Genomic DNA, 72,089 nt, shown 5'->3' with positions numbered 1-72,089 from the left:
TCTCTGACAAAGTGATAATGGACCTCTATGTGTTTGGTCTGCGCATGAAACACTGGATTCTTGGCCAACTGTATACTGCTCATGTTGTCACAATGAATGACAACTTTGCCATCAAAATAGGCTCACCCAAATCTGCCAAGAGATTCTTTAACCATACAGCTTCACAAGTAGCAATGGCTGCACCCCTGTATTCAGCCTCTGTACTGGATAAAGCAACTGTAGGTTGCTTCTTGCTACTCCAACTCACCACGGCACTTCCACGTGTAAAAGCATAACCACTAGTAGACCTCGTGTCATATGAGCTACCTGCCCAATCAGCATCTGTGTAGCCATGTATATCCAAGCTTTTACCATTCTCATAAACTAGACCATAATGTGCAGTGGTCTTAACATATCGCATAATGCGCACTGCATCCAAATGAGGCTTTCTAGGGCTCTACATAAACTGGCTTACTAGCCCCACATCATAACTCAAATCCGGGCGTGTGATAGTCATGTAAATGAGACTACCAACCATCTTTCCGTACATAGATGGATCATCCAACTCCTCACCATAATCAGCCCGCAACTTCACATTCTGCTCCAAAGGTGTACTCATAGGCTTACACCCTGTCATGCCATACTTTGCCAACATATCCAATGCATATTGGCGCTGTACTAACCATGTACCTACATGATCTTTGCTCACTTCTATTCCAAGAAAGTATCTCAACTCACTAAGGTTTTTCATATCAAATTGCCCACTCAAAGCTTTCTTGACATGCATCACATCTACACCATGATCACCTGTGGATCAAATCATCCACATAGATAACGAGTAAAATAGATGATTTGATCACCTGTGATCAAATCATCCACATAGATAACGAGTAAAATAATCCCATGATCTGTCTTCTTCACATAGAATGAAGAATCTGCTGTAGAAATCTGAAAACCAAGAGAGATAAGATATCTGCTCATCTTATCACTCCAAGCACGAGGTGCTTGCTTCAAACCATATAATGCCTTTTTAAATCTGCATACATGAGTGGGATATCTTGGGTGTACATACCCTTCTGGCTATGCCATATACACTTCCTCTTGTAGATCTCCATTTAGAAATGCATTTTTGACATCCATTTGATGCATTTCCCAACCTGCAGCCATAGCAATGACTGCTCTTACTGTTCCCATCTTTGCCACTGGACTAAACGTCTCATCATAGTCCAAACCTTGGGTTTGTGCATTACCCTTAGCGACCAATCTTGCTTTATGTCTCTCAATAGAACCATCAGATTTGCACTTCACTTTGTAAACCCATTTACATCCAATAACATTCTTGTCCTTTGGTAATGCAACCAAGTCCCATGTGTCATTATGGACCAATGCGTCCATTTCCACATCCATTGCTTTCTCCCATACATGCTCTCCAATAGCCTCTCTATAGCATGTAGGTTCCACATGCTTCACCATAGATGTCATATATGCATAGTGCATAGCAAAATCTCGATATGTTAACCTGTCTCAACGGGATATCTGATCCTTTGGGATCTCCACAATGCATGCGGATCACTCTGAACACCTGTCACTCTAGCATGTGGTGGCACATATCTATCCTGCCTAGCACCAGGTGTGCGTAAAACAGGTATGCCAAGCTCCTCATCCAAACTCTCTGAACTAGATGACTCATAACCTGTAATTCCAATGCCTTCAACCTTCTTCTTTCCTTTATCCATAGCACTACTCCCAGTGCTCACACTCTCATGCCTCAAACGTCCTGACCATGGACGTACAGTGCTACTCTCAGCCTACTGCTGCTGGCCCAGACATAGAAGTAGAACTAGAACTTGCTTGTGGCTAGTTCACAGGCACATCTGCTTCAAGTGACTCAATGACACCCTCATCTTTTGCTTTGTACCAACTAGCAAGCCCAGACATAGAAGTAGAACTAGAACTTGCTTGTGGCAAGTTCACAGGCACATCTGCTTCAAGTGACTCAATGACACCCTCATCTTTTGCTTTGTACCAACTAGCAAGCTCATCAAACACATCTCGTGAGATGACCACTTGTCTAGTTTGTGGATTATAACATTTGTATGCCTTTCGATCCTATGCATGTCCAACAAATACACATTTTTCTACCTTAGGATCCAACTTCCTTCTTCTTTCATCAGGCACATGTACATAAGCTATGCATCCAAATACTTTGAGGTGTCCAATGTCTGGCCTATAACTTGTAAGCCGCATCTCTGGCGTACTTCCATGAATGGCTGCTGTAGGTGTTTTGTTCAGTATATACACTGCAGTAGCACATGCTTCTGCCCAATAGTAATCTGGCATGCTCTTTTCATTGAGCATCGCCCTAGCCACTTCACATATGACTCTATTGTTTCTCAGCCACACCATTTTGCTGAGGTGTATACCTGCAAGTCAATTGTCTTCTTATTCCATACTTCCTCAAGAAATGCTCAAAAGCCTTTAAGGTGTATTCACCACCTCCATCTGTCCTCAAACATTTAATCCAACAGCCATATTGCTTTTTTGCAAAAGCTTTGAAATCCATGAACTTTTCCAACACTTCACTTTTCTCTCTGAGAAAGTATATCCATGTCATCCTGCTGAAATCATCTATGAATGTCACATAGTATAAACTGCCTTTGATAGATGGGTTTTGTGCAGGACCCCATACATCACTGCGTACTATCTCAAGTGGCCTGCTACTCATATTTCCTTCTCTAGGAAACTGCAACCTTGCCTGCTTTCCAAACTTACAGGCTTCACAAACATGCATATGCCCATCATACTTGAATCTAGGCAGCCCACTAACAATGCCTCTTGTCGGCGTGTTCTTTAACCTTTGTATAGTGACATGTCCAATCCTCTTATGCCACATATCACTTTCCTGTACCACATTCTTGCTTTTTTAGAACATAGCTGATTTTAGCTCAGGAATCCCAGCATCCAGCTTAAACAACCTGCCTTCTTTCTTGCCTTTAGCAACAATGACTCTACATCCATGTTTGAAATCCTCAACGAAGCAACCATGCTCGTTGAAACGAACCTGTAATCCATGTTCCACCATTTGACCAATGACTCTTTCTTGCCTTTAGCAATGACTCTACATCCATGTTTGAAATCCTCAACGAAGCAACCATGCTCGTTGAAACGAAGCAACCATGCTCGTTGAAACGAACCTGTAATCCATGTTCCACCATTTGACCAATTGAGGCCAAGCTTTTTGTGATAGAAGGCACGTACAATACATCAGACATAGATTTTGTTTGACCATTGTGCATAACCAATGGTACACTTCCAACATGTGTAATGACATGCTGGGTATCATCACCTATCTCCACATAGCCTTTCACATCCATAGGCTTCATATGCTCAAACCATTCACCATGACAAGTCATGGTTTGATGCTCCAGAGTCCATATACCAAGTATCATCATTCTCAGCATTTGTCATCATTGATCCAACATGTTTCATGGCGAACAAATGATTTGCAGTGCCATCATTACTGCTTGATGCATAATTTCCACCATGTTGTGCATAATTTCCACCATAATAACCACCACGTTGTGCTCTACCCCCTCTCAAATCATTCTGTTTGCGGAAACAATCTCTTGCCATATGACCATATTTCCCACAATAATGGCATTCCACATCTTGCATAGATGTTTGTTGGCCTTGCCAACATCCTCTACCACGAGGATTACCTCTGCCTCTCTGAGGTGCATATCCACGGCCACCTCTAGCACCATATGTGGGCTGAAAATTTTGTTGTGATGACTTGTCCTGCCATCCACGACCATTACCACCACGGCCATGTGATGTGAATCTCCCCCTGCCTCTAAAACCTCTTTGCGAGTAGAAAGCCTGATTTCTGCCATTATCATCATGGCTAGTAGATGCATCCAGAAATGAATAACTGAGTTTGATTTCCTCAACAAGCAAGAGTGAAACCAACTCATCAAAGTCTGGTAAACCTGTACTCCGAACCGAGATGGATGTATCAAAAGATTTATATTCCTTGCCAAGACCACGCAAGGTAATATTCACCAAATCATCATCAGGCATGGGGGCATTTATTGTTGCCAATGCATCTGCAAACTTCTTTATTTCTTGCACATAATCATGGATGCTCCTTTTATTCCTTTTCACATTATGTATCTACTGTCGCAACTGAGACTTGCAAGCACTCGTGTCTGTATCAAACATCTTTATCCCATGCATCTTTGGGATTCTCAGCATCCTGTATGTGTATGAGCATAGCATCCGAAATACATATAGATACATAATGCAGCACTTTGAATGCTCTTTCTGACCATTGCTTTTGTGAGCTATAACCTGCTGTGTAGGTTGTCGTGGTAGCTTCGGCTTTGGCTCAGCACTTGTAATGAGATTCCAAAATCCTTTTCCTTTCAAGAAACTTTTGATCCTGTACTTCCATGCCTGGAAGTTCTTCCTATCCAGTTTTTCACCACTGTACTGGATTATCTGACATGTTTGCTCAATGCAAAAACACCTTGCGTACACTTCCAAATCTGTAACCGACCTTCCTCAGCTCAACCACACTCCAATGAGTGTTCCAGATACTCCAAAGTAGCCAACAATCTTCAAATTTGATGTAGAAAATCAACCTGTACGCATCCAAAATGAACTGGCTCACGCAGTCCGAGATACCCTGATTTGATGCGCCTTCCAAGGCTCCAAATTGCAATGTAGTGGTGTAATCAAGTATGGGTAACTTATATTGACACCTAAACAACCTCAATGTTGAATATCAACACCATCTGACATGTGTACATATATCAATTTTTGAAAACCCCTTTCTCTGTTTTGGGAAAAACCAGAAAAACCAGAAAAACCAGTAGTAAAATGGCTCTAATTTCTTCAATATTTCCAAATTGAGCAACCAGGCATTCAATAGCTTAGCAATGATGTCCACTAACTCCATGTAAGAGGAATTTGTCCAATTGTTTAAGACCAAAGATTAATTGCTCAATTAAAATCACTCTGTTTCTCTGCAACCAATGGACAGGCTTTTTAATCAGCTCATTCCCAGCTCAATTAAGCATAATTGATCAAACCAACCATGTAGCCCTCTTCTCCAATGTGTATAGCAACCAATTGCTAAACAAATTTTGAAATGTAGCAACCAAGTAGAATTTGATCCTCCACTCAGTAAAAATGTCAAAAACTACCCTTTTCTGCTGTCCAGTCTCAGCGCCGCCTGCTGTAGAGGGTTTTGGGAGAGTTTAAAGTGTTAATTGATGATGGATATAAGTGCCCAACACACTTGGGTATGTGTGCAACCAATCAATGGTTTGATTTTAGCCAAAAACATGCTCCAAATGCATTAAATCTTGAGTTGCTTTTCTCTGTTTTGTGAGAGCTCAAAAACCAGAATTTTTCACACATTCAAATGCTTCCAACTTGCTCCACAATCACTATAGGGCTTGCATAGGAGTTGCCAATACATTCCTCCTTGTCAGATACATGTGTCTTTTGCCAGATTTACATGTATTTCCACCATACATCAATGCTTCGAAGCTTTAATGGAAAGCTTTCAAAAACCAGAAATTTGCTTTGCTTTGGGTTGCCCTAAATTGCTTTGTTTTTGCCTGAATCACCTGCAATCCGCTCAAGGATGTTTAGAAGACCTTACCCGGTAGGCCAAGCTCTCAGATCTGTGATAGTAATCGGTATGCTCCAAGCTTCACAGCTCCAATGGCAAGCTTCACACCTTCTCTTCACAGCTTCTTCTCCCTCTTCACTCACTCACTCAACCCTAATAGACAACACAAGGCTCTGATACCATGTTGAAAGAACGGTAGAGGGGGAGGAACACCAATTTCAACTTTTGAATACTAGAAAAGGGGGGACGTGGATAACATGTTTGTAAGTTTCTTAAAACCCTATCATGTGACCTATCATTGAAAAGAGCTTGAAAAATGGGTTCTAAAGAGCCATAAAGCGTTCATTTTGAAATAATGGTGTTCAAGTTATGGAAAATCCAAAGTTTTGACCACATGTCCCAAACTTGTGGGAAATTCCCATATTCCCCAATATGGTGTGTTGAGGAGACACACACACAGGAGAAAACCCTAATGTATATTGCAAACCCTAACTATGAGGGAAGCCCTCTCCCTTCTCACACAATGCATAATGCCATAATCCATAATACACACAACACACTATGAGTTGTGTCCACACTCCACTAACCCTAGCTAATGTCCACACACTATGACCAGCTGGACACGCGGTCATTTATGTCTCACACATGTTCCTACCTAACATGCCAGCACATAGCATAGCTGGCGCGCACTGACATCGAGCTTGAATCTCAACATAGGTCTTGGTTAATAGTCTAAATGAGAGTTTGGGTCTGGAAAGGTTCTTCCTAAACTATCTTTCTCGAAAGATAATATTTCAATTTCTCTTTTTCTAAATTTCTTTCGTCGAATATTTGCTTACAGATTTCTAAAACATGAATTTCCTATGCGGAATAAAATAATCATTTATCTCGATCTTTGACTTTGATAGTTTAATTGAATTTTCTCATTACCATCTTAGTGAATATGAAACGGTAGCATTTCTTCTCACAGATTATCTACTTATTCGTTTTTCCAATTTTTACGAAAATTAAAGAGAGTATTAAGAGAACCCTTATATAAATATAAAAATTCTATATGCATCTATTTATGCATAAAATCTAATTCTAATGAAAGTCACATGAAAATCACTCTTTTAATATGAAAGAATTTCTTTTATGCATTCATTTCTGCATAAAAATAATTTATGATGAAAATCACTCTTTTAATAAAAAAGAATTTCTTTTATGCATCTATTTATGCAAAAAAAATAATTAATGATAAAAATCACACTTTTAATATAAAAAAATATCTTTTATGCATACAAATCATTTAAGATGAAAATCACTCTTTTAATATAAAAGAACTTCTTTTATGCATCCATTTATGCATAAAAATCATTTATGATGAAAATCACTCTTTGAATATAAAAGAATTTCTTTTATGCATCCATTTATGCATAAAAATAATTTATGATAAAAATCACACTTTTAATATTTAGGAATATCTTTTATGCATATGTTTATGCATACAAATCATTTATGTGATGAAAATCACACTTTTAATATTAAAAAAATATATTTTATACATATGTTTATGCATACAAATCATTTATGATGAAAATCACTCTTCTAATATAAAAAAATTTCTTTTATGCATCCATTTATGCATAAAAATCATTTATGATGAAAATCACTCTTTTAATATAAAAGAATTTCTTTTATGCATCCATTTATGCATAAAAATCATTTATGATAAAAATCACACTTTTAATATAAAAAAATATCTTTTATGCATATGTTTATGCATACAAAGAATTTATGTGATGAAAATCACTCTTTTAATATAAAAGAATTTTATTTATGCATAAAAATTATTTATGATGAAAATCACACTTTTATTATTAAAAAAATATCTTTTATGCATATGTTTATGCATACAATTCATTTATGATGAAAATCACTCTTTTAATATAAAAGAATTTCTTTTATGCATCTATTTATGCATAAAAATCAAACTTTTAATAAAAAAATATCTTTTATGCATATGTTTATGCATACAATTCATTTATGATGAAAATCACTCTTTTAATATAAAAGAATTTCTTTTATGCATCCATTTATGCATAAAAATTATTTATGATGAAAATCACACTTTCAATATAAAAAAAATATCTTTTATGCATACAAATCATTTATAATAAAAATCACTCTTTTAATATAAAAGAATTTCTTTTATGCATCCATTTATGCATAAAAATCATTTATGATGAAAATCACACTTTTAATATAAAAAAATATATTTTATGCATATGTTTATGCATACAAATCATTTATGATGAAAAAAACACTTTTATAATCAAAATAAAATTTCTATATCTTCCTTCTATACATAGAATTTAATTCTAAAGAAAGTAACATTTTTTTAATAAAATATTTTTAGTATGCATTTTTCTATACCTAGGATGATAAATATAATTTTAAGAATACATATACGATGGGAATTACTCTTTTTGAATAAAAAAAGTAAAACTTATTTTTCACAATATTAGAAAAATTTTGCCATAACCTCCTTTGTATGGCTGACCATTTTTCAAAATTTTTAACTCTCTAAAATTAATTAGTTCACCAAGAGTATTTAAATCATTCTAATGTAAACATTTTTTACTTTATCAAAGAGAAACATTATTAAAAAACTTGATTTTATCCATTAATCATTCATCTAGGATAAAGAATGGTTGGATTTACTAAAGAAGAGAGGGGAATGCCTTTTTTCAATGAGGCATAACATCATATTCAATTTAGAGAAGACAAAAATCATAAAAAACCATAAAATGAATAGAAAAGAAAAGAATCTCCAACTTACGAAGGAATTTGAGAGCTTTCCTTTGGCTTGATGGTTTGAGGGTTCTACTCTTGTTTGAAACAAGAGTGGCCACCAATCTTTAGAAGAGGGAAGTTTCAAAAACTAATGAATTATGAGTAAATTCACAGTTTTTTGGCTCTTGGGAGAAGTAGGGTAACAGTGCAAAAACACTATTAAGCTTCAACAAAGAGGAAGGCTTCTATTTATAAAAAAAGGTGAGCTTCTAACCAAGCTAACTGATTCTAAAATTTTCCAGATCAGTTTGGTCAATTTTTGACCATTTTTGGGTCAATTTAGTCCACTTTTTGGATTTAGTTGAAACAGGAGAGAGTAGAGATAAAAATATCACATTATTTGGGAGTTTAAAACTCTCCCACATATGTGAAATAGATGCCTCCTTCATGAGGGGAATTCCCCCACACTACTGAGGTGTCAAAAATGCATCATTTCTTCTAAATATCTCTCTTTTTTAACTATTAACCTTGTCCTTAGTCAACTCTTCATCTTATGTAAATATTTTTGGGAAATTTTCCTTTTATTTCTCCATTTATCTCCTCCCTACATTTGGATGAATCTTATTGATCCATAGGAACCTTAATTTAAAATTTCGAAAAAATCTTGACCCCTAGGATAATGCCTCTTGAATAGATTATACTTAATTCTAATGTACCTTCTGAAAAACTTTTTGAACTTTTGTTTCAGGGGAACTTATTTTAATAAGATGAGATATTTTTCCATCCAAAAATATTTAAAAACTGAATTACCACTCTCTAGAAGATTTTCTCTCTCTAGACCAAAACTCGTAGAAACAAGATCTTTTATATTTCTGAAGAGGAATTTGATTACAGGGGAAGATGCTGGACATCTTGAAAGGTTGGGGAAGAGTCTTACATTCTCTCCCACTTGAAAAACGCGAGATGCCCCCGTCATCTCGCAAACTGGGGGTAATCCTGCAAACAGATCGGCTTCATTCTCCCAGGAGGCATCTTCAAAAGGATAGAGCTTCCATTTTACCAATAATTCTCTGAGAACTCTGTTCCTGAAAATCTTTTCTCGAACATCAAGAATTTCTTCAAGTTGGAGTTCCATCTGCCCTTGGGTTGAAGAGGTTAGGATTTCATTCATCAAGTACATGATTTGGGCTTGGCACATATTTCTTTAGAAGGCTTACATGAAATACATTATGAACTTTGAGATGAGCAGGTAGAAGAAGCTTGTAGGCTAAGTCACCTACCTTCTTTGTAATCAGATATGGCCCACAATATCTGGGGGATAACTTCTTGTACTTCTCAAGAGATAGAGAACTTCTTTTGGGCTGTACTCTAATGAAGACCATATCTGCTTCTTCAAACTTTCTGTCTGTCCTCTTCTTATTTGCATACTACTTCTGTCGATCCTGGTGGGCAGCTTTAATATCTTTATCAATTGACTACATCTGCTGCTCCATGTCGTCAAGCATTTGTCTAGACATCTCGACCCTAATCAATGGGTCGGACCAAGTTAATGGAGTTACGCAATCTTGTCCATACAGAGCTTTAAAAGGGCTCATCCCGATACTTCGGTGATAAGAAGCATTGTAGGCGAACTCGACTAGGTGCAAATAGCTTAGCCATTTCTTGGGTTCCCTGCCAGCATGACCGAAGTATATCTTCGATTACTTGGTTTACCCTTTTAGTTTGACCATCCGTCTCAGGGTGATAAGCTGTGCTGAGATCTAAGAAAGTTCCCACTGCTTCGAAAAATGCAGTCCAGAACCTTGAAGTAAACTTGGGATCTCGATCACTTACTATTCTGCTGGGTAGGCCATGCAATCTGAAGATTTCTTTGAGGAACACTCAGGCCACATCCACTGCAGTGTAGATTTCTTTTACTGGGATCAGATGGGCAACTTTGGTTAGTTTGTCAACTACCACGAAAATGGAGTTGTAACTTGATTGCACTGAAGATAATCCACTAATAAAATCCATACTGATACATTCCCACTTCATATGGGGGATGTCCCAATGGATGTAACTTCCCAGGCATTTTTACTCTTTCAGCTTTGACTTTCTGGCATGTCAGACATTGACATACATGATTCAGTACATCCTTTTTCAGACCAAGCCAAAAGAAGCTTTTCTTTACAGACATGTAGGTTTTGATGAAACCTTGATGTCCTGCTACTATAAGGCTGTCATGGGCTTCATTCAAAATTTGACCCTTGGTTCCCTCATCATTGGGAACGCATAGCTTGAGATTATAATACATAATGCCATCATCCAAGCTGTACCCTTGAACTCTTTTCAATTCCTGTGGAGTTTTGCTTTCCTGCATAAGTAGTAGGGTAGCAATAGGGCCAAAGAATCTATCCTGCATGATCTTCTCTCTTGCTTCAATAATCAAAGGATTTGATACTACAATAATTACAAGCAAGGAGGCTTTTCTCGTGAGGGCATCTGCTACCCCTTTTTTTTGCCTGGGCGGTACTTGATTTTAAAATCAAACTCCTGTAAGGTCTGCATCCACCTTCTTTGGCGCATGTTGAGGTCCTTCTGAGTAAAGATCCACTTTAAGCTCTGATGATCTGTCACATCATTAGGATGTGAATGGGGTCTTCTTGGGCCCTTTAATTTTCCCAAGCCTAATCAAGGTGATTAAGGAATAGCCAAATGGGGGGTTGCCATGTGGACTGAAATGTTGGGTTTTTAAGAGAGGTGTAAGAGTGGTCAAAGGTTTCCATAGATATGTTACATTATATGGTTTTATCCGCTAGATTTTAAATTCTATTTTCCCCCCAAAGTTCAAATTCGAATAAAGTAGCCGTTTTGAAGCCTCTAATTAGAAAACGTTTCTTCTTAAGAGAAAAAGTTTGACTCCTTAAACTGCCAAATAAAAGGGCCCAAGAAGCCTTCCATTGAGGTCCTAATGCAAAGTGATGCAAAGTGAATCTTTTTCCCAGTAGGTAATGTCTCCACAACTTTAAGGCATAGACTACTGAAAGTAATTCCAGATCGTGGACAGCATAATTCCTCTCATGGGTTCTGAGCTTTCGAGATTCATAGGCCACTGCATGACCTTCTTGCATGAGATTCTGATTTACTCAAAGAATGCAACTGACCATGAGACTCATGTCCGAAAAGTTCTTGAGATTCTAAGGAAGCACCAACTCTTTGCCAAAAAGAGCAAATGCACTTTCTCTGCCGACCACGTCGAATACTTGGGCTTTCTGGTATCCAAAGATGGAATTTCTCCAGATTCTCCAGATTCTGCAAAAGTCCAAGCAGTCATAGATTGGCCTAAACCAAAGACAGTGAAAGAAGTCAGAGGATTCTTGGGATTGACTGGTTGGTATAGATTTTTTATACCAAAGTATGCTCTCATAGCTTCCCCCCTGACTAACCGTCTCAAAAAGAATACCCCATTTCAGTGGTCTACCAAGTGCCAGAGTGCTTTTGATAAGCTGAAGACCGCCTTGGTAACCAGTCCAGTTCTGAAGCTGCCAGATTTCTCTCTACCCTTTGAGGTAGTATAACTGATGCAAGTGGTTTTGCCCTGCGAGGTGCACTCATCTTCACTCAGGGACCGCTTCGTCGGCCCTCGCCCATCGTACCGGAAGCACACCATTTTCCACCATACCCAGGCTCATCAAGACCTGGGCAGGTTTTTGCCGTCGCGTGAGCTGTCCCTTGAACACTCCCTGCCGCCAGCTGTTGCAACAGATAAACATATATGCCAAATGCTCCCTCCAGCATCATTCTCGCGTAAGACAGTCTTTTAAGAAAATAGGTTGCAAGTTTACAGTTTTGATTTTGTTTGAATACCATGAATAAATCTTAAATCCGTATCCCAATACTTCTAGATCCAGGTCTGAATTCCAAACAAAATTCCTTGAATTCTATTAACTTGATCCTTAGATCAAAATCAAAAGTCTTAACTTAGTTTCAGATTCGGTTGGGGATTTGAGTGCATTTTTTCTAAACTAGGCACATCGTCATTGATTGAAACTAACGAAGGAATTAGGTCTTGGTCAATAGTCTGAATCAGAGTTTGGGTCTGGAAAGGTTCTTCCTAAACTATCTTTCTCGAAAGATAATATTTCAATTTCTCTTTTTCTGAATTTCCCTCGTCAAATATTTGCTTACAGATTTCTAAAACATGAATTTCCTATGAGGAATAAAATAATCATTTATCTTGATCTCCGACTTCGATAGTTTATTTGAATTTTCTCATTACCATCTTAGTGAATATGAAACGATAGCATTTCTTCTCACATATTATCTACTTATTCGTTTTTCTAATTTTTATAAAAATTAAACAGAGGATTAAGAGAACCCTTATTTAAATATAAAAATTCTATATGCATCTATTTATGCATAAAATCTAATTCTGATGAAAGTCACACTTTTATCATCATAAAAATCATTTATGATGAAAATCACTCTTTTAATATGAAAGAATTTCTTTTATGCATCCATTTATGCATAAAAATCATTTATGATGAAAATCACACTTTTAATATAAAAGAATTTCTTTTATGCATCCATTTATGCATAAAAATTATTTATGATGAAAATCACACTTTTAATATAAAAAAAATATCTTTTATGCATATGTTTATGCATACAAATCATTTATGATGAAAATCACTCTTTTAATATAAAAGAATTTCTTTTATGCATCCATTTTTGCATAAAAATCATTTATGTTTATGCATACAAATCATTTATGATGAAAAACACTCTTTTAATATAAAAGAATTTCTTTTATGCATCCATTTATGCATAAAAATCATTTATGATGAAAATCACTCTTTTAATATAAAAGAATTTCTTTTATGCATCCATTTATGCATAAAAATCATTTATGATGAAAATCACACTTTTAATATTAAAGAAATCTCTATTATGTTTATGCATACAAATCATTTATGATGAAAATCACTCTTTTAATATGAAAGAATTTCTTTTATGCATTTATTTATGCATAAAAATCATTTATGATGAAAATCACACTTTAAATATAAAAAATATATCTTTTATGCATATGTTTATGCATACAAATCATTTATGATGAAAATCACTCTTTTAATATAAAAGAATTTCTTTTATGCATAAAAATCATTTATGATTAAAATCACTCTTTTAATATAAAAGAATTTCTTTTGTGTATCCATTTATGCATAAAAATCATTTATGATAAAAATCACAAAAAACTAATGAATTATGAGTAAATTCACAGTTTTCTTGCTCTTGGGAGAAGTAGGGTTACAGTGCAAAAACACTATTAAGCTTCAACAAAGGGGAAGGCTTCTACTTATAGGAAAAAGTGAGCTTCCAACCAAGCTAACTGATTCTAGAGCTTTCCAGATCAGTTTGGTCAATTTTTGACCATTTTTGTATGACTCATTTTAGTCCACTTTTTGGATTTAGTTGAAACAGGAGAGAGAGGAGAGATAAAAATATCTCATTATTTGGGAGTTTAAAACTCTCCCACACATGTGAAATAGATGCCTCCTTCATGAGGGGAATTCCCCCATACTATTGAGGTGTCAAAAATGCATCATTTCTTCTAAATATCTCTCTTTTTTAACTATTAACCTTGTCTTTAGTCAACTCTTCATCTTATGTGAGTATTTACTCATTTTTGGGGGATTTTCCTTTTATTTCTCCATTTATCTCCTCCCTACATTTGGATGAATCTTATTGGTCCATAGGAACCTTAATTTAAAATTTTAAAAAAAAATCTTGACCCCTAGGATAATGCCTCTTGAACAGATTATACTTAATTTCTAATACACCTTCTGAAAATCTTTTTGAACTTCTGTTTCAGGGAAACTTATTTTAATAAATGAGATATTTTTCCATCTAAAAATATTTAAAAATTGAATTATCACTCTCCAGAGGATTTTCTCTCTCTAGGCCAAAACTCGTAGAAACAAGATCTTTTATATTTTCGAAGAGGAATTTGATTACAGAGGAAGATGCTAGACATCTTGAAAGGCTGGGGAAGAATTTTACATTCTCTCCCACTTGAAAAATGCGAATGCCCTCATCTCGCAAACTGGGGGTAATCCCGCAACAACAGATCGGCTTCATTCTCCCAGGTGGCATCTTCAAAAGGATAGAACTTCCATTTTACCAATAATTCTCTGAGAACTCTGTTCCTGAGAAGCTTTTCTCGAACATCAAGAATTTATCAGGTTGGAGTTCCATCTGCCCTTGGGTTGAAGAGGTTAGGATTTCATCATCAAGTACATGATTTGGGCTTGGCACATATTTCTTTAGAAGGCTTACATGAAATACATTATGAACTTTGAGATGAGGAGGCAAAAGAAGCTCGTAGGCTAAGTCACCTACTTTCTTTGTAATCGGATATGGCCCACAATATCTGGGGGATAACTTCTTGTACTTCCCAAGAGATAGAGAACTTCTTGTACTTCCCAAGAGATAGAGAACTTCTTTTGGGCCGTACTCTAATGAAGACCATATCTGCTTCTTAAAACTTTCTATCTGTCCTCTTCTTATTTGCATACTACTTCTGTCGATCCTGGTGGGCAGCTTTAATATGTTTACGAATTGACTGCATCTGCTGCTCCATGTCGTCAAGCATCTGTCTGGACATCTCGACCCTAATCAATGGGTTGAACCAAGTTAATGGAGTTAAGCAATCTTGTCCATACAGAGCTTTAAAAGGGCTCATCTCGATACTTCGGTGACAAGAAGCATTGTAGGCGAACTCGACTAGGTGCAGATAGCTTAGCCATTTCTTGGGTTCCCTAACATAACATGACCGAAGTATATCCTCGATTACTTGGTTTACCCTTTCAGTTTGACCATCCGTCTCAGGGTGATAAGCTGTGCTGAGATCCAAGAAAGTTCCCACTGCTTCAAAAAATGCAGTCCAGAACCTTGAAGTAAACTTAGGATCTCGATCACTAGGTGCCGAGTTTTGTCCACTCAGGCACCCTATAAATAGTAAAAAAACAGGTATTTGTTTACCTTTATTGGCTAATCTCTCCTAGCTAACAAAGGAATTTCCTTTCAAGTTCTTTTGTTCGAACATCACATGCAAAGTTTGGAATAAAGTTGCATAATTTGATGAAGCATTAAATAGTCAAAAGTCCTCATTTCTTTAGGTACAACGTCAATGTATACACCCTGTCCCAAATTTGGACGAATTCCATAAAATGCTAATATCTTTTACATACAAACTCATATGGGATTCCCACTTTGGACATTAGATCTTCACATAATATAGAGCTTAACTTGATTTTTTGAGAAAAATTTAAGCTATTTGTCTATTATCTTTAAATATTTCAAGGTCTTTAAAGTGTTATAATATATGCCACTTTTTGTACCCACAATAACTACCACTTAAAATGCTCAATCTTGTGGAGCAAAAGAGTGTTAGATAGTGATACATTAGTAGAATGTGGTGGTTAGTCAAAATTGCAAATCCAATGGTTGGATTTTTAATGATCTCTTTTCCAAAAGTCTTCCAAGTTATCAGAAGACCTATAAATATTAATAATCTAATTAATAAAATTACATTTTTTAAGTAATTCATCTAAAACTTATAGGGACTAGTGTACTTGTAATGGTGCATCTATGGAAAAAAAATTGGATCACTCTAAGTATGAAAAGATGAAATTTTTATCATTTCAACATATTTTTGATTAATTTCATTAATTAGACTAATGTATATTAATTTAAGTTATATTGGGTAAATTTGAGTGCATGTGTATGTTCTATTAGTTTCTTGATCTCATTTGAAGTACCCTGCCTCCCCAAATTTGCTCTCCAAGCATTGTCCCAGTCTAGCATAAACTGGGCAAAATTGGACACCTTGATCTTGCAACAACCCGCTGCAATCTGAAGATTTCTTTGAGGAACACTCTAGCCACATCCACTACAGTGTAGGTTTCTTTTACTCGGATCAGATGGGCAACTTTGGTTAGTCAACCACCATGAAAATAGAGTTGTAACCTGATTGCACTGAAGATAATCCAGTAATAAAATCCATACTGATACATTCCCACTTCATCTGGGGGATGTCCAATGGATGTAACTTCCCAAGCATTTTTACTCTTTCAGCTTTGACTTTCTGGCTTGTCAGAGATTGACGTACATGATTCAATACATCCTTTTTCAGACCAGGCCAAAAGAAGCTTTTCTTTACAGACATGTAGGTTTTGATGAAACCTGGATGTCTTGCTATAAGGCTGTCACATGGGCTTCATTCAAAATTTGACCCTTGGTTCCCTCATCATTGGGAATGCATAGCCTGCGATTAGAATACATAATGCCATCATCCAAGCTGTATCCTTGAACTCTGTTCAATTCCTCTGGAGTTTTGCTTTCCTGCATAAGTAGGGTAGCAATAGGGCGGCCAAAGAATCTATCGAGCATGATCTTCTCTCTTGCTTCAATAATCAAAGGATTTTATACTACAGTAATTGCAAGCAAGGAGGCTTTTCTGCTGAGGGCGTCTCTGCTGCTACCACATTTTCCTGCATAAGTAGGGTAGCAATAGGGCGGCCAAAGAATCTATCGAGCATGATCTTCTCTCTTGCTTCAATAATCAAAGGATTTTATACTACAGTAATTGCAAGCAAGGAGGCTTTTCTGCTGAGGGCGTCTCTGCTGCTACCACATTTTCTTTGCCTGGGCGGTACTTGATTTCAAAATCAAACTCGTTTAAAGTCTGCATCCACCTTCTTTGGTGCATGTTGAGGTCCTTCCGAGTAAAGATCCACTTTAAGCTCTGATGATCTGTCATCAAAGTGAATCTTTTTCCCAGTAGGTAATGTCTCCACCACAACTTTAAGGCATAGACTATTGAAAGTAGTTCTAGGTCATGGACACCATAATTCCTCTCATGCGTTCTGAGCTTTCATAATTCATAGGCCACTGCATGACCTTCCTGCATGAGTGCACCTCGCAAGGCAAAACCACTTGCATGCACCTCATAGGGCAAAACCACTTGCATGCACCTCATAGGGCAAAACCACTTGCATCAGTTACTATCTCAAAGGGTAGAGAGAAATCTGGCAGCTTCAGAACGGGACTGGTTTACCAAGGCGGTCTTCAGCTTATCAAAAGCACTATGGCACCTGGTAGACCACAGAAATGGGGTATTATTTTTGAGAAGGTTAGTCAGGGGGAAGCTATGAGAGCATACTTTGGTATAAAAATTCTATACTAACCAGTCAATCCCAAGAATCTTCTAACTTCTTTCACTGTCTTTAGTTCACGCCAATCTACGACTGCATGGACTTTTGCAAAATCTGGAGAAATTCCATCTTTGGTTACCAGAAAGCCCAAGTATTGGACGTGGTCGGCAAAGAAAGTGCATTTGCTCTTTTTGGCAAAGAGTTGGTGCTTCCTTAGAATCTCAAGAACTTTTCGGACATGAGTCTCATGGTCAGCTGCATTCTTTGAGTAAATCAAAATGTCATCAAAGAAAACTAGAACAAAATCATCCAAGTATTCTCTAAGGATGTCTTGCATTAGGCAATTGAATGTAGCTGGGGCATTAGTTAATCCGAACGGCATGACAGTATATTCATAATGCCCATAGCGACGATTATTGATGGCTATTTTTGGTATATCTTGATCATTGATCCTTATTTGGTAATAGTCGGATTTGAGATCTATCTTTGTGAAGATATGGGCTCCATTTAGCCTATCCAAAAGCTCATCAATTCTTGGGATAGGATACTTATTCTTAACTGATTTAGACCTCTATAGTCCAACTGAATGCACAAGATCTAGTGCATTTCTGCTCACATATCTGTTACATGGAAACACATGCTTTGTTTGCTTCCCAAATTGGTATGCTTCACATATTTTCTGCATACCTTCCACTTTAAATTTTGGCAGCCCTGTCACAATTCCTTTAGTCTGCATAGACTTCAATCTCTGCACATTTACATGTCCAATTCTTTTATGCCATATGTCTGTGTCTGCAACAACTCCTGAACCATTTGCAAACATCGCAGCACTCATTTCAGGCATGTCTACATTTAATGTAAACATTCTGCCCACTCTGTTGCCTTTTGCAACCAACATGCACTTGTCTTTAAAATCTTCAACATAACATCCATCAGGGTTAAACCGAACCTGCAAACCCTGCTCAATCATCTGGCCAACTGAAACTAGATTCTTTGTTATGTTCGGTACATGAAGTACATCTGCAAGGTACTTCACTTTGCCATCTTGCATAGACAATGGCACATCTCCAACGTGGGCAATTGGATGAGCAGTGTCATCCCCTGTTTCCACAAAACCTGGTCTTTCCGGGTTTTTCATCTCCTTGAACCACTCCCCATGACTCGTCATGTGGTTCGAAGCGCCCGAATCCACATACCATACATTATCTTTTTGTGCTGCATCCACATTTTCAGACATGCTGCATTCACGACATGCTGCATAACAAACAACCTTTCATTATCCTCATTATTTTTGCTTGAGGATGCATAGTTGTTTTGCTGCACTTTCCCATTTTGCATGTCAGCCTGCTTCTTATAACATTCTGACTGCACATGTCCAGGCTTACCACAATAATAGCATTCATGTGCATCATTATATTGCCTTTGCCAATTTCCACGGCCTCTTTGACTCCCCCTGCCTCTGAATTTGCCTCTTCCACCTGCGTGTTGTTGTTGTTGTTATTGATTCTGGGACTGTTGTTGTTGCTGCTGCTGTCTGCTGACCATAATTTTGATTACCTGTTCGGCCACCTCCTTGACCGCGTCCACCACGACCTCCTCTACCTCGTCCTCTTCCTGAACTCGTGTAGAAGGCCTGTTGCTCTGAACTGTTTTTGCTTTGTGAAGACTGTTGGTCTTCACCCAAGTTCTTCTCTTCGATAATCAGCATAGACACCAAATCTGTAAAGTTGGGAATGTTTTCTAGAGTCTGAATAGACGTCTTGAACGCCTTGTATTGTGGCCCGAGACCACGTAGACAGACTTCCACCTTGTCATCATCATCTACTGACACACCAATAGATGCAAGGGATTCCACAATACCCTTTATCTTCAACGCATAGTCATTCACAGACATGCTCTTTTTCTCCACAGTATGAAGTTCATTCTTCAACTGTATCTTACGTGCCTTGGTATTTGTTTCATAAAGCTTTACCAAGGTGTCCCACGCCTCCTTGGGGGACTTGGCATCCTGAATGTGCCCAATCATGATGTCCTGTATACTAATGGAGAGCCAATACATAACCTTCCTAGCTCCTTGGTTCCAGTCTTTAAACTCTTTCACATCTGCAGCAGCAGTTGGTATCTCCGGTGCCTCTTCATGCTCACCTTCTATGTAGTCCCAATAGCCTTTTCCCATCAGGAAATTCGTTAACCTGAACCTCCAAGCATGGAAGTTATTCTTATCCAGCTTCTCAGCCACAATCTGTGTTATGCCATCATTAGACATCTTGCCAAACACACAATTTTACCAGAAACTGCACTCTGGTTTTTCCTGCACAACTGCTGTATTTTCTGCACAGCGGTACTGTAGTACTCTCAAATGTCACAACCAGTGACTTCAATGTGCATACATACACCCAATGGCAACTGTAGACCTCTTTGCAGTCAGTGTCTGCACAGTCAATCTGTCTTCCTGCAGTTCTTAAAACAAAGTTCTGCAGAGAATCGATGACTTACCCGCAGTGCTCGAAATCGCCTGCTTTCTGAAAAACGGAGGTCCAGACGCGCCCGAAACGCGTTTTTGGTCCGAAAAATTCAGTCCGAAGGACTTTATCGTTGCCCTATAGCTTTACTCCCGCGAAGAAAGCTCCTCAATCAGAGATCATTTGCCGGTGCCTCCCGTAGCGCTCCCGACAAGGGTGTAGTCACCAACACAATAGGGAAGAGTAGTTGAAGCTCTTACCCTCGTACCGCTTCCTGTGGTTCTCTTGCTTGCAGCTCAGCCCTTAGCACGAACCAGGCTCTGATACCATGAAAAGATGCAGGGGGAAGAGAGCTTGAGCTCTTGCAAGCACACACACACACTCACAAAACCCTAATAGAGAACACACAAGGTGAGAGGCTGAAAATCTTCTTCTTCTCTACTCAACACTCAACACACCATATACAAGATAAGAGTACACAATAATATGGAAGGTACTCAACCAATACATACACGGGTTCTCTATAGTGTGAACCTGACTAAATGAGTTGGCGCTATAACTATGCCAGTCTCTAGAATGGCTGTCACACAGCCTGTCATCCCACTGGCCGCATATCTCCCATGATCTCACCAACCATGCCAGTGGTGTAAGTGTGGGGCCTATCCCCCAGGCGGGTCATCAGTGGCCACCGCCTCACTAGACGAGCTCGATATCTCAACAGTTGTCGTGACGTGGGCGGTGTCGCTGGGAAAGTGCGAGACTTCTGGCTGTGAGAGTAGCTTCAAATCCCAAGCATTAAATGTCTTCTCAGCTTGTCACAGAACAAGGTATAGCATGGTTTTATCTCAATCTCTTGTCTCAGGCATACATTCAATGGGATTGTCTCCACAACTCATACAAGACACACTCATCTTCGACTCTGATGATACAAGGCTTGTGGCAAGAGAACTCATCATCATCTTCATATATCATCATCAAAGCTTCATCATCATGAAAGGTCTTCACATAACATATGCTATATGTTTGTACAATATGTTTGACAATGTAACAACACTCATGAGACAAAACAAATAAAACTCACAAGACCATCAAATACAAAGGTATACATATCTTCAGCATATGCATGCCGACAGCCCATAGCATAGCTATAGCAGAACTTGATATCTTCCACAAGAAAGAGACAGAGCCTCTTCACTGCTCCCAGTCGTCAGCCACACACGTCTTCAGTCTCGCCGTTAGTAGAATCACACCATAGAAATGCTCATCACCCCTTCTCTTCCACAGTACAGCCCAAAGCCCACTGAGCGAAAAAAAATGGGTTCATGTCTCAGACCATAGAAATGCTCCACCACCTCTTCTTTTCCGCAGTACAGCCCAAGCTTACTGAGCTCCTTTACATGCACAAATGACACGAGAGATTTACAAAGAAACTTTAAGCTTCCAGCTGAGATCACCAGTCTCTCTCCCTCTTTCTCTCCCTCTAGCGCCTTCGCTACTACTGCTCATCAACCCCCCTCGATGCTAGCTCTCTACGCCCACCCCAGCTGCCTTCAGAGCCCCACCATCCTCTTCTCACGAAGCGGCCCTTCGTGTATACCTCAGCTGCGCACGGCGCCTCAGAGCCCCGCTGAATCCCCCTTCTCACGAACCGGCCCTTCGTGTATACCTCAGCTGTGCATGGCTTTTCCACGTCTTTTTCCCTGCAGTTCAACCAGAGCCTCCCCCCCCGTCTGTTTGCACTGTCTCCAGCCAGCTCTACCCAATCGCCTTTACTTCGGTAGCTGCGCTCCACGCCTCTACTCTCCACGCTCACACACAGCTGCGCTCCTGACCCACCATCGCTAGCCTTCCAGCCCGTCAGCTGCACACGCCCGAGGACCCTCTGGTCGACCCAAGCCGGCTCCCTCCTGCGCGCCTGGCTACGAGGCGGCTTCCTCTCTGTGTATGCCCCCACAAGACATCTCTTCCGTGTATACCAGCAGCTGCGCTACTCTTCAGAGTCGCCTTCCCTTAGGCCCTCCCTTTTTTTCCTCGTGCCCTCTGCGCCAGTCAGCTGCGCAGCTGACTCACACTGGGAGGCCCCCCTCCGTCAGATCAACGCGGCTGGCTTAACCTGTTCACGCCCGTCAGCTGCTTGGCCTCCCCTCCTCTTGTGGCTGCTGCCGCCGGAGAAGCTTCTCCCCCCCTCTCTACCCGCAACGGCCCACTCTCCACAAGGCGGTTTCGCCAACCTTCCAGGGATTCTTGCTCTGGCAGCATGGCAAGCCTCTACGTGGCTACTACTTCGTTGGCCACGTTTTTCATTGTTTTATTTATTTTATTTATTTGGAAAATGGCCACCATAACATGTCTTTTCACACCAAGTCCAAGGCAACCTTGGCCCTTTTTACCTTTTTCTGCCCATGCCCTCCACCAACTTCAATTGCAACCCCGAGTGCCCGCTTATCCTTGGAGACGCATACATATTAACTGCTCTAACACATGCCACTGTATCTGAGTGGATACCTTCCATATCTGTCCTTGCTGCTCAGGGCCCAGATTCCACATAAGTTGTTCCATGAACATGCTTTCACTGCATAGACGTGCCACAGCACGACATCCACCCCCTCTAAACCTGCACATCCTCCGGTATGTGCCACACAGGTCTGGATCAATCTCATCACAATCATTTGGCTTACATAACACCTGCACATCCTCACTTGCAACCGACAGTTGACTAGCATCAAGCATAGAAGAGCCCAAAGCTGATGGGGATCTATTATATATCATGAAATGCATCATCTAGGATAGCATCCAATTCAGCTTCAATTGCATTGAAGCCATTATCATCTTGCAATCCCACATGTTGATTATCATGAACATTCCCCCATAGCTATATCCATTTGGTTGCTCATACGCAGCCTCATGAGGCTCTGTGACCACACTTTGCATATCCTGCATGTTATCTCCTAGTACTTCTTGATACCTGTCTGCAGATGGGCTTAGAATTATGGGTCCCTCACCCGAGTACCCTTGAATCTGTATGTCATTGAACCCTGTATGATCCAAAAAGACAGATTCAATTTCCCTCTCCAAATCATCGTCATAAACAGGCTTCCAAGCTCGAGATTGTTGCTCACAAATGTGGTTGCAAGGTAACCCTGACACTGATGACATAGCATCACCCTGTTTATTGTTGGAACACCCAGTTAGCATTCCAGGATAACCCAAATCCAAAGAACCTTGGCAACCAGCTTCAGAAGCAACATCACTGTTGGAATCACCCATATCACTCACCCCCTCTAAATCAATCACACATACTTGTGGCCCATCTTGTAATATTTTATTTTCCTCACATGCATATTCATGTATACCCTCTATTAAAACCTGCTCTTCAATTAGCAAAGTAGTTGGTCCCTCGTCTTTAAGTTCAAAATCTTGATCCAGACCTTCATCACAAAAGCCACTCACATCATCCTGCTTATAAGCATCATAACCAGATAAGAATGCAGTAATGATAGCATCTTCTTCTTGTCCTAGATCTTCAAACTCTGCAATCATGCTTTCAGCAAAAAACATTGGTTCTTGTAGCTCTTCGCACATACGATATGTCACCTGAGGAATACCCTTTGAATGGGTGCTTCTGTCATGAGAATCCTTGAGTTTAGAAAGCTTACATGAGAGTTCACCCACTGTATCCTTGAGTTTAGAAAGCTTACATGAGAGTTCACCCACTGTATCCTTTCTAGGTTGCAGCAAAGCATCCCTTTTAGCACTGTGAATGTCTTGCTGTTCACTAACGGCTACTTGCAGTTCCAATTTAGCATAGACAGCCTCAATGATCTCTGCATCAGTCTTGAATAGCAATTGAATTATCCTCCATATGACATAATTCCACAACTGCTTCTAAAGTGGCCCGGACTGCTAGAACACTATCACAGCTCACATTATACCTCATTTCATCAGCCTTTTGCTTTTTCTTTTCCCAAGTAAGTTGCTCCTGCTTTAGGTTCATGGAACTCGCATAAATAAGTGCATCTGCAAAATCACTCCATCGTTTGGAGTGATACTCTGCTAGTTCCAGCACTTCATCTTTTAAATCACGACTTATAAGGTGAGCAAAAGATGCAATCATCATGTTTTTTCGAACCCCTTGATTCTTCATCTCTATCTCGTAACACCTTAGATAGCTTTCTAGATCGAAACCATCAAATATATTGACCCTGTCATACACCAATTGCACCGCAATTTCCACCGCTTCCTGGATTCGCTTTTCTTCTTCAATCTTCCTGAACTGCTCTTCAAGCTCTTTCATCTCGGCATATAAATGCTCCATTTTTCTAGCCATCTCTACGTACTCTCACCCCAGCGGTCTCACGTCGGGTTCACTGAAGATGTCGTGACGTGGGCGGTGTCGCTGAGAAAGTGCGAGACTTCTAGCTGTGAGAGTAGCTTCCAATCCCAAGCATTAAATGTCTTCTCAGCTTGTCATAGAGCAAGGTATAGCATGGTATTATCTCAATCTCTTGTCTCAGGCATACATTCAATGGGATTGTCTCCACAACTCATACAAGACACACCATCAAAGCTTCATCATCATGAAAGATCTTCACATAACATATGCTATATGTTTGTACAAAATGTTTGACATGCAACACCACTCATGTGACAAAACAAATAAAACTCACAAGACATCATCAAATACAAAGGTATACATATCTTCAGCATATGCATGCCAACAGCCCATAGCATTCAGCAGAACTTGATATCTTCCACAAGAAAGAGACACATCCTCCTCATTCAAAAAAACAGCAGCTTGATGTAGCCCAGGCTTTCTCTCCACATCTTCACGACAGCAGCAGCATGGCTCTGCTTATGGACCATTTTGGCGCAATCCAGCAGCCTCACTTCCACGACTTCCACACCTTGGTATCAATAAAATAAGGTCAAATGTTTTCTTTAGAGAGCAGCAAGCAGACATAAGGAAGCTGCGTATCCGTTGCAGTAACTCTGCCTTCACAGTGTCTGGCACCGACGATCTTCCTTTGGGAGTAATTATGCGTATAAGCTCATCAAGAGTTACATTACTCCTTCCTCTCTTTCTTAAAGCTTTGCACTGGCCCTTCATCTCGTCTTTCCATCCGCTTTCAATTAGTCTTTCCCGCAGCAACTCCTTCAGCTTCTCTTTCTTTCCACTTTCAATAGGTTTGACGTTGATGATTTCTTGAAGAGTTGGCTCTGCGCCTTTCTCATCTTCACCATCCGGCGTGGGAGGCCTGTTGACAGATGCCCTCCATACATGGCCGCCAATTATTTCAAGCTTTGCACTTTTACCTACAGTATCACACCAGCCACCTCTAGTACCCAAGAGCGACTCCCCTCCAGCGCCTCTCCTCTCTCTCCGCTTAATCCCCCCCCTGCCAGACGATCTTCTTCCCCCACTCTACCCAGGGTCTCTCCACACTCTAAAAAGCGGCCTCCCTCCTTCCTCAGCGCTGTACCCCCCTTGGCTTTGTCTTGCCACTGCGCCTCAGAGCTCCGAGCTGTTCCACCCCAGCAGGTGGTCCCCCTCCGTCAGATCAACGCGGTTGGCTTAACCTGTTCACGCCCGTCAGCTGCTTGGCCTCCCCTACCTCTTGTGGCTGCTGCCTTGTGAGAAGCTTCTCCCCCTCCAGCGCCTCAGCACTGTAACTCAATCAGAGCTCACCTCTGCACACGCTAGCGGCTGCCACCCCAAGAGCCCATGTTTTGCCTCCTTTTGCACTGTCCTCCGGCCACGCCAGAGAGCTTCCCCGAAAAGCGACCTTCCTTCCCTCTTTCCAGCTGCGCATCACCTTTTGCCTCTCGAACCTTCGCCAGCTTCGAGATATTCTATGCTGGCAGCCACAAAAATCCCCATGTGGCCATGCACAAATTGGCCATGTTTTTTATATCATTTATTATTATTTTTTTTTTCAAAGGCCTATAAGATAGCCACCCTCCTATGCTTCCATTTCACACCATTTCTCAAGGCAACACCGGCCCTTTAACCTTAAATGCCTATGCTTCCATACACATTCAAATGCAACCCACGATGCCATTGTATCTGAGTGGATACCTTCCATATCTGTCTTTGCTGCTCAGGGTCCAGATTCCACATAAGTTGTTCCATGAACATGCTTTCACTGCATAGACGTGCCACAACACGACATCCACCCCCTCTAGACCTGCACATCCTCTGGTATGTGCCACACAGGTCCTGGAATTCAGTGTCCATGCAATATTTGCACACCAACATTGGTATATGTACAAGCATCCAACTAGGCGTCTTAAACCCTGTCAAACCTGACCCAGTTGGTATCACCCTAGTAAACATGAAACAGTAGAAGAATATACATAGTGCCACTCACAAGAGGTTATCCTTTGTTGAAACATAGCATGACATCTTAACCTACCCCCCTAGCCTGCAAGATATTTATATCTTAGCAATCACATCTGAATGGTTCTGCTTTCCCACCTGGATCAAATACCAACCGCTTTTGGCATATGTGCCATATCCTTTGCTCATATGAAGCCCTATCCTCACTTAGATTCCCTGCATATGCATAATTACCCTCATCATTCAAAGTGGGATGCTCTTCAAAATAATTTCCTTCAAAATTTTCCTCAGGCCATGTTTGAAGCCTTTGCACCACATATTGTATGGCCACACCAAGTAACAACTGCATTAACAGCATGGAACACACACTTGGTAACATCCCATCCAAATCTACCTTGCCCGGATCCAGCTCACCCCACTGACAAACATTCATTCTTCTCATCCAAAGACGGAAAAGCATGGTCTTAATTGGCTTCCTCACATGCATATTCATGTACATCATCCTGCTTATAAGCATCATAACCAGATAAGAATGCAGTAATGATAGCATCTTCTTCTTGTCCTAGATCTTCAAACTCTGCAATCATGCTTTCAGCAAAAAACATTGGTTCTTGTAGATCTTCGCACATACGATATGTCACCTGAGGAATACCCTTTGAATGAGTGCTTTTGTCATGAGAATCCTTGAGTTTAGAAAGCTTACATGAGAGTTCACCCACTGTATCCTTTCTAGGTTGCAGCAAAGCATCCCTTTTAGCACTGTGAATGTCTTGCTGTTCACTAACGGCTACTTGCAGTTCCAATTTAGCATAGACAGCCTCAATGATCTCTGCATCAGTCTTGAATAGCAATTGATTATCCTCCATATGACATAATTCCACGACTGCTTCTAAATTGGCCCGAATTGTTGCTGGAACACTATCACAGCTCACATTATACCTCATTTCATCACCCTTTTGCTTTTTCTTTTCCCAAGTAAGTTGCTCCTGCTTTAGATTCATGGAACTCGCAAAAATAAGTGCATCTGCAAAATCACTCCATCATTTGGAGTGATACTCTGCTAGTTCCAGCACTTCATCTTTTAAATCAGGACTTATAAGGTGTGCAAAAGATGCAATCATCATGTTTTCTGGAACCCCTTGATTCTTCATCTCTATCTCGTAACACCTTAGATAGCTTTCTAGATCAAAACCATCAAATATATTGACCCTGTCATACACCAATTGCACCGCAATTTCCACCGCTTCCTGGATTCGCTTTTCTTCTTCAATCTTCCTGAACTGCTCTTCAAGCTCTTTCATCTCGGCATATAAATGCTCCATTTTTCTAGCCATCTCTACGTACTCTCACCCCAGCGGTCTCACGTCGGGTTCACCGAAGATGTCGTGACGTGGGCGGTGTCGCTGAGAAAGTGCGAGACTTCTAGCTGTGAGAGTAGCTTCCAATCCCAAGCATTAAATGTCTTCTCAGCTTGTCATAGAGCAAGGTATAGCATGGTATTATCTCAATCTCTTGTCTCAGGCATACATTCAATGGGATTGTCTCCACAACTCATACAAGACACACCATCAAAGCTTCATCATCATGAAAGATCTTCACATAACATATGCTATATGTTTGTACAAAATGTTTGACATGCAACACCACTCATGTGACAAAACAAATAAAACTCACAAGACATCATCAAATACAAAGGTATACATATCTTCAGCATATGCATGCCAACAGCCCATAGCATTCAGCAGAACTTGATATCTTCCACAAGAAAGAGACACATCCTCCTCATTCAAAAAAACAGCAGCTTGATGTAGCCCAGGCTTTCTCTCCACATCTTCACGACAGCAGCAGCATGGCTCTGCTTATGGACCATTTTGGCGCAATCCAGCAGCCTCACTTCCACGACTTCCACACCTTGGTATCAATAAAATAAGGTCAAATGTTTTCTTTAGAGAGCAGCAAGTAGACATAAGGAAGCTGCGTATCCGTTTTGCAGTAACTCTGCCTTCACAGTGTCTGGCACCGACGATCTTCCTTTGGGAGTAATTATGCGTATAAGCTCATCAAGAGTTACATTAGTCCTTCCTCTCTTTCTAGTGAAAGCTCTGCAGTGGCCCTTCATCTCGTCTTTCCATCCGCTTTCAATTAGTCTTTCCTTCAGCAACTCCTTCAGCTTCTCTTTCTTTCCACTTTCAATAGGTTTGACGTTGATGATTTCTTGAAGAGTTGGCTCTGCGCCTTTCTCATCTTCACCATCCAGCGTGGGAGGCCTGTTTGACAGATGCCCTCCATACATGGCCGCCAATTATTTCAAGCTTTGCACTTTTACCTACAGTATCACACCAGCCACCTCTAGTACCCAAGAGCGACTCCCCTCCAGCGCCTCTCCTCTCTCTCCGCTTAATCCCCCCCCTGCCAGACGATCTTCTTCCCCCACTCTACCCAGGGTCTCTCCACACTCTAAAAAGCGGCCTCCCTCCTTTCTCAGTGCTGTACCCCCCTTGGCTTTGTCTTGCCACTGCGCCTCAGAGCTCCGAGCTGTTCCACCCCAGCAGGTGGTCCCCCTCCGTCAGATCAACGCAACTGGCTTAACCTGTTCACGCCCGCCTCCCCTACCTCTTGTGGCTGCTGCCTCTGGAGAAGCTTCTCCCCCTCCAGCGCCTCAGCACTGTAACTCAATCAGAGCTCACCTCTGCACACGCTAGCGGCTGCCACCCCAAGAGCCCATGTTTTGCCTCCTTTTGCACTGTCCTCCGGCCACGCCAGAGAGCTTCCCCGAAAAGTGACCTTCCTTCCCTCTTTCCAGCTGCGCATCACCTTTTGCCTCTTCAACCTTCGCTAGCCTCGAGATATTCTATGCTGGCAGCCACAAAAATCCCCATGTGGCCATGCACAAATTGGCCACGTTTTTTATATCATTTTATTATTATTATTTTTTTTCAAAGGCCTATAAGATAGCCACCCTCCTATGCTTCCATTTCACACCATTTCTCAAGGCAACACCGGCCCTTTAACCTTAAATGCCCATGCTTCCATACACATTCAAATGCTTCCATACACATTCAAATGCAACCCACGATGCCATTGTATCTGAGTGGATACCTTCCATATCTGTCTTTGGTGCTCAGGGTCCAGATTCCACATAAGTTGTTCCATGAACATGCTTTCACTGCATAGACGTGCCACAACACGACATCCACCCCCTCTAGACCTGCACATCCTCTGGTATGTGCCACACAGGTCCTGGAATTCAGTGTCCATGCAATATTTGCACACCAACATTGGTATATGTACAAGCATCCAACTAGGCGTCTTAAACCCTGTCAAACCTGACCCAGTTGGTATCACCCTAGTAAACATGAAACAGTAGAAGAATATACATAGTGCCACTCACAAGAGGTTATCCTTTGTTGAAACATAGCATGACATCTTAACCTACCCCCCTAGCCTGCAAGATATTTATATCTTAGCAATCACATCTGAATGGTTCTGCTTTCCCACCTGGATCAAATACCAACCGCTTTTGGCATATGTGCCATATCCTTTGCTCATATGAAGCCCTATCCTCACTTAGATTCCCTGCATATGCATAATTACCCTCATCATTCAAAGTGGGATGCTCTTCAAAATAATTTCCTTCAAAATTTTCCTCAGGCCATGTTTGAAGCCTTTGCACCACATATTGTATGGCCACACCAAGTAACAACTGCATTAACAGCATGGAACACACACTTGGTAACATCCCATCCAAATCTACCTTGCCCGGATCCAGCTCACCCACTGACAAACATTCATTCTTCTCATCCAAAGATGGAAAAGCATGGTCTTCATTGGCTTCCTCTATGCTATTATATACCTCTTCTTTAGGCCGTTGCAAAGTATGCAAAGCATCCACACCATCAACGCATACAAAGTCCAACAAGGCATCATCGAGAATAGCCTCCAACAGCTTTGGATCAATCTCATCACAATCATTTGGCTTACATAACTGCACATCCTCACTTGCAACCGACAGTTGACTAGCATCAAGCATAGAAGGGCCCAAAGCTGATGCATCATTTAGGATAGCATCCAATTCAGGATCAATCGCATCGAAGCCATTATCATCTTGCAATCCCACATGTTGATTATCATGAACATGCATACCCCCATAGTTATATCCATTTGGTTGCTCATATGCAGCCCATATGCAGCCTCATGAGGCTCTGTGACCACACTTTGCATATCCTGCATGTTATCTTCCAGTATTTCTTGATATCTGCAGATGGGCTTAGAATTATGGGTCCCTCACCCGCGTACCCTTGAATATGTATGTCATTGAACCCTGTATGATCCAAAAAGACAGATTCAATTTCCCTCTCCAAATCATCGTCATAAACAGGCTTCCAAGCTTGAGATTGTTGCTCACAAATGTGGTTGCAAGGTAACCCTGACACTGATGACATAGCATCACCCTGTTTATTATTGGAACACTCAGTTAGCATTCCAGGATAACCCAAATCCAAAGAACCTTGGCAACCAGCTTCAGAAGCAACATCACTATTGGAATCACCCATATCAGTCACCCCCTCTAAATCAATCACACATACTTGTGGCCCATCTTGTAATATTTTATTTTCCTCACATGCATATTCATGTACATCATCCTGCTTATAAGCATCATAACCAGATAAGAATGCAGTAATGATAGCATCTTCTTCTTGTCCTAGATCTTCAAACTCTGCAATCATGCTTTCAGCAAAAAACATTGGTTCTTGTAGCTCTTCGCACATACGATATGTCACCTGAGGAATACCCTTTGAATGAGTGCTTTTGTCATGAGAATCCTCGAGTTTAGAAAGCTTACATGACAGTTCACCCACTGTATCCTTTCTAGGTTACAGCAAAGCATCCCTTTTAGCACTGTGAATGTCTTGCTGTTCACTAACGGCTACTTGCAGTTCCAATTTAGCATAGACAGCCTCAATGATCTCTGCATCAGTCTTGAATAGCAATTGATTATCCTCCATATGACATAATTCCACGACTGCTTCTAAATTGGCCCGGATTATTGCTGGAACACTATCACAGCTCACATTATACCTCATTTCATCACCCTTTTGCTTTTTCTTTTCCCAAGTAAGTTGCTCCTGCTTTAGGTTCATGTAACTCGCATAAATAAGTGCATCTGCAAAATCACTCCATCGTTTGGAGTGATACTCTGCTAGTTCCAGCACTTCATCTTTTAAATCAGGACTTATAAGGTGTGCAAAAGATGCAATCATCATGTTTTCTGGAACCCCTTGATTCTTCATCTCTGTCTCGTAACACCTCAGATAGCTTTCTAGATCGAAACCATCAAATATATTGACCCTGTCATATACCAATTGCACCGCATTTTCCACCGCTTCCTGAATTCACTTTGCTTCTTCAATCTTCATGAACTGCTCTTCAAGCTCTTTCATCTCTGCATATAAATGCTCCATTTTGCTAGCCATCTCTACGTACTCTCACCCCAGCGGTTTCACGTCAGGTTCACCAAAGATGTCGTGATGTGGGCGGTGTCGTTGAGAAAGTGCGAGACTTCTAGCTATGAGAGTAGCTTCCAATCCCAAGCATTAAATGTCTTCTCAGCTTGTCATAGAGCAAGGTATAGCATGGTATTATCTCAATCTCTTGTCTCACGCATACCGTTTCAATGGGATTGTCTCCACAACTCATACAAGACACACCATCAAAGCTTCATCATCATGAAAGATCTTCACATAACATATGCTATATGTTTGTACAAAATGTTTGACATGCAACACCACTCATGTGACAAAACAAATAAAACTCACAAGACATCATCAAATACAAAGGTATACATATCTTCAGCATATGCATGCCGACAGCCCATAGCATAGCTTCAGCAAAACTTGATATCTTCCACAAGAAAGAGACACATCCTCCTCATTCAAGAAAACAGCAGCTTGATGTAGCCCAGGCTTTCTCTCCACATCTTTACGATAGCAGCAGCATGGCTCTGCTTATGGACCATTTCGGCGCAATCCAGCAGCCTCACTTCCACGACTTCCACACCTTGGTATCAATAAAAAAAGGTCAAATGTTTTCTTTAGAGAGCAGCAGACATAAGGAAGCTACGTATCCGTTGCAGTAACTCTGCCTTCACAGTGTCTGGCACCAACGATCTTCCTTTGGGAGTAATTATGCGTATAAGCTCATCAAGAGTTACATTAGTCCTTCCTCTCTTTCTAGTGAAAGCTCTGCAGTGGCCCTTCATCTCGTCTTTCCATCCGCTTTCAATTAGTCTTTCCCTCAGCAACTCCTTCAGCTTCTCTTTCTTTCCACTTTCAATAGGTTTGACGTTGATGATTTCTTGAAGAGTTGGCTCTGTGCCTTTCTCATCTTTGCCATCCGGCGTGGGAGGCCTGTTGAGAGATGCCCTCCATACATGGCCGCCAATTATTTCAAGCTTTGCACTTTTACCTACAGTATCACCAGCCACCTCTAGTACCCAAGAGCGACTCCCCTCCAGCGCCTCTCCTCTCTCTCCGCTTAAACCCCCCCCCTGCCAGACGATCTTCTTCCCCCACTCTACCCAGGGTCTCTCCACACTCTAAAAAGCGGCCTCCCTCCTTCCTCAGTGCTGTAACCCCCTTGGCTCTGTCTTGCCGCTGTACCCCCTTGGCTCTGTCTTGCCGCTGCGCCTCAGAGCTCCCAGCTGTTCCACCCCAGGTGGTCCCCCTCCGTCAGATCAATGCGGCTGGCTTAACCTGTTCACGCCCGTTGGCCTCCCCTACCTCTTGTGGCTGCTGCCTCTGGAGAAGCTTCTCCCCCTCCAGCGCCTCAGCACTTTAACTCAATCAGAGCTCACCTCTGCACACGCTAGCCACTGCCACCCCAAGAGCCCATGTTTTGCCTCCTTTTGCACTGTCCTCCGGCCACGCCAGAGAGCTTCCCCGAAAAGCGACCTTCCTTCCCTCTTTCCAGCTGTGCATCACCTTTTGCCTCTCCAACCTTCGCCAGCTTCGAGATATTCTATGCTGGCAGCCACAAAAATCCCCATGTGGCCATGCACAAATTGGCCACATTTTTTATATCATTTTTTTATTATTATTTTTTTTCAAAGACATATAAGATAGCCACCCTCCTATGCTTCCATTTCACACCATTTCTCAAGGCAACACCGGCCCTTTAACCTTAAATGCCCATGCTTCCATACACATTCAAATGCAACCCACGATGCCATTGTATCTGAGTGGATACCTTCCATATCTGTCTTTGCTGCTCAGGGTCCAGATTCCACATAAGTTGTTCCATGAACATGCTTTCATTGCATAGACGTGTCACAGCACGACAACGTGCGTCGTGGAAGATATTGGAATAAAGAATAAGAATTGTTTTCTGAAACCGGGCATGGATCTGGTTGATTGACCTTGCTGGTCCTCAACGGATGAGTCCATGGCTCTTTTATATGGATCTGTGGGTTGCTCTTTGCTGATCTTCCACGGAGATTCCATTCTATTATATATTGCCGGTTACTATGAGCTAGGAACTATGGAAAAGGCCCCTGAGTGAACAGGTGGTGAGCGTTCTGGTTACCAAAATGATGCCATAAGTATACCGATGAATGAATGACTAGAAATAAGGAGTTAACCAGAGACTTTGAGGATTGTCATCAGAGATATAATGGTTTCATTAAAGGATTGTTTTAAAGTTAGTTGATGCTAAGAAAAAGGCAATTTCATATTGGGTGTATAAGTGGTGTGACTAGTTTTATGTTTGCTTGAACTTCCGGCTAGGGGGGCTTGGAACTCTTTTCCTTGGTACCCGGGACAAAACCTAACCAAATTCTTAATTGAATCCCATCACTACAGTGGTTGGGCGGTTGACTAACCCATGGGACTGGATGGGGTTAGGCTAGACTGATGGATCCGTAAATCGAGACTCAATTTTTGTTTACGACGATAGATAAAGTAAATCCCGGATAGTAATTGTTCTATGGATAGGAATCAACGGCTGTGCCTCTTAATGGGAAAAAAAGCGCTGATCCCAATGATCCAAGTGCAAGTTTCTTCCTTGATCTGACCGAGTATCTTTATAGGTGCAGTCGGCAGATCAACGTGATCAGTAATGGTCTTGACTACGTTAGAGTAAAGAGTTATCCTGGTGGAATCGCCCGTGCTTTCCGGGTGAAGGAAGTCTTTCCGGGTTCGGTTTTGGAAAAACCGACGGATTAGTCTCTTGTTCGGATATCCGTGGTGGTGGGCGAGGCCCCGAGTGTGGGACCCCTGTCCCGCGCGAGAAGTGCTACTTCCGCTCTGCTGCTAGTACCCCGAATCCGTTGCTCGGTGGGAACAGGGATCTTACAAGAACTTAGTTGGACTCAGTTATTAGTGGCCTCCCTTACCTATAATTAGACCCTCATTCTTTTGTATTCTTATCTGTGAACTATACCATGCCCAGTGTTACATTAAAATACTTATATTTTCTATTATCCCTTAAAAATCCTCTACTTTTGGAGAGATTGGAGCTTCTCTCTCTCTTCAACAATCCTTGGAGCTTTTTTCTCAACATACTAAACTAATTGATTGGTAGGGGGCTTCCTTCTAAGATAAAGAAGCAAGCAAAATCTAGAGGTAAGAAGTAATTTCATGGTTTTCATTATTAATATTCTCAAAAGATTTCATTTCTCAACCCCTCTCAAGCTTGAGAAGTTTCAAATTAATTGTTTTCAATGCAAATCAAACTTTCTATAAGAATTCTAATGATTAATCACAAAAAAGTTAGTCTTTATGCTTAACTAGGATGCTTTTTATGTATATCTCTCTCTCCCAAAAGAATAGTCATTCCTATGACTAATTCCTTATTCAAATGGATGCTTGTCATCATTGATAAATTCTCAATTCAAAAATCAAACTCTATGCTTGTTAAGCTAGAGGTTAAGAAAATGGGTTTTTTATGCTTTTATGCTAATACAATTATGGTAAACTTATGAAAGCGCCAAAACAGGTAGAAACAAGATCTTTTGTTATTTTGAAAAGGGGATTGATTACAGGGGAAGATACTGGACATCTTGAGGGGCTGGGGAGGAATCTTACACCAAGGGAGCTACTATCTTCTTCTTAGGAATAAAGAAACTAAGAAGTCTGTAGATATGGTAGGAAAGTCTTAAATCTCGAGGCGTAGGGTGATATAAAATAACACCATGTATCACTTTTAGCCTCATCACAATCATGGCCAATGAGATATTCTGCCTCAGTATCACACGCTCGTCGCAAGAGGTGTGGACATACTGCCTTGCAAGCCATTTGTGCTGCCGTCTCTCCGCTGGGTCGAGGAAATATAAATCCTTGAAATGGCTTGCGAGTCTCGCTCGACTCATTCAAGTTGTAGAGCAGAAGAGATGGGATGCTCCAAGGCAAAATCAGCCATGTATTAAGACTGGGTGAGATTAGGAACACCAGATAAGTGTGGAACTTCCATCTATAAAACCAAATTCTTTGATTAAAAATCTTCATTAATTAATTAAGCTTAAGGAATGAAAATACAATACGTAAATGCTCTTTCTGAGTTTTTATTATAAGTGTGGAACTTCCATCTATAAAACCAAATTCTTTGATTAAAAATCTTCATTAATTAATTAAGCTTAAGGAATGAAAATACAATACGTAAATGCTCTTTCTGAGTTTTTATTATAAATTTCTGATAAGAATTGATTTGTCCTTATTAGCTTTCAACAATACCACCTGTGAGAACCCTTCCCCCTCCGCGGTGCCCCGAGCGAGGGCGCTGGGGGCACCGCGTCAGCCTCTCGCGTAGGGTAGGGATCCACACTCAAAGCCTCGCCCACAGATATCCGGACAAGAGACTAGCCCGACGGTTCCTCTGAAACCGAACCGAAAAAACTTCCCTCGCCCGGAAGGCACGGGCGATTCCACGAGGAAAATCTTCTGACGGGGGAATTGATCTAACGAGTCAAAATCTTAACTATCCAAACTGATCTGATATACTGAACCCGAAGTCGCATGGTCAGACCAAAGAAGAGACTTGCACTTAGTCCATAGAATCACTGCTTTTTTCCTCCTTTAACGAGGCACAACCTCGCTGATTCCCTCCCACAGAACAAGGGTCTTCCTAGGACTTAATCTAACTGATGTAACTAATCTTAACTTATTTGTATTGCAGGAATCCCTCAATCCAGCCAATCGGCCCATGGCTTAGCCAATCGCCCAACCACTGTATTGGTGGGTTTCCTTTATAAAAAGTTGGTTATGTTTGCCCGGGTATCGAGAAAAAGAGTTCCTAGGCCCCCTACCGGCGTTTCAGGCAAAATTTGAAGTAGGCATACCACACATACACATCCAATATGAAATTGCCATTATAATAGATTCGGCTATCTTTAAAACAATCTTTCAATGAAATTGCCATTATAATAGATTCGGCTACCATTATAATAGATTCGGCTGTCTTTAAAATAATCTTTCAATGAAAATCGTAGTATTACTGATCATAGTCCTTTAAAATATCGAGTTCATTGTTTACAACATCCGAACTCTCCGTTCAAGACCAGTTGGTCAACCAACGAGATCCAATATCAGAATTTGATTCACAAAAGTTATTCTTTTTAGCCCATCCGAATCTTCCTTGACGCACGCATGGGTGTCCTAGCAACCGCGAGCCCGTGCATCACCTGGTTAGAACCCTCTAGGATCCTACTTAGGTGTCCTAGCACTTCACTCAAGGATCGCTTCGTTGGTCCTCGCCCATCGTACCAGAGGTGCAACATTTTAACCATACCAAGGCTGGTCAAGACCTCGGCAGGCTTTACCGCAAGCGACATCCCCTCCCTGCTGTGCTGCCAGCTATTGCAATGAGTATCTCCTTAGTTAAACACATACCAAATGCTTCCTCCAGCATTTTGGCATAAAACAATCCTTTAAAAGAAAACAGAGGTAAGTAAAATTCTTGGTTTGAGATTGGTTTCACAAAAACCTTTTTCTTTAATCCATAATTTTATAATGAGAATCATTGATCTCTCATCAAGGTAATCTACCCATTTAATTTTATTCTGAGAATCACAGATCTCTCATCAAGGTAATCTACCCATTTGACTGACTGTTCAACTATATTCTTCCTGAGTTTGGTCAAGGGAAAACTAGGTTAATTCAATGGTAGTCTATTCTTTGTATTAAGAACTGGAATTGGTCACACAAAGTTTTTGCTTGATTCAGATCGAGATATGGACAAGTAGTTTACTGACTGTCCCTCTCATAGTCGTGGTCTAACCAAAATCATTCAGTTTAGTTCTAGCTTTCATTCCAAGGATTTTCTTCAGATAAACATCTACTGAACTTCTAACCGTAAGAAAATTCCAACTTTATGAATTTCATTCCTTCTTAACCATAATATCTGATTTTAATGAAAATACTCTTCTTCCATTTAATCTAATTTTGGGTAAATATCAATTTGGTGATTTAACCACATAAAATATCTAAAGATGTTCTTTTACCAATTTAATTTATCAACCCTAATTCTCTAGGTGGAATTATGGTGAAAATTCCTCTTTTCTCATCTTTCTCTACTTAAATACCATCAAAATTCTTCTTTTAACTAAATACAAGTATCCATTTTTTTGAATAAACTTAAAATTTATCTTTTTATCATTTAATGATTGGCTTTCAATTGTCATGGGAATTCCTTTTACCATAAAATAAATTTATCTAAAATTCCTCTTTAAATTAAATAAAAATATTCATTATTTCAAATATACCAAGAATTCCACTTTTACCATTTAAATGATTGAATTCCAAATGTCATGGGAATTCCTCTTTTATCATTTAACTTTTCTCTTGCATAAAAATAAATTTATCTAAAATCCCTCTTTAGTTTTCAATAAAAATATCCATTTATTCAATTATGCCAAGAATTTCACTTTTACCATTTAAATGATTGAATTCCAAATGTCATGGGAATTCCTCTTTTATCATTTAAATTTTCTCATGCATAAAATTTTTTTTATCTAAAATTCCTCTTTAAATTTAAATAAAAATATCCATTAATTCAATTATGCCAAGAATTCCACTTTTACAATTTAAATGATTGAATTCCAAATGTCATGGTAATTCCTCTTTTATCATTTAAATTTTCTCATGCATAAAATAAATTTATCTAAAATTTCTCTTTAAATTTAAATAAAAATATTCATTATTTTTAATATACCAAATTTTCTCTTTCTCCATTTAATTACATGGATCTCCATTATCATGGGAATTTCTCTTTTTGCATAAAAATAAAAATACCAAAAATTTCTCTTTTCTTTAATTAATTATTTATGCATAAATACTAAAAATTAGTTTCTCCATGAATATAATGAAAATCATTCTTTTAGCATAGGATGTCCAATCCTAGAATATGTTAGGAAGTCCTATTTTCACATTCTGTAAAAAAATGAGCTATGTATTAATTTCTAAACATTTTGATATAGCTTCGCTACTATTACTGATAATTTTTAATATTTCTAGAAAGAATAAGACTTTGTAATACAATTATGATAACTATCCTTAGACTTAAATCAAAATTATGGAATTAAATCATAAGTTCACCATAATTTTGCTAACATAAAAGCATAAAAAGCCATTTTCTTAACCTCTAGCTTAACAAGCTTAGAGTTTGATTTTTGAATTGAGAATTTATCAATGAGAAGCATCCATTTGAATAAAGAATTAGTCATAGGAATGACTATTCTTTTGGGAGAGAGAGATATACAAAAAAAGCATCCTAATTAAGCATAAAGATTGACTTTTTCTTAATTATTCATTACAATTCTTAGGGAAAGCTTGGTTTGCATTAAAAACAATTAATTAGAAACTTCTCAAGCTTGAGAGGGGTTGAGAAGTGAAATCATTGAGAATATTAATTAAAAAAATCATGAAATTCTTCTTACCTCTAGATTTGGCTTACTTCTTTATCTTAGAAGGAAGCCCCCAACCAATCAATTGGTTTAGTATGTTGAGAAGAAAGCTCCAAGGATTGTTGAAGAGAGAGAGAAGCTCCAATCTCTCCAAAAGTAGAGGATTTTTAAGGTATAATAGAAAATATGAGTATTTTAATGTAATACTGGCATGGTATGGTTCATAGATGAGAATACAAAAGAATGAGGGTCTATTTATAGGTGAAGGAGGCCACTAACTAAGTCCAACTAAGTTCTAGAATTTTTCAGCTTTAGTTTGGCTGAATTTGGACAAGATTTAGACTTGTTTAGCTCCCATTTTGATCCAGTTTGATCCAGAAGAGAGGAGAGAAAAATATCTCAAATTTTTTGAATTAAAAACCCTCCCACACATGTGAAGGAGGTTCCTACATCAAAGGTCCCCCTCTCCTTACCAAGGTGTCAAAAATTCATCATTCCTCCAAAATACCTCATTTTTTTAGTAATATCTCTTAATTTTTAACTAATAAACCTTGTACTTAGTCAACTCTCATCTTATGTGAGAATTTACTCATTTTTTAGTATTTTCATTTATTCATTGGATTTATCTCATCCCAACACTTGGATTAATCCTATTGGCCCATTGAAACCTTAATTGGACCATGATCTAGAAATTTCTGAAAATCTAAGGTCACTTATATCATTTTTAATTGATTCCTAATACACCTTGGAGAATTTATTTTGAATTCCTATTTTGGGGAAATATATTTTTGATAAATTTAGGAGAATTTTTATATCCAAAAATATCTCAATATTGAATTACCTCTGTCTAGAATTTTTCTTCTCTCTAGACAAAAACAAGGAAAAATAATATTTTCTTGTATTCAGAAATAGGGAATGATTACATGGGATTGAGGTAAAAGCTTATTCATTATTGAGGCTGCTGAGGAGGAATCTTATATTTCCCTCGTGCATATGTACACCCTCTTATCTACTGATTTTGGGGTGTGCACTTATCTTTTGTATCTGGCACACATTTGTTCATTCTAATCTAGTGAGTTTGTGTGCTCTCAAGCTTTTCTTTCTTGTGTGTGTGCAATGTTGCAACCCTAACCCTAATTCCAACAATTGGTATTAGAGCTAGCTTCCTTGACACTTGATCTAATAGTCTGCCTCCCTCCTCACTCATGACCCTATATTTTTGTCTCCAATTGAGATACCCTCTTAGGAGAAGAAGGTGTATATTGTAGTGTGTTGTATATAAAGTATACAGGCATTTTGGGATCCGTGACGCATTTTGGGTTCATTTTAGGCACGTACGGTTTATGCGGATGTTCTAGAGAGGCATCATTTTGGATTGGTTCTGCTTAATTTTTGGTGTTTGGGTTATGTAGCGGCAAAGATTTGGTATGCAGCAACATCTACAGTTTCTTCAACAACATCGAACATCATACTTTTGCTAGTGACACTCTATTCTCTACTCTGTGTTATTTTTCATACAATGTGTAGGTGATTCAGTCAATTGGCAAAGCCATCCAAGGTTGTATTCAGTGAATATTGAGTACCTATAGTGTGTTGGTAGAAAGTCATGGCTGGCAGTAGTGATGTATTCAACATGTTGCCTCTACTAAGGACAAACTTGATGGGACTACTAAAGGACTTTGGAATGTGGTCAGTGGTAGTGAAACTCGTCCTGTTTCATAACTACCAGTGCAAAAAGGTGTTGTAGGTCCATCTAAAGTAGAATCTAATGATACAGATGTGACTCCTCCACATGCACCACTAGTACCTCCCACAACTTCTCAAATGACATGGGATGGAAGAGATGCACAAACACATGCATTGCTTGCACTTTCTGTGAAGCGAAGCATTATTCCTCATATTCGTTTATGCAAGACTTCAAAACAGGAATGGGATACACTTGTTGCATTGTACGAGGTGTGCAATGAAGCACGTGTTGCATATCTACGCAAATAGCTGGAGTCTGAGCCATTAGGGGAAGGTTGAGATCTCTAGGGGCCCTTTAAGGTGCCATATTATGATTTTAATGACTTTTTGTTAAAATGTTAAGCTTCTTTGACTTTAGATACCTTCTTCTTCTTCAAATGGCTAGAAGTTTGAATTTCAAAGTTTCCCACCAAAATTGAATTTTAAATTGAGTGGGCAAAACCATATCATGTGACATATCTATGGAAAGAGCTCAGCGAAGAGTAGATTCTGGATCTCTAATCTCCGACAAATTTTGAGCTCATATGTAGAAGTTATGGATGTCCGAAATTTCAAAAACTTTCCCCCCCACTTTTTGGGAATGAAAAGTACAAAAAGGCATCTTCTAGAGAATCTTTTGACCACCTTTAATCACCCAACATTTTTGTATACATGGCATCACATGATCGGCCCTTTTCCTTAATAACCTTTTAATCACATGGCATCTTAAAGGGCCCCTATAGACCTCAACCTTCCCCTAATGACATGAATGAGGGAGACTCAATGGACAACTTCTTGACCAAGATCAAATATTTTAAAGAACAACTTGCTAGTGTGGATGAGATATATCCTGATAGTACATTGGTGCCCATAGTTCTCAATGCATTGTCGGATTCTTATTAGAGTTTTGCCTCTACCCTTAGACTCATGATGAAGGGAAATCCAAATTTCCTTACCTTTGATGAGCTAGTTTCATTACTCCTACAAGAAGAGTAGTCTAGGCAAAATAGATCTAATATGCAAGTTGGTGACCAAGCTTTTATTGCCAATCAGAAAGGCAAAGGTAAAGCTTCTTCGCATGGTGCCTATAAGCCAAAATCAGAATCCTCAGGTAATGATGTAGAGAAAGAAGTTGATAAGCCTAAAAATAAGGGATCTGCACACCAAGTGCAGAGAAGAGGAATCTGTAAGTTTTGCTCAAGATGATTGGGCATGGAATAAACATTGTAGTTATGACCCTTCTGTTCATGATGTATGCATGTCAGTGTGGCAGAATCGGATGCTTGGTACTTTGACAATGGTTCTAGTAAGCACATTACTTCATAAAAAGGTTTGTTCTGTTGGAAGTACAGGAACTGTCACATGTGCAAATGGTTCCTCATATCCTGTCAAACGAGTTGGTAGGTTTGTTCTCACTATTGCAAATGGGGGTGCATTTACTCTTTCTAAATTTTATGTGCCAAGGATAAAGAAGAACTTGCTATCAGGTTCAGCCTTAGCCTTGTCAGGCTTGACGGTGAAATTTGTGGATGACAGATGTACAGTTTAGGAAAGAAATGATCATCATTATTCTATCATTTCCTCCGGTACCTTGTTTCATGGCCTATACAAGGTGGATGTATTTGAGAAGCTGCAGCATGCTGCTTGCTCAATCTCTACGACCCGTGCTATGAGTGATGCAAAATTATGGCATGCACAATTTGTCCATCTGAATTATGGCAATTTGTTATGCCTTCAAAGGCATGATATGGTGTATGAGTTGCCAACTCTTGAGACCCCTATTAGACGTGTGTGAGAGGTGTATTCTTGGTAAAATGCATTGGGCATCATTTCCAAAGGATGGATCTATGAGAGTTGTTAAGAAATTACAACTTATACATAGCAATGTATGTGGTCCTATGAGGACACCATCTATCGGGGGATATCTCTACTTTGTCAATTTTATTGATGACTACTACTCCAGATATATTTGGGTGTATCCATTAAAGCATAAGTCAGAGGTTTTTATGTGCTTTAGGCACTTTGTATCCATGGCTGAAAATGCATGTGAATGTAATGTTGGCACCCCTCGTTTTCAGATCGAGGAGGTGAGTATATGTCCAAGAATTTTCATGCATATATGGCTCAAAAAGGCATAAGGCATCAATATACATAGTGCCATACACACCTCAGCAAAATGGTGTGGCTGAGAGGAAGAACATGTCTCTCACCTTGCAGTCTAAAACTTCTTATGAAACTTGGCATGGCAGGAAGCCTTCTATGGCTCATTTGCGTGTTTTTTGTTATCTTGCTTATGCTCTTCTACCTGAGCAACAACAACGCAATAATCTTGATGATATGGCAATTAAATGCATATTTGTGGGGGGATACAGTTTAGAAAGCAAGGGATATAGACTCTACCATCCATCCTGAAAGTGGATTTTGGTAAGTAGAGATGCTGTTTTTGTCGAAGACTCAGTTCAACCCATGCTTTCATGTAAAAAACAACAAAATAAATGCTCATAGAACATGTTTGATTCACTCCTACCTTTGTTTAATGGAGGGCAGCCATATGTAGAGCAATTGAATGCTCAACCAAGTGCTGAAATTCAGCCTTTGCAGGTGAAAAATCAACCTTTGATGATGCAATTATTGAGGATGTAGTGGATGAGGAGAGAGCAGCCATAGAAGAATCTAGGCATATGCCAAAATGGCTTATGCAGACATTGAGGGATAGCAAGTTGGAAGCTCCGTTACCTAGCAGAACTCGTGCAGGTTCTCATCATGCAACTTATTCTCATGTGGATGAGGAGGAACCTGTTTCCTTTGAGGAAGCATAGGATGATGATCATTGGATGCATGCTATGCAGGGATGAGTATAACTCTATACTCAAAAATAACACCTGGTATTTGACAGATCTATGTCATTGCAAGAAGGCCATTGGTACTAAGTGGGTTTACAAGTTAAAATACAAAGAATATGGTAGCATTGATCGCTACAATGCCCTGAGACTTGTTGCAAAGGGGTATGCCTAGCAAAAGGACATTGATTATGATGAGACCTTTGCACCCACATCTCGTGCAACTACCATTAGGTGTCTCATTGCTTTAGCATCACATCATGGGTGAAAGGTACGTCAGTTGGACATTCAGAATGCATTCTTGAATGGTGATTTACATGAGGAGGTGTATGTATCACGACCTCCTGGTTTTGATGTGAAAGGAGAAGAGTCTAAAGTATGCAGGTTGAAAAAGGCTCTTTATAGCCTTAAGGAGGCTCCTAAAGCATGGTATGCAGGTTGAAAAAGGCACTTTATAGCCTTAAGGAGGCTCCTAGAGCATGGTATGAGAAGATTCATATATAATTGGTTACAAATGATTTTTGCAACAGTCCAACAGAGAGTACCCTCTATGGGAAGAGGAATAAGGACACATTTTTGGTCATCATTCTATACGTTGATGACATGCTACTCAATCATGGGACTCGATATAGATCAGATTTCAGCCTTTAAGGCTGATTTGCAGTCATCATTTGCGATGTCAGATTTGGGGCCCTTGCATTATTATTTGGGGATTGAATTTATGCAGCACAATGATGGCATTGTTATGCTGTAGTCTAAATATATATAGAAGCTATTGAAGAAGTTTAATCTTGAAGACTGTAAACCTGTGGCTACACGTATTGTAAGATCCCTATCCCCACCGCGCAACAGATTTAGGGGTGCTAGCACCGAAAGTAGCACTTCTTGCACGGGGCAGGGTCCCATACTCAAGGCCTCGCTCACAGATATCCAGACAAGAGAGACTAATCTATCGGTTGTTCCAATACCGAACCCAGGAAAAACTTCCCTTGCCCGAAAAGCACGGGCGATTCTACCAGGATAAATTTTACTCTAAGGTAGTCAAGGTCATTACTGGCCAAACTGATCCGACCGAATCTAAAGTCACTTGGTCAGATCAAGGAAGAAACTTGCACTTGGATCATAGAGATCAACGCTTTTTTCCCCTCGAGAGGCACAGCCGTTGATTCCTTTTTCCATAGAACAATTACTATATCCAGGAATTACTTCATCTATCGTACTACAATAGAAATTGAGTCTCATTTTACAGATCCATCAGTCCAGCCTAACCCCATCTTGTCCCATGGAATAGCCAACCGCCCAACCACTGTAGTGATGGGATCCAATTAGGAATTTGGTTAGGTTTTATCTCGGGTACCAGGGAAAAGAGTTCCGAGGCCCCCTAGCCAAATGTTCATGCAAATATAAAACTAGTCACACCACTTACACACCCAATATGAAATTGCCTTTTTTCTCAGCATTAGCTATCTTTAAAACAATCCTTTATTGAAACCATTATGTCACTGATCACAATCCTCAAAATCTCTGGTTGAATCCTTATTTCCAATCATTCCTTCATCCATGTACTTATGGTATCATTGGCAACCAGAATGCTCACCACCTGTTCACTCAGGGGCCTTTTTGATAGTTCCTAGCTCATAGTAACCGACAATATATTCACATAACAAAATGGAATCTTCCTGGAAGATCAGCAAGATCAACCCAACAGATCCATATAAAAGAGCCATGGACTCATCCGCCGTTGAGGACCAGCAAGGTCAATCAACCAGATCCATGCCCGGTTTCCGAAAACAACTCTTACTCCTTGTTCCAATATCTTCCATGATGCATGTGTGGGTATCTTCGGCGACCCAGAGTCCGAGCACCGTATGGTTAGCACCCTCTAGGATCCTTCGCAGGTCACCTAGCGCTTCACTCATAGGCCGCTTCCTTGGTCCCTCATCCACCGTACCGGAAGCTCACCATTTAAATCGAGGTCAAGACCTCGGTCGACCTTACTACGCGAGATGTTCTCTGTTGACTCTCTCAGCTATTGCAACTTTATCAGGTAGGTCTCCACAACCACATTCTCAAGACAGTCAAAATGTTTCCCCAACATTCTTGACATAAAACATTCAAAATGCTTCCCCACCATTCTTGACATAAAACAGTCATAAATATAAACAGTTCACAAATACAGTTTCTATAATGAACTCTGGTCTTTCCAGATTGTTCCACATCAATCCATATTACTTAACCCAAATCCAAATCATATGATATATCATTTTCCATCCCATCACATCAGATTCATTCACTTCACATAGCATCCATTCCTATCTTTCTTAAATTACACTACGTCTAATCACATCCATTTCTCATTACATCTCATTCATTCACATCTTATATCATTCATTCACATTCTGATTCACATCCATACATCCACATCCACATCTACATCCATACATCCATTTTTACACATCTACATCCATACATCCATACATCCATTTTTACATCCACATCCACATTCATACATCCACATCCACATCCACATCCATACATCCACATTCACATCTACATCCATACATCCACATTCACATCTACATCCATACATCCATTTTCACATCCACATTCATACATCCACATCCACATCCACATTCATACATCCATTTTCACATCCACATTCATACATCCACATCCACATCCACATCCATACATCCACATCCACATCCCCATTCATACATCCACATCCACATCCACATTCATACATCCATTTTCACATCCACATCCACATTCATACATCCACATCCACATCCACATCCACATCCATATTCATACATCCACATCCCCATCCATACATCCACATCCACATCCACATCCATACATCCACATCCACATCCACATTCATACATCCATTTTCACATCCACATCCACATTCATACATCCACATCCACATCCATACATCAACATTCACATCTACATCCATACATCCACATCCATATCCACATCCACATCCACATCCATACATCCACATTCACATCTACATCCATTTCCACATCCACATTCATACATCCACATCCACATCCACATTCACATTCATACATCCACATCCACGTTCACATTCATACATACACATCCATATATCCACATCCACATTCACATTCATACATCCACATCCACGTTCACATTCATACATACATATCCATACCCACATCCATACATCCATTTTCATTTATCTGATTCGTATCAGATCCATCCATCCATTTACATTTATCTGATTCCTATCACATTTCATCACATCTATTTATAGAATGTAAGAGAATTCTAATTTTTTTGATATAAAGATTCTTTACGCATCTAATTAGGCATAAAGATAACTTTAGTAGTAGGAATAACACTTTTATAAAAATCCTTTTATGCATCTATTTAGGCATAAACTCAATTTTAAGGAAAATAACACTTTCGAGTTAAAAATAAACCTTTTAGGCATTTTACTATGCATAAATTCCATTTTAATGAGAATAACACTTTCGAGTTAAAAATAAACCTTTTAGGCATTTTACTATGCATAAATTCCATTTTAATGAGAATAAAACTTCAAAATAAAAATGAATCTTTTATGCATTTTACTATGCATAAATTCCATTCTAATGAATAACACTTTCAAAATAAAAATAAATCTTTTATGTATTTTACTATGCATAAATTCCATTCTAATGAGAATAACATTTTCAAAATAAAAATTAATATTTTATGCATCTTCTTATGCATAAATTTATTTTAAATGAGAATGACACTTTTGAATTAAAAATCAATCTTTTATGCATCTTCCTATGCATAAAATCAAAATTGATGAAAATAACTCTTTTGAACTAAAAATAGATTTCTTTATGCATCATTGTATGCATAAAATCAAAATTGATGAGAATAACACTTTTGGATTAAAATAAATTCTTTATGCATCTTTCCATGCATAAATCCAATTTAGTAAGAATTACACTTTTAGAATAAAAGAATTTCTCTTATGCATCTAATTTATGCATAAAATCCATTTATGATGAAAATCCTCGAGGTGATTCAGGCAAAAGCAAAGCAAATTAGGGCAACCCAAAGCAAAGGAAATTTCTAGTTTTTAGAAGCTTTCCATTAAAGCTTGGAAGCACTGAAGTATGGTGGAAATACATGTAAATCTGGCAAAGATACATGTACCTGACAACGAGGAATGTATTGGCAACTCATATGCAAGCCCTAAACTGATTTTGGAGCAATTTGGATGTATTTGAATGTGTAAAAATTTCTCATTTTTGAGCTCTCATAAAACAGAGAAAAGGAAGTCAATTTTTGATCCATTTAGAGCATGATTTTGGCAAAAATCAAAGCATTGATGGATTGCACACATACCTAGGTGTGTTGGAAACTTGTATACATCATCAATTAACATTATAGTCACTCCTAAATCACCCTACAGCAGGCAGCGCAGGCTGAACAGAGAAACAGGGCAGATTTTTGATACTTTTGATACGAGGAGGTCAAATTCAACTTGGGTGCTTGATTAATTCCGAAATTGGTTTAGCAATTAGTTGCTACACACACTTGAGAAGAAGGCTATATGATTGGATTGAGCAATTATCATCAATTGAGCTGAAAATGAGCTGATTAAAAAGACTGTCTACTGGTTGTTTGCAGAGAAACAGAGTGTGATTAATCCATCAATTACTCACTTGTCTTAAACAATTGGACTAATTCCTTTTACATGGAGTTAGTGGACATCATTGCTAAGCTAATGAATGCTTGGTTGCTCAATTTGGACAAAGATTGAAGAAATTAGAGCAAAATTACTACTGGTTTTAGTGGTTTTTCCCAAAACAGAGAAAGGGGTTTGATAAAATTGATATGTACACATGTCCGATGGTGTTGATACTCAACATTGAGGTTGTTTAGGTATCAATGCAAGTTACCCATACTTGATTGAACAACTACATTGTAATTTGGAGCCTTGGAAAGCGCATCAAATCAGGGTATCTTGGACTGTGTGAGCCAGTTCATTTTGGATGCATACAGGTTGATTTTCTACATCAAAATTGAAGATTGTTGACTACTTTGGAGTACCTGGAACACTCATTGGAGTGTGGTTGAGCTGAGGAAGGCTCGTTTACAGATTTGGAATTGTGTGGAAGGTGTATTTGCATTGAGCAAACATGTCGGATAATCTAGTACAGATTGTTGGTGAAAAGCTGGATAGGAAGAACTTCCAGGCATGGAAGTACAGGATCAAAAATTTTCTAAAGGAAAAAGGTTTTTGGAATCTCATTACAGGTGCTGAGCCAGAGCCTGAACTACCCCCGACAACCTACACAGCACAGCAGCAGGTTATAGCTCATAAGCAATGGTCAGAAAGAGCATTCAAAGTGTTGCATTATCTGTCTATATGTATTTCGGATGCTATGCTCATACACATACATGATGCTGAGAATCCCAAGGATGCATGGGATACATTGGTGAAGTTGTTTGATACAGACACGAGTGTTCGCAAGTCTCAGTTGCAACAACAGATACATAATGTGAAGCGGAATAGAAGGAGCATCCATGATTATGTGTAAGAAATAAATAAGTTTGCAGATGCATTGGCAACAATCAATGCCCCCATGCTTGATGATGATTTGGTAGACATTACCTTGCGTGTGGTCTTGGCAAGGAATATAAATCTTTTGATACATCCATCTCGGCTCGGAGTACAGGTTTACCAGACTTTGATGAGTTGGTTTCACTCTTGCTTGTTGAGGAAATCAAACTCAGTGATTCCTTTCTAGATGCATCTACTAGCCATGATGATAATGGCAAAAATCAAGCTTTCTATTCGTAACAAAGAGGTTTTAGAGGCAGGGGGAGATTTACATCACGTGGCCATGGTAATGGTCGTGGATGGTAGGACAAGTCACCACAACAAAATTTTCAGCCTTCATATGGTGCTAGAGGTGGTCGTGGATATACACCTCAGAGAGGCAGAGGTAATCCTCGTGGTAGAGGACGTTGGCACGGCCAACAAACATCTATGCAAGATGTGGAATGCCATTACTATGGGAAATTTGGTCATATGGCACGTGATTGTTTCCGCAAACAGAATGATCTAAGAGGGGGTAGACCACAACATCGTGGAAATTATGCACAACATGGTGGTGGAAATTATACATCAAGCAGTAATGATGGCACTGCAAATCACTTGTTTGCCATGAAACATGTTGTGGGATCTATGATGACAAACGCTAAAAATGATGACACTTGGTATATGGACTCTGGAGCATCAAACCATATGACTTGTCATGATGAATGGTTTGAGCATATGAAGCCTATGGATGTGAAAGGCTATGTGGAAACAGGAGATGATACTTAGCATGTCATTACACATGTTGGAAGTGTACCATTGGTTATGCACAATGGTCAAACAAAATCTATGTCTGATGTATTGTACGTGCCTTCTATCATAAAAGGCTTGGCCTCAATTGGTCAAATGGTGGAACAGGGATTACAGGTTCGTTTCAACGAGCATGGTTGCTTCGTTGAGGATTTCAAACATGGATGTAGAGTCATTTGCTAAAGGCAAGAAAGAAGGCAGGTTGTTTAAACTGGATACTGGAATTCCTGAGTTAAAATCAGCCATGTTCTCTAAAAGCAAAAAATGTGGTACAGGACATTGATATGTGGCATAAGAGGATTGGACATGTCAATATACAAAGGTTAAAGAACATGCAGGCAAGAGGCATTGTTAGTGGACTACCTAGATTCAAGTATGATGGGAATATGCATGTTTATGAAGCCTGTCAGTTTGGAAAGTAGGCAAGGTTGCGGTTTCCTAGAGAAGGAAATATAAGTAGTAGGCCACTTGAGATAGTACACAGTGATGTATGGGGTCCTGCACAAAACCCATCTATCAAAGGCAGTTTATATTATGTGACATTCATAGATGATTTCAGCAAGATGACATGGATATACTTTCTTAGAGAGAAAAGTGAAGTGTTGGAGAAGTTTATGGATTTCAAAGCCTTTGTGCAGAGAAGCAATATGGCTGTTGGATTAAATGTTTGAGGACAGATGGAGGTGGTGAATACACCTCAAATGCTTTTGAGCATTTCTTGAGAAAGCATGGAATAAGAAGACAATTGACTTGTAGGTATACACCTCAGCAAAATGGTGTGGCTGAGAGAAAGAATAGAGTCATATATGAAGTGGCCAGGGCAATGCTTAATGAAAAGAGCATGCCAGATTATTATTGGGCAGAAGCTTGTGCTACCGTAGTGTATATACTGAATAAAACACCTACAGCAACCATACATGGAAGTACGCCAGAGATGCGGCTTACAGGTTTTCGGCCAGACATTGGACACCTCAAAGTTTTTGGATGCATAGCTTATGTACATGTGCCTGACGAGAGAAGGAGGAAGTTGGATCCTAAGGCAGAAAAGTGTGTATTTGTTGGATATGCACAGGATCGAAAGGCATACAAATGTTACAATCCACAAAACTAGGCAAGTGGTTATCTCACGAGATGTGGTGTTTGATGAGCTTGCTAGTTGGTACAAATCAAAGGATGAGGGTGTCATTGACTCACTTGATGCTGATGTGCATGTGAACTTGCCACAAGCAAGTTCTAGTTCTACTTCTATGTCTGGGCCAGCAGCAGGAGAGCAGAGGCTGAGAGTAGCACTGTACGTCCATGGTCAGGACATTGAGGCATGAGAGTGTGAGCACTGGGAGTAGTGCTATGGATAAAGGCAAGACTCGAAGGTTGAAGGAATTGGAATTACAGGTTATGAGTCATCAAGTTCAGAGAGTTTGGATGAGGAGCTTGGCATACCTGTTTTACGTACACTTGGTGCAAGGCAGGATAGGTATGTGCCACCACATGCTAGAGTGATAGGTGTTCAGAGTGATAGGTGTTCGGAGTGATCCGTATGCATTGCAGAGATCCCAAAGAGTCAGATATCCAGTTGACAGGTTGACGTACCGTAGTTTTGCTATGCATTATGCATATATGACATCTTTGGTGAAGCATGTGGAACCTACATGCTATACTGTAACAAAAGCTATTGGAAAGCATGTATGGGAGACGGCAATGGATGTTGAGATGGACGCATTGGTTCATAATGACACATGGGATTTGGTTGCACTACCACAGGACAAAAAATGTCATTGGTTGTAAATGGGTTTACAAAGTGACTGATGGTTCCATTGAGTGACATAAAGCAAGATTGGTAGCTAAGGGTTATGCACAAACCCAAGGTTTGGACTATGATGAAACATTTAGTCCAGTGGAAAAGATGGGAACAGTGAGAGCAGTCATTGCTATGGCTGCAGCTAATGGTTGGGAAATGCATCAAATGGATGTCAAAAATGCATTTCTAAATGGTGATCTACAAGAGGGAGTGTATATGGCACAGCCAGAAGGTTATGTACACCCAAAGTATCCCACTCAAGTATGCAGATTGAAAAAGGCATTATATGGTTTGAAGCAAGCACCTCATGCTTGGAGTGATAAGATGAGCAGATATCTTATCTCTCTTGGATTTTAGGTTTCTACAGCAGATTCTTCACTCTATGTGAAGAAGATAGATCATGGGATTGTTTTACTTGTCATCTATGTGGATGACTTGATTATCACAGGTGATCATGGTACAGATGTGATGCATGTCAAGAAAGCATTAAGTGGGCAATTTGACATGAAAGATTTGGGTGAGTTGAGATACTTTCTTGGAATTGAAGTGATCAAAGACCACGTAGGTACATGGTTAGTGCAATGCCAATATGCATTGGATATGTTGGCAAAATATGGCATGACAGGGTGTAAGCCTATGAGTACATCTTTGGAGCAAAATGTGAAATTCCGGGCTGATTTTGGTGAGGAGTTGGATGATCCATCTATGTACAGAAAGATGGTTGGTAGTCTCATTTACATGACTATCACATGCCCGGATTTGACTTATGTTGTTGGGCTAGTAAGCCAATTTATGCAGAGCTCCAGAAAACCCCATTTGGATGCAGTGAGACGCATCATGCGATATGTAAAGACCACTGCACATTATGGTCTACTTTATGAGAGTGGTAAAGGATTGGATATACATGGCTACATAGATGCTGATTGGGCAGGTAGCTCATATGACAAGAGGTCTACTAGTGGTTATGCTTTTACACTTGGAAGTGCCGTGGTGAGTTGGAGTAGCAAGAAGCAACCTACAGTTGCTTTATCTAGTACAGAGGCTGAATACAGAGGTGCAGCCATTGCTACTTGTTGTGAAGGAATTTGGTTAAGCCTTTTTCTATTCAACCTATGAATAGCCCATTAAAATGGTACCCTTATGTATGTAAAACCCCTCATGTTGAACCCACTTACATAAAAACCCTTATGTAAAAACCCCTTATGTTGAGCCCACGTGCCATACTTACATATTTATGAGTGACCCCCCGAGGTATAGAATGGCCCTAGGGAAATTCTACCAGGAAGATTGATGCTTTGATGTAGCCCAAGGGGCAATAAAATAGCCAAAGGGACATTCTATGAAGCAAAATGTGCATTGTAGAGCAACCCTTTGGGCCATTCTTGCAAGCATGGCCTATGTAGAACTACGTAGCTCATGCCTGGCATATCTTGAACTGGGGCTTACAATTTGGCCACAGAAAACAAGGGGCTACAAAAAGGTCCTAGAGCCATTCCACTAGGAAGATTGATGTTTTGATGGAGCATAAGGGCCATTCTAAAGCACATTGTGCATTGAAATCGACGAATAAATGGGCCTAGGGCCATTCTACCCTAAACAAGGCAGTATACAATGGCCTTAGGGCCATTCTATCATGCACATTCTTGATATAGGTACAAAGATGGATTCTAAAAGGAAAATTAATTTTTAATCAAATGGTGATATGTCCAGTGATGATGACTCCAACAACTGGTATATAGATTTTCATAATTTACAAGGTGAAAAATGCATAGGATGCATCTTTTTTATTAATAGCACAGATGGAAATGAGTCTTTTGAGGATAAAGGGAAAAAGAACGTCAGTTTCTATTTTTGCTATTGATTTGCATCCTAATATTGAATGTATTAACTTTTAGACATTGGGTGAGCTATCATATCAACTTGCTCCTCATGCATATGCTAAGGATCACATGGTAGTAGACCAAGAGGACACAATGTTCTCTAGAGGGTGGAAGCTTGGTTGATGTAGATAATCCCTCTAATATCATTTGTGGCATGCTACAAGATGCAATTATGGAAGCATTGAAAAGAGACTGGCAAAGCCTCATAAAAATGTTTCTAGTGGTGCATCAAGGTCAAAGAAGGTAAGAACGTCTCCACAAGGAGAGGGGAAATATTTTGATGTGGATGAAGAAGAGACTCCTACATGAGAAGTTGAAGGTTCTTAAAAGGTGTCTTCCTCAAGCTTGAAGATTTTGAACCCCAAAGCTTTGGCAAAGAATACTAGAAAAATGAAAGATTCAGCTCTAGAAGGTATGGATAAGTATGAAAAATACTTTCTTCTTGGTTTGTACATTGAGTTTGAAATCCCAGTGTTGAAGTGTTTGCAAGCACCTGAAAAATATACATGTCGCCCATTGCACAAGAAGGATGTGACAAAGTTGGTGAATTGCTATATTGATCATGCAAATAATCCTCCATCTTGTGCATATGCATACCAGTGATGCCACAATCAAGAAGATTGATATAATATTATGCTTACTTATATTTAGATAGATATACCTATACATACATATATATGTGTATTTATAAATAGAAATAAATTTACATATATACACACGTTGTGAGGTGAAAAAAAGAAGAAAGAACCTACCTCTATAGCCCTTCCACCTCGCAAACTTGGAAACACTACCACGAACGGGGGCACCACCAGCCACCGGCTAGAACACTTTCACTTTGTTCACCACCCACCCTCACCATAAGACAGCTCAGAACCACCATAAACAGATGATCATTCAGCTAAAAACATATACAGCATCAACCATGTACAAACTTAGCAAATACACCAAAAACCAGGACTCTGGCTAGGATTTACTGCCAAGGGAATACACCCTTGCGTCTGAACCAAGCCTCTGTTTCCCGGTCCCTGTAATCTCCAGAGGGCGCCCCACTAGCTAACCCTTCTTCACTTCCTCTGTAGCTTGGCTACTCTCTGTCCCCAGCTGCTACCAACCACCAGAGCCTTGCACAATCTCTTCAGCACCACGAACCACTGCCCAACGCAGCATCACCTCCTCTTGCATCCAGTCAAAGCCACATCACATCCACCACTTCCTAACAGCAGCCCTCTCTTGCTGCTCCAATCATCAGCCCACTCCACAGCACCAAGGGTAACAAAACCTAGCCACACCTCTGAACTTCCCTCTCTTCACAGTGACGGCGGCAACCACAATACTAGAACCCCAACACTCTGACGTCGACCAGCCTCTCTGTTTTCACACACAGCCTCTGCTGTCCTCTCTGTTGGTCACCTTTGACGCCATCTCCTACACCACCAGCCCACGCTGTAGCAAACCCAACACGCTCCTTCTCACTCTCCTTTACTGCCAACTCCTCTGCAATGGTCAGCATGCTCTCTCTCTCTACAACCGGCACCACACCAGCCTCTCTCACCTCTCTGTTTTGCAGCCAGCTTCTCTTGTCTTCAGAAGTCTCCAGCCAACTTGCATCAGCTCCAAACTCGCTAGTCTCTGTTTCCTTATACACACAACGGCTGCCTTCCCTATCCAGAGCAGCCTCCACGCATCAACTTTGCGCCATCTTGCTTTCCTTGGCTTTGTCTTGCACCTGCGCCTTAGAGCCAAACCAACAAGGTGGCTATTCTCTCTGACAACCCACTGCACTCGCCATCCAGCCCGCTCTTCAACACCAACCAGTCTCCTTTATATCAAAGGCTCTCACCTCGCTACACCAGCAGCTGCAGCTGCGCTGGCTCTTCACTCCTCTGCACTTCACAAAAGGGGCTCCCAACATATCTCCACTCGACTGACTCCAGCTAGCGGCCACCCTTCGCTTCTTCACCAACCTCTCCTCCGGTCTCTGCAGATGCCCAGAGCCGCCCCAGCAGCCCACGTCCAGCCGTCACCTCTGGTCTCCGCCCCCCCTCTCCAGGCCTTCTACACTTTACACCCCAGGCTCGATGACCAGGCTCTTTTTCCAAGCGGCCCACTCGAATCACCAGCCTATCTCTACTTTTCGAACCAGGCGGCTATGCTCCTCCTCGAACTTTCGCCAGCTTCTGGATGCTGCGCTGGTGGCAGCCACACTAATCTCCACGTAGCCCCTTTACAAGGTGGCCACCTTCTTTAGTATATATATATATATATATATATATATATATATATATATATATATATATATATATATATATATATATTTCCAAAAAGCCTCACTAATGGCCACCATTACAATCTTAAAACCTTCCTTTCCTTTGATATATGGCGCCCCTAACCTTTCCTAAACAAGAGCTGCCCGCCGTCTTCATCAGCATCATTATTTCCAAACACATCCACTGTGCCCTACTTTTAGCAATAACCCCCACACCATATTGTTGCCATAAAAACTCCAGATCTCCAGCGTCTGCTCCCAAAAAAACACGTGCATATACCAGCTCATTGCCAAACCACTCGGCCTGTACACTTGCCAGGGCATTCAGGGCAAGATTTATTCGTACACCACACACACCATATGTACACTGACCCAAAATACCTTTCAGATTTTAGCCTAGCATACTTTGCCCAACCCCTAGCCTGCTGAATCATTTATGATCAGCAGAAAGCATACGACCACGTTCCCCTCCATCAATCCTCTGAGCATCATATAGTGTAACCAAAACATCTCTATTCCAGGTGATCAAAAAAACACTGTCATCCTCCCAAGACATGTCTTGCCATCCCACTTCCCACCACGGTACATCAGAACTTCTGAAAACAAAGCTTCTGACATACACACCATCCTGTCTCATCTCAATCCCAAAATCACTGATATAGTCAGCACCAATATTAGAGAACCAGTGCAGCAACTCTTGCTGAGGGTAAAAACTGATAAAAGCCTCATCAAAAAAAACCTGCTGTGCCATCATATTTTCCTGTCCATCCACATAAGATGCATCATCATCAAAGCCAGCCACCACAGGAGGCAAAACAAACTCCCTTTCAATAGGTACCATTGCCAAAGCATCCACTTCAGTTCCTGTATGCTCATCTTTATCAAGGCCAGCAAGAAATTCATCTATCACAGCATCCATAAACTCATCCGTAGCATCAGCATCATTCATAGTCTTCTAGCGTTGCTCCTCCTTCATAGCATCAATTCTAGTCATGGCTTTTTTAACATTAATGCACATCTCATCATCCAACTCCAACTCAGGCTCATCATCTTGTAGACTCTCTATATCCCACTCATCCCACACAGGTTTATCATCCAAAGACTTTAAAGCAAACTCTTTCACATCACATGCATACCTTTGCTCATGATTCACTTGTACCTCCTCGTATTCTTCCTGTATGGCCTCTTCTTGTTGGGCAACCTCATCACATGCATACCTTTGCTCATGATTCACTTGTACCTCCTCGTATTCTTCCTGTATGGCCTCTTCTTGTTGGGCAACCTCATCACATGCATACCTTTGCTCATGATTCACTTGTACCTCCTCGTATGGTTCCTGTATGGCCTCTTCTTGTTGGGCAACCTCATCACATGCATACCTTTGCTCATGATTCACTTGTACCTCCTCGTATTCTTCCTGTATGGCCTCTTCTTGTTGGGCAACCTCATCACCAAGCACTTCCTCATCAATAACCAGGGCATCCATCTCTGCATCCTCCTCATTGGATGAAGTATCATGTTCCCTCACTAGTAGTGGTACTGGTCGTATCATCAACACTCGAATCAGCTTCACTTTCCTCTTCATCTCATGAACAGGCTTCTGGTTATCCATATTAAACTGCTTTTTATTCCCTCTCGTGTCATACAGAGTAATGACCCCTTTCCTCCAATCCTGAACAGCCTTCACCGCTCTCAGCCATGGTCTTCCCAAAATGATGGGGAATGCACCCATTCCTGCAGGCATAACATGACAATCCACAAGCACCTTCACATCAAAAGCTTCCAATTCTAATTCCTTGATCATACCTAAGCATTTGACCTTCTGGTGATTGGCCAACCGAATATACGGAAACCAGACGCTTCAGTGAAATCAAGACCAAGCCTCTCCACACAGCTGCTAATGTGATTACACAAATCTATGCTCCACCATCTATGTATGCCTCTCCCAGATTCTTCCCTTTGTACCACACATTCACCACAGGACATATATCAGGCAACTCTTGAACAGACAAAACAGTCACTATCCCTTTCGCAGGCTCTTTCTCTCTCGGATTCACAAGTCTTTTCACTGATGCTTCAAATTGGGAGCTAACTCTATCAATTGCCCAAAAGTAATGTTAGCTTTCCTTCCAGCCATGTCCTCTTGTAAACTGTAGCTCTCCTGCCCACTCCCTAGTAAACTGTAGCTATCCTGCCCACCCCCTAGTAGTGGAAAATCAGTCACCTGAAATTTCCTACGAGACTTCCTCTTCTGCTTGACCTTTACATCCTCTCTTTCTTCTTGCTGGGCCCTGCAGCATCTTTGCTTTCCCTTTCCTGTGGCATCCGTTTCCCCAAAGGCATCACATCAGCTTCTGCCTCCTTCGTCTTCTCAAGGGTGACCACATCTATCACCTTAGTTTTACCTTTCTCTTCATTTGTCAATCCACTGGTCCCTGCTTCACCTTTAATTTCAATCCCATAATCATTTGCCCTATTGGGAATCTGAGAGTGTAAAGGATACATATCACCTCCCATTCGCTGAGGCTTATCACAATCTGTACTTAGATGTCCAAGTTCACCACAATTCCAGCATGTAGGAATGAACTGTCTACCTTTGCCAAAACCACGACCACTTCCATAGCTTGCCTGACCTTCAATCCCTTCCTGATTATAGCCTCTGCCTCGGCCACATCCACCACCTGTGTTCTCCATCATCTTCAAACTCAGATTCTTCATACAATCCACCATTTGTCTCATATCCTGTTGAAGTCTTTCATCAAAAGCTGTAATAACAGCTGTAGGTGCTACCTTTGTCCCCTCTGGTGCGACATTATTCACCTGAACTTCAGTTGGTTGCACTCTTTCCAGCGGTACCGCTTCTACCCTTCTCATTTCAGGCCTCACTGCCACTGGCCAGCTGGTTCATCCGTTGCAATTTCCAATCCTTTGATTTAGCTATCTCCACTGCATCCTCATAAGACCTGGGCTTCTTCAATTCCACCTTCCAGCGAATGCCTCCCTTCAATCCTGCAATAAAACGATCCTTCTTCATCATGTCCGGAGGTACCTGATCATCTCCCAAAGCCCTGCACAAGGTCTCCCACAGTAAAGAGAATTTCTTCACATAATCATCAATCGGCTCCACTTCACCCTGTATCAATCCCTGCACTTCATGCCAAACTTTATCTGGATCCTCAATCTTCTTGAACCTGTTCTCAAAAGAGCAGTCTTCAATCCATCCTCAGTCATCTCAATGCTTGGAACAGCAACCCTCAATGACTCCTCATAAGCTCTGTACCAAACCCTTGCATCTCCCTTCAAACAGATGCTTAGCAGCCGCAACACGAGTACCTGCTCGTTGATGTGGTTGCTTATGCATGCAACCTCCATCCTTTCTAGAAAATCTGCCACATCTTCATTTGGACCACCAAAAAACTCTGGATACGACATCATCTTGACCCTCAAGCTTCACCTTCAATCCCAAGAAAACCAGAACACTTTCCTTCAATCTCTCACTCTGGGGCATACACCCTCGTAAGAGAAATCCCTGAGCAATCCTCAGTGGGGGCACCAGAAGGATGTGAGGTGAAAAAAAGAAGAAAGAACCTGCCTCTATAGCCCTTCCACCTCGCAAACTTGGAAACACTACCATGAACGGGGGCACCACCAGCCCATCGGCTGGAACACTTTAACTTTGTTCACCACCCACCCTCACCATAAGACAGCTCAGAACCACCATAAACAGATGATCATTCAGCTAAAAACATATACAGCATCAACCATGTACAAACTCAGCAAATACACCAAAAACCAGGACTCTGGCCAGGATTTACTGCCAAGGGAATACACCCTTGCATCTGACAACTAAGCCTCTGTTTCCCAGTCCCTGTAATCTCCAGAGGGCACCCCACTAGCTAACCCTTCTTCACTTCCTCCAGCTACTATCTGTCCCCAGCTGCTACCAACCACCAGAGCCTTGCATAATCTCTTCAGCACCACGAACCACTGCCCAACGCAGCATCACCTCCTCTTGCATCCAAAACAAAGCCACATCACATCCACCACTTCCTAACAGCAGCCCTCTCTTGCTGCTCCAATCATCAGCCCACTCCACAGCACCAAGGGTAACAAAACCCAGCCACACCTCTGAACTTCCCTCTCTTCACAGTGACGGCGGCAACCACAATACTAGAACCCCAACACTTTGACGTCAACTAGCCTCTCTGTTTTCACACACAGCCTCTGCTGTCCTCTCTGTTGGTCACCTTTGACACCATCTCCTACACCACCAGCCCACGCTGTAGCAAACCCAACACGCTCCTTCTCACTCTCCTTTACTGCCAACTCCTCTGCAATGGTCAGCGTGCTCTCTCTCTCTACAGCCGGCACCACACCAGCCTCTCTCACCTCTCTGTTTTGCAGCCAGCTTCTCTTGTCTTCAGAAGTCTCCAGCCAACTTGCATCAGCTCGCTAGTCTCTGTTTCCTTATACACACAACGGCTGCCTTCCCTATCCAGAGCAGCCTCCACACATCAACTTTGCGCCATCTTGCTTTCCTTGGCTTTGTATTGCACCTGCGCCTCAGAGCCAAACCAACAAGGCGGCTATTCTCTCTGACAACCCACTGCAGTCGTTATCCGCTCAGTCCGCTCTTCAACACCAGCCAGTCTCCTTTATATCAAAGGCTCTCACCTCGCTACACCAGCAGCTGTTAGCTGCGCTGACTCTTCACTCCTCTGCACTTCACAAAAGGGGCTCCCAACACATCTCCACTCGGCTGACTCCAGCTAGCGGCCACCCTTTGCTTCTTCACCAACCTCTCCTCTGGTCTCTGCAGATGCCCAGAGCCGCCCCAACAGCCCACGTCCAGCCGTCGCCTCTGGTCTCCGCCCCTCTCCAGGCCTTCTACACTTTACACCCCTTCGATGACCAGGCTCGATGACCAGGCTCTTTTTCCAAGCGGCCCACTCGAATCACCAGTCTATCTCTACTTTTCGAACCAGGTGGCTATGCTCCTCCTCGAACTTTCGCCAGCTTCTGGATGCTGCGCTGGCAGCCACACTAATCTCCACGTAGCCCCTTTACAAGGTGGCCACCTTCTTTAGTATATTTTTTATTTTTTTTATTTTTTTCCAAAAAGCCTCACTAATGGCCACCATGACAATCTTAAAACCTTCCTCTCCTTTGATATACGGTGCCCCTAACCTTTCCTAAACAAGAGCTGCCCGCCGTCTTCATCAGCATCATTATTTCCAAACACATCCAGTCGGTGCACTACTTTTAGCAATAACCCGCACACCATATTGTTGCCATAAAAACTCCAGATCTCCAGCGTCTGCTCCCAAAAAAACACATGCATATACCAGCTCATTGCCAAACCACTCGGCTTGTACACTTGCCAGGGCATTCAGGGCAAGATTTATTCGTACACCACACACACCATATGTACACTGACCCAAAATACCTTTTAGATTTTAGCCTGACAACGTATGTACATATAATTTTAATTAATTAAATTTTAATTTAGATGAAATAAAATGGGTGGATATGTATGGTGATGCATGGTGAGGTGTGGTATCCCCCTATTTCTCTCTATCTCTCTCTCTCCCCTACCCACCAAATATGTGTCCTCTAATCCCCCCTTGCTCTCTCTCTCTCTCTGCTCTGCCCCAACACGTGGCTCATCCCCTTCCCCATCTTATACCCTTTCTGTTGGAGCTCTATATATGGCTCACTCTACCTAACTTGGTCTCACCTATATATATGTATCTTGTCCTCAATATGAATCAGTCTTTGGGAGCGTACATGATGTGTCTCTTGTCTGGTCTCTTTCTCTCTACATTTCAAAATGGTATCAGAGCATCTATAAGGGAAGCATCTATGTCTTCTTGTTAAATTCATGATCATAATTTCATGTGTTACAAGATTGTTCTTTGATTATGTGTTGTCTACATGATTTTATATCTTAACTTGTTGTAATTAGAGTTATTTCTTAATCGCGTCCTTAAATTAGGTGCGTAGATTGTATTGTGCTGGTGAATCCTATCAAAAAAGTTTGTCAAACGGAGTTGTGAGTCAAAAGTTATGACAGTTCAGGCAAACTGCATCTGTAACAGCAAAACAGGTTCTTTGAATAAGCAAACAGGTTCTTTGTGTGAGCACATAGGTTTCGTCTTCGTCAAGCGTCTTTGTGAGCACATAGGTTTCGTCTTCGTCAAGCGTCTTTGTGAGCACACAGGTCAAGCGTCTTTAGCAAACCGCCAAATCTAGCTTTTTCGTCAAGCGTCTCTTATTATTTTGCTATTTTTAGCAAAACGACCAATCTAGCTTTTTCATCAAGCGTCTATCAATGAATCTTGCATCCCACGTCTCTCTATTTTGAGGACTCTTTTCTTATTGACGTCTCTTATCTCTTGCGGCGGTCGTCCTTGTCTATGGTGTGCAGATTTTGTGATTTTATCTTATACGTCTTCTCGTAGATAGATATGGCTATGACTGTTCTCATCAATGGTTTTCCTTCTGGCCAATGTTCTATTCCTTCTTTTCAAGGCCAAGGGTTTCCCGGTTGGAAAGCAAAGAGGCTGTTAATTCTTGAAGGCGATGAGCTCTCAGATGTTGTTATTGGCGATTTTCTATGTCCGTCTCAGCCTACTATTTCGGATTCTGATGACAACGTTCTCACGGAAGGCCCTATTTTTGATGCATGGCGTCTTACTTATATGGATTGGTAGAGGCGTGATAAAGCAGCTCGTGTCGGTACATTCTTTCTGCTCTTAGTGATTCTCTCATGCTTGATGTGTATGACTTTCCTACTTCCCATGATGTATGGGAGTATCTTATAGCAAATTTTGATAAAAAGTCTGTTATTACAGAAACACTTTATTTGAGAGGTTTGCTTTCAAAGTTACAGTATGAAGTTGGTACTGCTATGACGGGGCATATTGATTCTTTCAAATCTATTATTAATCAACTTGCTGCTGTTCCACGAAAGCAACTTATTACAATTCTTCTTCATACGATAAAGGATCCGTCTTATGACAACATTGTTACCATTCTTTCTAACAAGGATGGTCTTGATTTTGACCAAACTTGCATATCTTTGATTGAGTATTCTCAACGTCAACAACAACGTAGCGTTGGTCATGATGCAGCTATGTTTTCACAACAAGAGGAGCCTGAGTCACAACAGTTGGAACGGGCCTTTTATGTGCGAAGGCGTCCTTTTCAACGAGGCAACCGTAGAGGTGGTCGTCGTGGTGGTAGTTTCTCTCGTCTCTAATTTCCTAACAAGCATTGTTCTTACTGCAATAGGAATGGTCATACTGAAGATGACTGTTGGGCATGTCAATATGATGAAGAACACAACATTACCACAAAACAACCACGTTTATCTAGAGATTCTTCTTCTTGTGATTATGGTGGAAAATCTGATCATCCCTCTTCCATGTGCTTTAAGCGTCGATTTGATGTAGATCAAAATCGAGCATATGCAGTTGAGCATCATGATAATGTTCTGCCTGAAACAAGTTGTGTTTTATGTTTCAGTTCCCCCAGACAGAATACTTCATGTACGTGATGGTTCACTTTTCATTATTGATTCTGGTGCTACAGGTTATATGACATATGAATCTAAGTGGCTACATAACTATCATTCTTTACCTGTTAAGCGTGTTGTTTATCTTGTTGATGATACAACTTGCCAAGTCAAGGGTATTGGAGATTTATATCTTGGCACCTTATCTTCTTCAACTCGAGTTTTACGAGGGGTTTTACATGTCCCAGAACTTCAACGTAATCTTCTTTCAGTTGCAAGACTTGTTGATCTTGGTTTGTTTGTTGGATTCGACCACACCAAATGCCGCATTGAGAAAGATGGACAGATTATTGCAACTGCTTCTCATAATGGCAATTTGTTTGAGCTCTCTCTTAATGATGCTGTAGCAAATGTTGTCACTGCTCCAGGTGATCATGATTGCAAGATATGACATCATCACTTTGTTCGTGCTGATTTCTCAAAGCTTCTTGATCTTCATCGTCAAGGTCTTGTACGCGGCATGGATCTTAAAGCTCATCCTCATATGGGAATCTGTGAGTTTTGTGCTCTTGGCAAACACAATCGTAAACCCTTTCCTCTCTCGAATTCAGTTCATTCTCATGATTTGTTGGATCTTGTTCATACCAACATTTGTGGACCTTTGCCTCCATCAAGAACACAACATCGTTATTTCATTACGTTTATTGATGATTACTCACGGTATACAGTTGTTTTCTTGCTTCGACAAAAATCTAAGGGGTTCTCTATTTTTAAGCAATTTCACAAGGCTGCCGAACTTCAAACTGGTCGTCGCCTCAAGAAACTTCGCAGCGATAATGGTGGAGAATATGTGTCTCGTGAGTTTGAGAGTTATTGTACGGACCATGGTATTCATCATGAACATACTATTCCATATTCACCTCAATAGAACGGTGTTGCTGAACATAAGAATCGCACTATTATCAATGCTATACGATGTATGTTGATTCATTCTGGGTTATCTCGTATTTTCTGGAGTAAAGCTCTCTTGACAGTAGTCTTTGTTCAGAATCATCTTCCTACTACTGCTCCTTCTGGTAAGATACCCATTACAGCATGGACATGTGAAATTCCTTCTCTATCTCATTTTCGAACCTTTGGATGTATTGCTTATATTCATGTTCCTAAAGAAACACGAGCAAAGCTTGATGCTCCTGGACTTAAAGTTATTTTTATTGGGTATTCTGACACTTCCAAAGGCTACAAATTCTATGACCCGTCCTCTAAGAAAGTGCTTGTGAATCGTGATGCTATTTTCAATGAACAGCTTATGGGCGGTACATGGTCCATGGATGATTCTGATGATACTCAATCTTTTCTTCAAGCTTTTCCATTCTTGTGTGATGATGAATCTTCTTCTATAGAGCAACTTTCCTCTTCACAACCATCTAAAGAGCAACTTTCCTCTTCACAACCATTGATTCCAAATGCTGTCATTGATGATGTTGACATTTTTTATTGATCTACCTATTGATTTTGAGCATGGTTCTTGTCATGTTTATGATGAAGATTTTGAGGGACTAATGTGTTCTCTACTTCTGAAGATCCTACCACGTACAGTGATGCTATATGTTCTCCACAAAAGGATCAATGGCAAGAGGCTATGGAAGCAAAGTACGATTCTCTTATCTCTAAAGGTACATGGATACTCACTGAGCTGCCTCCTGTGGCCGTACTGCCATTAAGTGTAAGTGGGTATATAAGACAAAATTTAAAGCAGATGGATCCTTTGACAAATTCAAGGCACGTTTAGTTGCCAAAGGTTATTCTCAAGTTGCTGGCGTTGATTATCATGAAACCTTTTCACCAGTTGTTCGCATTACTAGTATTCGGGTTTTATTGGCATTTGCTGTTCAATTTGACTTAGAAATTCATCAGATAGACGTGCGCACAGCTTTCTTGAATGGAGATTTGAATGAAGAAATTTACATGGAATAGCCAGAAGGATTTGTTATTGCAGGTAAGGAAGATCTTGTTACTCGTCTTCATAGGGCTTTATATGGTCTTAAACAAGCTTCACGGGCCTGGTACATCAAGTTTGATCTTTTTCTTACCTCCCATGGATTTCTCTCTTGCTCCTCTGATCCCAACTTATTTACCAAACACCAAAATGGTAGTTTTGTAATCCTTGCCCTTTATGTGGATGATACAATCCTTGTTTCCAATGATTTGGGATTTCTACACCAAAGTAAGCAGTTGTTATCTTCGGCATTTGATATGGTGGATCTTGGAGAGCTTCACTCGTGTCTTGGCATTTAGATTCAAAGGGATCGCAGCAAAGGTATTTTATTACTTTGACAGTCAAAGTTTATTGAAGATACTATTAAGAAGTTTGGTTTGGAATTTGCACATTCAGCAACTACTCTTTGTCTTGCGAGTTCCATGAAAAACACTTCTGATGGTGGTGGCCAGCTTGTTACAAAAATCAACCATATGCTAATTTGGTTGGATGTCTTCAAGTTGTTGGTTTGAACACTCGTCCTGACATTTTGTTTATTGCTAACTATCTCGGGCAACACCTTGCATGTCCTTCTCTTAAGCATTGGTCTTCAGCAAAGCGCGTGTTGAAATACTTGAAAGGCACTGTAGATTATGGTTTGGTTTATCAACAACAATTCACATCCGACTCCATTCCATCTCTTTCTCTTTTGGGTTACACAGATGCAGATTGGGCCAGCTCACAATTATCTATGCGATCTACTAGTGGCAATTGTTTCTTCATTAATGGTTGTCTTATTTCTTGGACCAGCAAGAAACAATGTTGTGTTGCAGTTTCTACAACCGAATCTGAATATGTTGCGGCATCACTTGTAGCTCGTGAACTCATTTGGCTTCGACAAGTGTTGACAGATATTGGCCATTCTCCTCTTTCTAGTACACCCTTGCGGTGTGATAAAATCAGAGTGCTATTAGTCTTGCAAAAGACTTTGTCCAACATAACAAGTCAAAACATATTGCTGTGCATTACCATTATGTTCGATACGAAGTACGCAAAGGCACTATCATGATTGAACATTGTCCAAGTGACTAGATGATTGCTGATATTCTTACCAAAGGTCTCAATGAGTCACGCTTCATTCTCTTGTGCTCAGAGCTTGGAGTTGCCTCGGGCTCACTCTTTCTAGATTAGGCTCTTTACTCTTATGGTAGCTTTGTACCGTGCTTCATAATTGCACACTATGACCTCTTGGTCCTTTTGTATATTTGTACATAGATGCACAATGCACTTTCACATCATTACTTCTAGTTCATATTTTCACATTTGTATAGGGGCTTGGGTTTTTCCCTTGTACTCCCCAAGGGTTTTTTCATCCATAGCTAGAGACCCTTGTTTGAGTGGGGGTGTTGGAGCTCCATATATGGCTCACTCTACCTAACTTGGTCTCACCTATATATATGTATCTTGTCCTCAATATGAATCAGTCTTTGGGAACGTACATGATGTGTCTCTTGTATCGTCTCTTTCTCCCTACATTTCAACACTTTCTATCCCCTACCCCACACTTGTTGGCCCTCTTCCACGTGCCCCCTTCCCTTCCAAAAACGTACGCATATTTGATAGCATAGTTAGTCTATTATAGATACATATTCACACGTATATATATGTATGTATGTATGTATATACATATACATTCATACATACATACATACATACATACATATATATATACATGCGCCAACACACACACACATATAGATATATAGAATACACACACATGTATAACACACATATATTTTATTGAAATCTACTTTCATTTTCTCTAGCTCTATGTATATAGCTCTCTCTTTGTCACCGCTATGCCTATTCCCATCTCTCTCTCTCTCTCTCTCTCTCTCTCTCTCTCTCACACACACACACACACACACACACACATGTACACACACACACACACACACACACACATGTACACACTCGAACATGCAATAAATTATGCAAACACGTACTTTCTCTACACACATACACTCTCTCATGCTCTCTCTCTCTCTCTCTCTCTCTCTCTCTCTCACACACACACACACACATGCACCTCTCTCTCTCTCTCTCTCTCTCTCTCTCTCTCTCACACACACACACACACACACACACACACATGTACACACACACACACACACACACACATGTACACACCCGAACATGCAATAAATTATGCAAACACGTACTTTCTCTACACACATACACTCTCTCATGCTCTCTCTCTCTCTCTCTCTCTCTCTCTCACACACACACATGCACCTCTCTCTCTCTCTCTCTCTCTCTCTCTCGATCTCTCTCTCTCACACACACACACACATGCACCTCTCTCTCTCTCTCTCTCTCTCTCTCTCGATCTCTCTCTCTCACAAACACACTCTCTCTCAAATGTTAAAACTCTCTCTCTCTCTCTGAGTCTTTCTCTCTCTCTCTCTCTCTCTCACACACACACACACACACACACATGTAAGTATATATTATATATAATATTTTGTTTAATTATATATAGATACATATACCTATTCATACATATATATGTGTATTTATAAATATAATATTATGTTTAATTATATTTAGATACATATACGTATACATACATATATATGTGTATTTATAAATATAAAAAACTTTACATATACACGTTGTGAGGAGCATCCTGACCCCATCCAAGAGATGATGTGTAGATAAATAAAATGTCTATAGCATGGTGTGTAATGGATCCCAAGTGGAAAAAAACGACGCATGATGAAATGGATAAGAGCAGGTGCGTGAGATCGGAATAGAAAGAGCATGGGTGATAAAGGAAGATAGCGACTCAGGCTCCAGAACGAAGGCAAAGGCAGTGACGCGGGTCGATGAGGCACAATTGTGATCATTTTCGAGGACTCTCCAGATAGAGATGAGGATAGACTTCCCACCAGAGAGAGGAGAGCCAGTGTGATTGCATTTGAGTGGACTTCTACAAAGGTCAAGTTGCAGGCTGGAGATCCTACTATTTTTCCAAGTGTTTCTGAAGAGTAAAGGCTAGCACAGTGTGAGAAGTTTGATTGGATCAAAGTGGAGGAAGAGCTAAAGACTGGAAGATTGGTTGGGATGTGAGTTCCCTAGGTTCTCTATGCGGCGCTCCTTTAGAGACTTGACCCGACTCAATTTGTCTTCAACTATTGTTGCCTTCTTGTTAGTTGTGTGCTAATTTGTGTGTAAGAAAGACCTATCATGCGCAAAAGTGAATCCAAAATTTGAAGCTATGTTGCCAAGGTCTACCTGAGGGGGATTCTTGTGCTTTGTGTTTTCTTCTTATATGTTGGTGCCCATGTATGAGGGTTATTGAGAAAGTGAAGTGTTTTCTTGTATATTTGAAGCAAACAAGGTGTTTGTATATATAGTCTTTTGTTTTGGTGTTTCAGTTGATGAAGGTGTTGTTTTATTTGAGTTTATGGAGATGAAGCTCCTGAGTGTGTGAGTCTAACAACTCGAGAATTGATTCTGATTCAGAATCAGCAAGATAGGGTACATAACCAATTGTGTATCAGAGCTAAGCTTCAATGTAGTCAGCTGATGGTGCAAATTGCTTGCTTTGGCTTGTTTGAGTTTGGGAGAGTTGTTTATGAGTCATAACTAACTGTCAGAGAGGTGAGGTCAACTGTCAGCAGTCATAACTATCTGTTAGAGGTGAGGTCAGCTATCAACAGTCAGAAACCTTTGTGGTCTAAAGGTGTATTATGGGGCAGCTGGCAAGTATGCCGGTGTTAGCTAAGTAGTTATGGGGTTGGGTCCTAGCTTGGTTTAAATGTTCTAAGCATTTAGTAGTGTCACTTGACATAGTGGAGAGAGAACCTGCCTCAAATGAGTCAGTCTAGTCATCCTTGAGAGGACCATTAGGAATTTTTTGGACCCAAAAAGGGCCTCCTAAAGGATTCCTAATTTTAAGGGATTAGAGCTTAAAAAGTTGGGCTTAAGGGAGACAAAGTCTATGATGACCCCTATTTTTTGCCTTGCCACATCAGCCATACTCCCCTAGTTTCACTTTTTAAAGGGAATATTCTCATACTTTCTCTCTTACTTTTTGACTTTTCTCTTACTTTCTCTCATACTTTTTGAATTTTTTATCTTCACTCTCTATAAATTGAATCTTTCTTGTCAGTTTGAAATCTCGTTTCTCATTAACTCCCACCATATCTCCCTTCCACATCAGCAAAACATTCTCATATTTAGGTGGGCCCCAAAAAGTGAATTTTTTATTTTATTATTATTTTACATTTTGAGGTGGAAAAAACACCACCCAACCAATATGTATGAATTTTTTTATCTTCACTCTTCTCTACAAATTGAATCTTTCTTGTTAGTTTGAAATCTCCTTTCTCATTAACTCTCCCACAATATCTCCCTTCCACATCAGCAAAACATTCTCGTATTTAGGTGGGCCCCAAAAAGTGGAAATTTTGTATTTTTTATTTTTTTTACATTTTGAGGTGGAAAAAACACCACCCAACCAATATGTATGATGAAAATAATTTTTTCCCTCCAAAAAGATTGTAATTCAAGGGTCATGTCAGAAGCCTTTCAAGAGACAATACATCCATAACTAACTGTCAGGTCCCCCACAACCCCATAAACATAACTAACTGTCTGGAGAACCACTACATCCACGAGATCTCGAAATTGTGGGGACCCCAAAAATTATTATTTTATAAAATTTCTCATAAATGTAATTTATTGATGAGAAACTCTATGTTAGTATATTTGTATATCAAAAATATCATTTTCTACTTAGAAAAATGGATTTGTGTTAAACTTCCAACAGCAAAGTTTTAACAGTCTCTCTCTCTCTCTCTCTCTCTCTCTCTCGCTCTCTCTCGCTCTCTCTCGCTCTCTCTCTCTCGCTCTCTCTCGCTCTCTATCTCTCCCTATGAAGATCTGTCTACTTTAGCTTCTTCCTCTACTTAGCTATGGAGCCTTTGCAAGCTGTGTGTGTAGCCCCTTGTGAAGCTAGAAAACAGAAGGTTGATTTACACATTCGTATTCCTGAAGAGTATGGCAGCTCTAAAAAAACCCATCCTACTGATGCACAATATCTATCCAAGCTTGTAGGATAGCTAAGGAGAAAAATGTAGATCGTTGGGTTGATGGGCATCTCTATCCAATTGACCCTCCATTAATAGAGCAAACTCTCCTTTCCGTAATTTATCATCTTTTATGCAATTTGTTGGTGAAGGAGAGCTTGGCTTGTTAGGATACTGTAGAAGATTGACTACAAGTGGAGCTTGGCAAACCCATATTCTCCAATCTCAATTGCAAGCATCACAATAAATCAAGAAATCAAGTTTTATCATAGGAACACTGAGTTGCTGATAAGAAGATCCCCTTTTGCTCGCACAGTGAAGGAGATTCTCCAATGATATAGAACAGAGTTCCGTGTGCAGGGGATTGCCCTTAAAGCATTACAAGAAGCCTCCGAGGCTTACCTTGTTGGGCTTTTTGAAGACACCAACCTCCTTGCAATACATGCAAAGAGTGTTGAAAGAACGGTAGAGGAGGAGGAGACACACACACAGAAGCAAACCCTAATGTATATTGTAAACCCTAAACATAGAGGGAAGCCATGTCCACTCTCACACAAAGCATAATGCACTAATCCATAATCCACACACTCACAATGAGTTGTGTCCACACTCTACTAACCCTAGCTAATGTCCACACACTATGACCAGCTGGACACGCGGTCATTTATGTCTCACACATGTTCCTACCTAATCTGCCAGCACATAGCATAGCTGGCTCACACTAACATCGAGCTTGAATATCTCAACAGCCCCTCTCAAGCTCATGATGTACTGCCGATGAAGATGTAGATGAGCTTGGGATATCAAGACTCTCAACACTCCCCCTCAAGCTCATCCCATGTACTCCCAACATAGTCCGGAAGTACTCGAACTTCTCCCTGCTAAGTGGCTTCGTGAAGATATCAACCACCTGCTCATCAGTCTTCACATAGTGAAGATCAACTGTACCATCCAGCACCTTTTCTCTGACAAAGTGATAATGGACCTCTATGTGTTTGGTCCTCGCATGAAACACTGGATTCTTTGCCAACTGCATACTGCTCATGTTGTCACAATGTATGACAACTTTCCCATCAAGAGGCTCACATAAATCTGCCAAGAGACTCTTTAACCAAACAGCCTCACAAGTAGCGATGGCTGCACCCCTGTACTCAGCCTCTGTACTGGATAAAGCAACTGTAGGTTGCTTTTTGCTACTCCAACTCACCACGGCACTTCCAAGTGTAAAAGCATATCCACTAGTAGACCTCCTGTCATATGCGCTACCTGCCCAATCAGCATCTGTGTAGCCATGTATGTCCAAGCTTTTACCACTCTCA

General features: G+C 40.5%; 2 pseudogenes; both read right to left on the bottom strand.

Moving 5' to 3' along the window:
* Nucleotides 1-28,336: 28,336 nt before the first annotated feature.
* Nucleotides 28,337-28,684, bottom strand: LOC147608462 (transcription and mRNA export factor ENY2 pseudogene; annotated as a pseudogene).
* Nucleotides 28,685-32,447: 3,763 nt separating this feature from the next.
* Nucleotides 32,448-33,368, bottom strand: LOC147608461 (transcription and mRNA export factor ENY2 pseudogene; annotated as a pseudogene).
* Nucleotides 33,369-72,089: the final 38,721 nt, after the last annotated feature.

Source organism: Cibotium barometz, chromosome 53, assembly GCF_041138505.1.
Source record: "Cibotium barometz isolate CiBa-2024 chromosome 53, ASM4113850v1, whole genome shotgun sequence".
In the NCBI taxonomy this organism is placed as follows: Eukaryota; Viridiplantae; Streptophyta; class Polypodiopsida; order Cyatheales; family Cibotiaceae; genus Cibotium; species Cibotium barometz.
The sequence above is the reverse complement of the archived record's forward strand: the minus strand, read 5'-3'. Positions and strand labels throughout refer to the sequence as shown.